The 56,531-nt window shown below is 40.1% G+C and overlaps 1 protein-coding gene and 1 long non-coding RNA gene across 2 annotated transcripts; both read right to left on the bottom strand.

The window, feature by feature from the left end:
* Positions 1-18,792: 18,792 nt before the first annotated feature.
* Positions 18,793-30,239, bottom strand: LOC145643279 (MSL complex subunit 3-like). The gene is made up of 13 exons (XM_081700847.1): positions 30,017-30,239; positions 28,795-28,877; positions 28,273-28,368; positions 27,877-27,977; positions 27,604-27,698; positions 27,065-27,193; positions 26,816-26,980; positions 26,400-26,554; positions 25,495-25,811; positions 24,491-24,600; positions 23,603-23,702; positions 22,832-22,916; positions 18,793-19,919 (listed from the first exon to the last, which is right to left on the bottom strand). The coding sequence occupies exons 1-13, from the start codon at positions 30,113-30,115 to the stop codon at positions 19,820-19,822; spliced, it is 1,635 nt and encodes a 544-aa protein (XP_081556973.1). The 5' UTR covers positions 30,116-30,239; the 3' UTR covers positions 18,793-19,819.
* Positions 30,240-53,352: 23,113 nt separating this feature from the next.
* On the bottom strand, positions 53,353-55,868 carry LOC145651979 (uncharacterized). The gene is made up of 3 exons (XR_014118150.1): positions 55,639-55,868; positions 54,322-54,581; positions 53,353-53,953 (listed from the first exon to the last, which is right to left on the bottom strand). It is a non-coding gene; the product is annotated as an uncharacterized LOC145651979 (long non-coding RNA).
* Positions 55,869-56,531: the final 663 nt, after the last annotated feature.

Genomic DNA, 56,531 nt, shown 5'->3' with positions numbered 1-56,531 from the left:
TCACCCCCTGACTCCCTGAGGGATGGGTGGGGGGAAGGTGGGGTAGGCAGGAGTGCGGAGAAGAGGAGAGAGAGAAAAGCACAGAAAGCTGACGCGGCAGCAGAATGCTGGACTGCTGTTGGCAGGGGACCAAGACCCTGCTGCCCATATGACACACACATACACACACACTTGCATTATCAGGTAATGCATGCTGTACATGGAACTGCTTCGGGAAAGAGACCTGAGACATGTGTCAGCACTCAAGACATAGCAAATGAATGTGTGAAAATATATATATGCAGTTTTCATTTTTTCTGTGTAGACAATTTCTACAATTTATCATATGGGTTGTGGACTGAAAAAGCTTTTGATAATTATTTTAATAACTAATAACAAATGGCATAATAAAGATTGACATGTTAGTACAATATCAGTGTCAGTGATGCTTTTTTAAAAAACAACCCTAGTGCTCTTTCACCCATACAGTCATACAAATCCACAAACAATCTTGCATGAATGGCTTGATAGAAGATCTAAGGTAAACAATGTTCCAGCTTAAAGCCAAAGGAACTTTGAGAATGTTAACTCCTCTCTTTGTGCAGAGTGTCCACCTACCACTGGGCCATCTGGGCAGGCTTTTGTTTACACAGTAATGTGCAGATGGTTCGGGGCAAAAAAGACCCTCAGTGCAGTCTGTCCAGAGGACCATAGGGAAGCAAAGGTTCAGCCATACTTAAAAAAATGTCACTTCCAATGGTTCGAGCTTACGCCTGCCCAGAAAATTCTCTAGATGCATTTCGAGGTGGTAATGCCATTCAGCTTGCTGGTTGTAGCTCAGTGGTTGAAGACTTTAGACAATATTTAGATAGATGTGGGTTCGAAGCCTGTCACTGCTAGGAGACTGTCAGTAAAAGTCAACCTTCTAGCTGGGGAGGTCTGGGTATCATGCTCTTGCCACCTGCTGCTGAGCCCTTGAATAAGGCCCTTATCCCTCAGCTGGCCAACATAAGATGAGCAGGCGCTGGCTATTCCCACATACCCCAAATCCTCCATCCTCTAAGTAAAATGACATTCTGAAAAGTAGCAAAACGGTGTATGGGACAAGACACTTTGGTGCACGAGTGCATGAACACAATGTGCTTTGCATTTATGTGTATCAGACAGTCTGAGTATGAGAGCCACACCAGTTTGTACCATACCATGTGGGAATCATACCATTTCATACTATACCATATGGGTGTCATAGCAGTTCATAGTATACCATATGGAAGTCATACCAGTTCATAGTATACCATATGGGAATTAAACCAGTTCATACTATACCATATGGGAGTCATACCAGTTTGTACCATTCCATATGGGAGTCATACCTGTTCAGCTTTTTGGTTCTTTTCAACTTAATAATATAAATAGACATTATATATTTTTAAACAACCGCTTTGCAGAGTAGAAATAAAACAGAAGATATTAGATGAGATAAACATAAAATATGATATAAAGAATAAAATGCAAAGAATAAAATATGGCCTTATTCTACTCACTCTTGTTCCAGGAATAGTGTTTATGAAAAAGGCTGAATGAAGGTATAGCCCAAGCAGTCCATCACTGGTACATGCCTACACTCCATCAACACAATGAACAATAGAGCTGTGAGAAAAGGCACTTCAAATAGGTAATCTTTGCTAATTTGCCCTTTCTGTTGTAACTGATGACAGATGTCAGTGTTCTGATGAATCAAAGCAAAGTTAAGCAAAGCTGAGAGGAAAAAATTGCAAGCAATACTAGAGGAAAAAAAATGAACTCATTCAGGTGAGATGGGTACCAAGCTTTGATCTGGGCGGCCGCTTTTTTAAAATCACATTTATTTTTCATATCAGCATTTCAGGTGAGCTGGGTTTCCAACTATTCACCTCCTGTTACTGCCAGTTGTTTTTAAAGTGTCTCCAGTGGAAACACTGATGGCAAGGTGTTACACTTCAAAATAGCTCTATAAACCATAAAGAGAGATGCCTTTAGAAAGTCAACAAATGATGGATAGCTGATTTTTTTTTTTGTGAACCTAAAAAAGGAGATTATACAACTACACAATTACATAGAAAAAATGTTTTACTAACAAATGTAATTAATTTGACATACATTTCAAAATAAGATATCCAGTCCTGAAAAATAATGTCTATGTATGGCAAAAAATCCAATAACACAAAAATAATCAATGTCTATATAACATTTACCTTGCCATTTTAAAGTTAACACGTGATTATTAAACAACAAAGGTTAGGGTTATTTCCCTTGCTGGTGTCTGTTTAAGATTTAACTGTACACTGTGCAGAGGATGATTACTTTGTCCTAAAGGGACGAAGCAATATAGCCAAGGTCACCATATTGTGCGGAGGAAAGGAGTGCATTAGCATTTAGTTTGGTATTCCCCTTGGCACACTGGTGCAAGCGCAGACCAAGGGTAGACGGTTGGACTTGCACATGGGTGTGCCTGTGTATCTAACTTCCCTGCAATGCACATCCCAGCAAATATGAGACATGCTGAGCAGCAGTAAACTGATACAGATCTCAAAAATCCTGACATTTGCCGGAATTTGAGGATAAGTATAGCGCTGTTTAAAAAAAAAACAAAAAACAAACAAACAAAAAAAAAGGCTTCAAGTAATCTTCATTTATGGAGCACATTAAAAGTCAACTTTCAGCCAAGTCCCCCCTACAGTAAAATCAAATGACTGAAACCATAAGTTAAAAGAAAAAATGGGGTAAGATAAAACATAGACATAAAATAAAGTAAAAGGCAGCAAACTAAGACCCAGGTAACACAAGAAGACAATAGGACAAAACAAATACTAAAGACCTTAAGACTCAAATGCTACATTTTTAAATTGTATTTTAAAAATCTACTTTAAAAAGGGACTATTCAAAGCTCTCCTGTAATTATATGTTTCATATATTTTACAGTTATTAAGAGTTAATATACTAACCTCAGTAGCACATTTGGCTCTAGTGTTGACTGACATAAAACCAGTTCCGATGGCAATGATGGCACTAGTTCTTCTATGATGATGAATGGCACAAGCTGGTCCGAGGACAGTTTAAAAGGTCATATCTAACATGTCTGTCCACTATCTCAATTTATTTATTACAGTTATGCAAGACCCAGGTTCAGTAATATACATGGCAAAGACCTCTGGCAGGGATAATCAATCATCTCCTCAAAATGGTGTAATTAAAAGGGACAGCAATGTCTAGCTTTATGATTATGATGCTGTTAGTTGGCTGTCATCTCAGTGTGTCATCACCAGTAACAATGATCAGATGATCAAACACCCAATGAAAAATCTTCACCCTTATCTTATTTGCAGAAGAAGAAATATAATGCAAGCCTAACAGTAATACACTGTGTATGAGTGGCAGCTTCAATGGGTCCAAAGCACTGCACATTTTAAAGTTTTACGTCTCAGACATGCCTGATTGAGCCCATCAGGTAAATACTAAGCTTGTAAGGAGCTTAAAAGTAAATGTTCCTTTTGAAATGATTAAGAGGCAGCTGTACCTCAACATCCAGAGCATTACACCGTCATAGTCATAGAAACTACCCATTTTTATACTCAAGCTTCATCTAATAAACTTTTTTTTTAAATACTTTTTTCTTCAAACGTGCTGACTTGCTAGTTATGCCGACACAATTTGGTCACATTTTTTTCCTTCTGTTGTCTGATTTCAGACAGATGTAAAACATGCTTTCCATCTCGTGTGCTTGTCGCTGCTGTAATGCACACAATCGTGCTTTCACATTCCTCGGCAGCAACAAATCCGAGCTGTAATTTCCTCTCTCAGAAAGCCTAATCTCCACAGATGCACAGTCTGTGTATGGAGTACATCTGTGCACGCAGTGTACAGGGTACTGCAGACAGCGACTATGCTCTTTGGAATTTTGCATATACACACACACATACATACACATATATATATATATACATACATACATACATATATATATATATATATATATATATATATATATATATATACACACACACACACACACACACATATATATATATATATATATATAAATAAATAAATAAATAAATATATATATATATATATATATATATATATATATATATATATATATATATATATATATATATATATTTTAGGTGTGAGATGCACCGCACAGCCACACAGAGCCACACCTTCTCACTACAGGGTGCAAGATTTCAGGCATTTTCAAGATTTCCGGCATTTCCTCTCATATCTCACATTATGTCATGAGAATATGACAAAATATGCAGTTAGACTTTCATATTGTCATTATTTGGCTGCTTAGATGTTTGCTGACCTGGGCTGGAGCTTCCCTTAAACATTCCACCTCTCCCGGAAGTTCCGGGAGGCTCCCGCATTTTTATAGGGGCCCTCTGACGCTCGCAAATTATAGACTATGTCTCGGAAATTAATTTTGAGAGCGAGTGAAACACGACACACACACACAGGGTGTGTCTCAAGTAAAGGACCATTGTTAAGTAGGCAGCTTAACAACGTAGCAACTGCGATATGCAGAAGACCCTCCTTCTGCAGCAGACACCTGATGATACAGTTCATCAAGTCCTCCTACCTACCATGGCATCATACATAATGACAGAGTCCATCAAACACTCATACAAACTGTGGTATAATGTAGTTTGGCAGTCATAACATTCATGATTTTACATTTAATGACAATCAACGTTCATAACATCTCTTTACAGCAAATGCTGGAAACATACAAGCCCTTGCTGCATCGCTTGCCTGGCTCTGCTCCATTGTTGCGATAACAGCTTCACGGGGGGGGGGGGGGGGAATTGTTGGAGAAGAAGCTGCCATCTCCTTGAAATTAGTTTTTTTTTTCTTCAGGGTGGCATGTCTGTTCCCTGCTCTTCACCTCTGCTGGCTTCAGCTTGACATCGTTGTTACTCTGTTCTTATACTGGCGCAGAATGTTCTCACTAATATGCCTTCTTTAGGCAAAAAAACTTCAAATATCCATGTGACCCCATTTTTTTCATGCTTCTTGTCTCTGCCAAATTGACATATGTCAAACACAGGCAGGCAAATTACTAAACGCTTAGCTGGATAACGTTGAAATTAGTATTTGTCAGGGATAGCTGACTAATGCTAGCTAGCTGACTAATCTAACTAGGTTAGCTAGCTAGGTTAACTAGCCTATGTCATTTTTAAACCCCAAATACATATGGTACTATTTATGCTCAAAGTCATAAAAAAGTCATAAAAAATTCTGGGTCGGTCAGGATAACCTGCTGGCTTTCAGAGCCTCCCATTGGATAATTACTGCATGGGTGATTATGTTTCAGCTGGCAACAAGGTATTTAACCCTAACTGATGCAGTGAGTGGCTTCTCATTTGTTAAACAACCATGTCAAAAGACAAATCCTGTGGTCATGGAAAACATGTTAATCTGTTTCAGAAGGGTCAAATTATTGGCATGAATCAAGCAGAGAAAACATCTAAGGAGAGTACAAAAAGTACTAAAATTGGTTAAGAACTGTCCAAAACATTATTAAAAAGTGGAAGGACAGTGGGGAAACATCATCTTCGAGCTAAGAATGTGGTTGGAAAAAAATCTTGAATGATCGTGATGGGCGATCACTTAAACGTGTGGTGAAATCAAATAGTAGAAAAGCAACACTAGAACTCAGGGATATGTTTAATAGTGAAAATAAGAGCATTTCCACACGCACAATGCGAAGGGAACTCAAGGGATTGGGACAAAACAGCTGTGTAGCCTTAAGAAAACCAGTGAGGCTAACCATCAGTGAGGCTAACCAGCAAAAACGGCTTCAATTTGCTAGGGAGCATAAAGATTGGACTCTGGAGCAATGGAAGAGGGTCATGTGGTCTGATGAGTCCAAATTTACCCTGTTCCAGAGTGATGGGCGCATCAGGGTAAGAAGAAAGGCAGCTGAAGTGATGCCTAGTGCCTACCGTACAAGCCTGTGAGGGCAGTGCTATGACCTGGGGTTCCTGCAGTTGGTCAGGTCTAGGTTCAGCAACATTATGTGCCGAAAAAATGAGGTACCTGAAAATACTGAACGACCAGGTTATTCCATCAATGAATTCTTTCTTCCCTGATGGCACGGGCATGTTCCAAGATGACAATGCCAGGATTCATCAGGCTCAAAGTGTGAAAGAGTGGTTCAGGGAGCATGAGATCATTTTCACACATGGATTGGCCACCACACAGTCCAGACCTGAACCCCATTGAGAATCTTTGGGATGTGCTGGAGAACACTTTGTGCAGTGGTCCAAATCTCTCATCATCAATACAAGATCTTGGTGAAAAATTAATGCAACTCTGGACAAAAATAAATGTGACATTGCAGAAGCTTGTGGATATGATGCCACAGCGATTGCTTGCCAAAATCAAAGCTAAAGGCAGTCCAACGAAATATTAGAGTGTGTGAGCTTTTTTTTTTGGCCAGGCTGCGTGTGTGTGTGTGTATAGATTATTGTAATGCATAGTGTTTTTCATAGTGATGTATTCCATCAGTTATATAAAATTCATTAAAACGCAGTGTCTTTAATTTCATAGTGGTGTATGAGTCCATGAGTGTTTACACATGCATCACTACTACATGTCTGCAGGCTATGGCAGATAGGCATAAGAGGCATAAGAGGATCATAACATGCAAAGTCCATAATTCCAAAGTCCAGAGTCCTGTAGCCGCTTACACTAAGGTGGAGGTCCGTTAGAAAGCATGTCACTTTCTGACTTTGGGATAAGGAAATGAATACTTCCTACAGAGTCTTTGTATATTATACACACACTCAAAGATTCCAAAAAAAGTAGTTTTGATTTAATTTACATATGCATCAACAAATGTATCAAAATAATTTATCGACGTCAGTGCATTTCATCAAAATGTAATTTGCAATTAAATTACAAAAATCAAAGTACACAAAATGTTTTGAGGACATGCTGAAAGCTATAGACTAAACAGCATAGGAACACAGCTCTACAGCAGGCCTGAGACTGAGTTGAGAGCCTGACGGCCAGAGGAGGTTTAGTTCAGACACGTGTCATCACACCATGCTGCTCATTCGCATATAGCTGACAGGAAATTCAAATTCCCCTGTATCAGGAGGATACATGCTGATGGATGCTGGCTTTCTTATCGGACTGCTCAGGAATAACATGAGCTGACTGAATAACCAACTGTTTAAAGCACTGACAGCACAGGGCTGAGATGCATGACAGTGATCGTTGTAACAGAACACACATTCATCACACAGTATGAAGCAGTATATAAAATCAGACTGAATCTCTCAAAACCTCCCAGGAATAAAGTGCATAGGTAAAAAGACACAAACATGATAAATGAGAAAACAACTAGACTATATGATAAAAATTTATATTTTTGTACAAGGTAATTCACAAACAGCTTTCATTATTTCAAATACAAAAAAGTACTGATGCCAAAGTATTCTGATAATTTTTTTTTTCTCTTTCATATTATAATGGGCATTTCAAACACATGTAATTAAAATATTGCCTATCTGCAGATGTATTCTGTTGTCATGGGTTGAGAGTCGTCCGTATAAAAATCTTACTGGGGATAATGTGTTCTTCATGTCGGCCAGCTACGAAAAGGGGAAAATGATAATCAATCATCGAGCCTTCTCAATAAATCTAGTATATGCTAATAAGGGGTGAATACAGTTGGTCAGCATTTACGAGCAATCATAACTGAGGCAGCTGACAGCATAAACACAGACTACATAAAAATGGGTGCGTGTGCGTATGTACACGTGCACACGTGAGCCGTGTACTACTTCCAGTAATCTTAAGATCCCTGCTTCCTGTGTTGGGCGTGGTCTGTTTCCCCGCACCTCCATATATTTATTAGGCAATGCTTTAGTAATTCTATTGTGAAGGAGTTCCATTCAGATGCATAGCTCATGATTTGTGAACAGGTAGTGGCAATGTAGTAATTCATGCAGGTAATGTCTTTGCATGCAGCAGTGAATGTGTGCACCCACATATCTTTCCTTTGGGTCCTCTACACTGACCACAAAATGTTCAATCATAAATCTTCACGGACTGACTACAAATCACAGACACAGCACTCACCAGGTCATTCCACAGGTAAACCTCACTTATTACAGACTCATGTCTGTAAAATGATCTATGTCCTTTCAAAAATGATCTATGTCCAAGTACCACTGTCCAAGTATCACTGCTTGATGTATAAGAGAATCAGCACAGTTGGTCTCTGAACAATTTTTAGCATGCAGCTTCTGCCCAGAGCACACCTATTCCCAGGACCATTTCTACCATATACTAACATGAAGAAACATTTGTGATGATGATGATGATGAAATTCCTATCTTCCCATGTCCTCTCCTACCATACAATTCCAATTCAGTCCAGTTCAGCATCAGAAGAAAATGCTGTGTTCATTGTTGCTCTAATCTTCTTAGGCTGATATGTTCCAAATCCAAGCTGTCCTCTCCGTTTCATCTTCTTTTGTTTGTATAACAGTATGCCAGTGAAGTTACGTAATGTGCTGTGGTGATATGGACTTTCTGGGGACTTAGTGGACAGATGAGGTTCAGTAGAGGTAAGGGTGGTGGGGCTTTAAGTACAAAGCTCCACAAACTAATGAAATCACTTGATCATGTCATTAAAACAATGACAGCACATCAAGAAGATATTAAAGATCAAATCTCTTTGCATAGATAAAGCTGACTGAAAGGGTTCAGTGGGGACTCTGTCAAAAATAAAGACGCCATGGGTGCTTAGGCTGCAGTTACTGTGTGGAAGACTGTCACATAACTCGGATCCAGGATTAACAAACCTGAAGTACATTATGTTGAATGAGTTTCCTTATAGGGAAGACACTGAGGTTCTTTGTAAAATACTATACAGAGCTAATCTATTACAACACAGTATCTATCAAAGACCAAATTAAATGGGCTGTTCGGTATGGAGAAGTTAAGCGAGCAGTATAGTTTTAAAAAGCATCTAAGAACTCATATTTCTAGATACAAGGCATATTAATAATCCTAGGAATTCCCTGTGATATTAAACCCATGTGAACTTTGCACCTTGATCCCATTGGCAACACATAGAGCATGCATATAATTCTTAGTGCTATCACTTTGAAGTCCTAAGTTCTTCAGTGCATCCATAACTTATGCAGTGGGTTGAACTGTTGTCAATCTGTGATGAACTGCAAGATGAAAAGATAATAAAACACCAACAGGTAATCTGCTAAGCACATATTTCACTGCCAATATGAACAAGTGTTTAGAATGTACTGTATTCTAACCTTACTGGAAAAAAAAAAGCTTTTTATTTGTTCCCACAAGGGAGTTTTTATCATTTTGGTTTGGTCACAGATCTTACTTAATCGATATTTTCATTACGAGGGATTTACCACATTCTTGCTAGTGGCATTGCCTACACAAAATTATTTTGGCTCATAAATAATCTTATAACAACTGTATGTGGTGCTTTTTAAACTAGTAACTATTTTAATAATGTTCCTACCAGCAAACAGACTCCATAAATACTGCCAACTTAATGTGCTGAACAGTGAACGTAGGCCATTAGCATTCATTCAAATTATTAATGTGAATACTGAGTCATTAGTCTAGAATCAACTAGAAGCACCATGAAAACCCAGAGGTTTAACAAATGGCTGAAAAATACAATTCATTTAACACAGAATGTCCAGGTCTATTTAGCAATATTCCTAGGAACAGGCATAAGAATATTACAAAATGTCGAAAGAGAACATGAAACATGTAAACTAGTGTAGTTTACTAAATCTAATTCAGAAAGTGACTCGAGAATACATTCCTAAAATGCATTTTGTAGAATTGTAGAACCTTCTAGAATCTAAAATGTGTACACTCCATGTAGATCCCATTACCCCAAATGTAACTAACATGGCAGACTTACCTTTAATAAGGAGTCAGACTGGGCTTCGTGATGAGATTAAGTTGCACTTTACAAATCAACTCAACACCTAATGGTTTAGAAATGAATTAACTTGATTGAGCACTACTAGACCAAGCATCTAAATCATGATTTGGGAAAGTGAAATTGGTTGTTCTTTTGTTAAAGGTCTGGTTGTAAAATTCACCAAACTGAGGGTGAAGACAGGGATCGAAAGAGAACAGTTATAGTGACATGGAAAAGGTCTTTTCATGGTGAAGAATTTGGCATATGAGAAAATGAAACAACATGCAGAAGTCCACGTATGACCTGCGGATTGGCTCCAGTATTGACATGGTATTGATGTATTGTACAGGTTGGTTTATAATTTGGCGTTTACATGTAGAGGAAAGAGAGTGTCAAGTCAGATGTTCGATACTCCCTTCACCATCTCATCATGCAGTCCTGAAATACTACCGACAATGCTGAATACCAATACATGACATAATGGCTTATCTACTCTACAAGAAGACCACTGATAAATAAAATAGTCAAGAAAACTGCAGTCTTCCCAAGAGTGTGGCCCCACAATTTGACCTACTTCCTTATAGCTAATTTTGGAGCCAGCAGGTTGGGACACATGACAAAAGTAGCATAAAGGATACCACTGACATAATCATTGCTCAGCACTGATCGTAGTCTGCAGTGATATCAATGCCCTGGGTATCAGAGGATGGAGTTATCCCCAAAAGAGGAAAAGCGAGACCGGGAAGGCTAAACTGCACGCACACCCACACACGCATGCACACACACAGGGAAGAGAGAACAACATGCATCCCGCCTATGACCTACAGTACCATTAGAGTGAGAGAGGATCAATGCTTCAACAGCTGTGGCTACAAATAAAGCAGACAAAGCAGCCGTAGAGCCATGTTGAGAGAGATTAGAGACTTCAGCCTGCTGGCCACACCTAGAGAATTACAGCAAAGTCTGGTATCATCATATTTATCCAACTACATTTTCCCATGGACATGAGATGACTGACTATAATGAGAGGATTTTGCAAGCCTTTTAAAGCTGTTCTAAGTGATAGATATATGACATTTGTATTTGTTTTAGTCCAAGACTGCATGATACACCTGATTTAGAATGATCTCTTAATAATAATGATAATAATAATAATAATAATAATAATAATCATTATCTCTTATTACTTGGTATCATCCAGGTATTATGAAAAGGACAAAGTTAAATCTTAAAAGTTAAATCTTTCTCCAAAATGCTTTGACCTTGAATTTTTCAAATGCATTAGTAACACACCATTTAATTCAATGTTGAATTTCTAGGATTATGGAGATTTGCAATATACTAGAACAAAGTTCCACTCTGGGCTTTGCATGTGTAGTTAGCGAACTTTAATACTATTCACCAGACATGAGCTCAGGGCAGCTCATCTGGTGAATATCCCTCTCCAAATAAGGATGTTTGAGTCACTGTTCTCTGAAGTGCGGGACACTTGTAAGGTGACACCCAGGGACTTTTGCTTTGTTCTTGCTCTTGGATGGCTCATCAGCACCCTGTCTAATATGCTCTTATTTCCTGAGATGTTCCTGGCTGTAATCCACAGTGAAGCTCAATTTGTCTAGTGGACCCACATGACAAACTTCTTGCTATTGACATCTTTCCACCTATACTATGCCACCGGGATGGATCTGGATTTGTTTGAACCATATTCTGCATAGGTACAACTATATAGCTTGGTGTCAGGAGAATAACCTTGACAATTCCTGATGTTTTAGATCAGTAAACATTACCTTTACAGGTTATTCAGTTCATTTAATATTTGCGTGGTAGGGTGCTATTTATTCAAGTGTTAGTCTAAGCAGGAAACCGCTGCTCAAGTTACCTGTTCTTTGATGTTTAGGTGAATATTATTCCATCCAGCAGAGAGGTGGCAAAACAGATATACCACAGTACAAGATAAGATAAGATTCCCTTTATTGATCCCCATAGGGGAAATTCGAATGACACAGCATCTCCAGCACAGAATAAAGAGAGTTAAAGATAGAATTACAATAAAATAACTACAAATAAAAACTATGGGGACAGTTACTATACTATACACAATTACACAATTGCCCAAGTGCCACCCCATCCCATAGTGATATACCGTCCTGGCCAAAGGTTTTGAGACTAGCACAAATTTTGGTTTTCACAAAGTTTGCTGATTCAGTTTGCAAAAACTCTAGATTGTGAAGAGTGATCAGCAATTAATTGCAATTAATTGTAAAGTCATTCCTTTCCATGAAAATTAACTTAATCACAAAAATTAATGCATTCCAGCCACTGCATTTCAGCCCAATCACAAAATAGCCTGCTAACAATTTCAGTGATCTTCTCACTATCTTAGGAGAAAGTGTTAACGAGGATAAGGCAGCTGATATCACTCTGTCATGGTGATTAGAAGGGTAGACTGGTTGCTTTAAAACGGTAGTGGTTTTCTTCTGTTAACCATGGTTACCTCCAAGGAAACACATACAGTCATCATTGCATTGCATCAAAATGGCTTCACAGGCAAGGACATAGCTGCTTGTAAGATAGCACCTAAATCAACCATTTATGGAATCATCAAGAACCTCAAGGAGAGAGGTTCAATTGCAGTGAAGAAGGCTTCAGAGTGTGCAAGAAATTCAAGCAAGCACCAGGACCGTCTCCGAGAGAGGATGCAGCTATGGGATCGGGTTGCCACCAGTGCAGAGCTTGCACAGGAATGGCAGAAGGCAGGTGTGAGTGCATCTGCACGCACAATGAGGCGAAGGCTTTTGGAGGATGGCTTGGTGTCAAGAAGGGCAGCAAAGAAGCCACTTCTCTCCATGGAAAAACATCAAGGTCAGATTGACATTCTGCAGGAAGTATAGGGATTAAACTGCAGAGGACTTGGGTAGTTATTTTCTCTGATGAAGCCCCCTTCAGACTGTTTGAGACATCTGGATAAATGATTGTCTGGAGAAGAAAAGGTGATGGCTAACATGAGTCCTATGTCATGTCACCAATGAGGCATCCAGTGACGCATCCTGAGACAAGGCAGTGGGTTTGCTCAAAGTTCTGCCTAAGAACACTGCCCTGAATAAGGAATGGTATCAAAACATCCTCCAAGAGCAACTTCTCTCAACGATCCAGGAGCAATTTGGTGACGAACAATACTTTTTCCTACATAACGGAGCATCAAGTCAAAAGGCAAAAGTGATAACCAAGTGGCTCGGTGAACAAAACATTGAAATTTTGGGTCTGTGGCCAGGAATCCCCCCAAGATCTCAATCCCATAGAGAACCTGTGGTCAAGCTTCAAAAAGAGGGTGGACAAACTAACACAGAAACTATGATCAACTCCAAGCAATGATTAGGCAAGAATGGGTTGCCATCAATCAAGATTTTGCCCAGAAGCTGGTATCCATCATGCCAAGGCAAATTGCAGAAGTCTTAAAAAGAAAGGCCAACACTGTAAATATTAAGTCTTTGCTTAAACTGGATCTATTTGTCAGTAAAAAGTTAAACTTATTAAATGCTTATAATTGTACTTCACTAAACCATCTAAAAAAACTGAGGCAGTAAATTTGTGAAAAGTCTTTTTTCCAGAGTGCCTGTACTTTTGCTAGAACACAATGACACTGCTCTTATTTTATTATTATTGCTCTCATTTGGCTTCTATCCTAAGTGGAAATGCAAGTGTTTCACAGTGTATTCTGTTTAATCATCACCCAAAGTGACATAATAGCAATTTAGAACCACACTCTAATGACATGTGTAAATAATGAGACGCATCCAGAATGGCCACTGAACAGGGACACACATCAATGAGACCAAACAGACACATTTATTTACTTTACATGTGCAGTACAACTACAAAGAAAAAGTATTTAATGTCCTACATGTATCAGGTTGTACAGTGTGATACAGTTGCTGATCACCTCTCAGCCATAGTATAAATGAAAACAGAGACAACAGTCATTCTGCATGCAGTCGTCATTCTAGTGTATGCAAAAATTCAGGACTGAATCATTTGATCTCATGAGATGATTAAAAAGTCTTTAAGAGCTTTCTGAAAGATCAAGGATTTCCATGATCATGATGCATGTGAGATATAGTAGTGTATGCACACATAGAACCCATTCAAAGGCCAACAAAGACAAGCACTGTCAATAAAAGGAAAAGTTAGAAAGGTCGAATTGGAAATGACTTCTCTGAAACAAGATCTTGGTTTATAAATGTTAGAACTGTTTAAGATCCACATTAAAACAAGGATCAAGTGTAGAATCTGTGTAAATGAGTCAAAAGTCAATACATTAATTACATAGGATGGTGCATATTTCAGGCTTATTCTGTTTATAACATAATTCGCCACTGGTATATATAAAAATAAATATCCCCAAATTGCAATAGCTATGAGACAAATTCTAGCTATCAAGATTCCATGGCTGACTTTTGCAGATATAAAAATTCTTCTAACATCTACATCTCCCATTCATTAAAAGTACTTTAAAACATTGTTTTAAACCTCCCACAATTCCTACCTCATGAGTCAATTAATTTTATTCTTCATTTATCTGCTTTCATGTCCCACCAAAGCTGGCCATCTCAAATCATTAACATAAGTCCATGAGGGAAAAATCAATCTGTTCTACCAGTAACCTGCAAGACTATAAAACCAAAAGAGGGAGGCACAAAAAAGACTGATACCCCAAATAAAACAAAACACTGCCATTATGGCAGTAGACAAAGCTGATAGCATAGCTATTCACATCATGACAGGGTGCTGTTCATGCACATCTGGGAGCAGGTGCATTACTTCACGTGCCCCTGAGCCAGCCCGTCCCAATCCAGATGGCGCATTCAGATTTCCCTCTGCTTCACGCCCGCCTAAGCTCCTCAGACATTAACTACGCCATAAGAATATTAACCATTACCGCGGGAGATGCGCTGTTGTTCCAGCGCCTCTTCCTCCTGCCTTTTGTTTGTCTGCATTTGTTTCCCTTCTTCTTCTCGTGATCTTAGTAATCACTGGGTTTGTTATACAGGTGCCATGCAGCAGAAAAATGATCTAACCAGAGAGTTTGGTGGAGAGACTCAGCAGTAATGCAACATAGGTCGCTGCATAGGTGTGAGAAAGCAGCTCTGAAGAAGGGACAAATGTGCAAGGAAGGTAAGTGTTCTGCTTTTTGTGAGGTGAAGGGACAAGCAATTAGAAACTCATTAGAGACTCCTTTTAGAAGATAAAGAGGATCAATGAAATAAAACATGTGCACGGTTTATCAAGCGCTCTGGCCACAAAGCTCAAGCCTTCTATACGTTATGTACTCAACCACCACTGGGTTCCTTTGCATGGATAGTGAATCCATGTTAATGGATAGAAAGGCACCATGAAAATAACACGGTTCTTTTTAGATTGCTGAATGAAAGAAATATGCTGAACACCTTGGTCCCCATCATCACACCTCTTAAAATTTTGTGTGTGAAAGAGAGGGAGAGGGTAAGCACGAGAGAGAGACAGAAAGAGAGAGAGAGAGACAAATACAGAAAATTCAAATGAATGAGCACTTGAGCACTTGCACAGTGTGGTAATGAACTCTTTGGAGATTTCCACCTTCCAGGTACAGGGACTCCCTTACATTATGCTCTAATGGCTGCATCATGCTAAATGAGAGCCCCTAGTTTTGTTTAATGGTCAAGGTCTTTGGGATATGTGTACACCTTACCTGTACCTAAGGAAGCAGTCGGGTTGATCATGCTATCAGCACCTATGCTAAACATGACTACACTAAGAAACCTGGAACACTGATCCTGCATGCACTTCTTCCCTGCTTCCCACTGTCACGAATGCACACATGGGGGGTATCAGCATGACTGTCCTATCCTATATGCGCATGCCAAAGGCTTGTACACTTTCCAAATCAACACACATACAGCACACTCTGCTGTTCAGCTCCACAGAAGAGTGCAGGCATGCAGGGGGCAGGGGCAGGGGTGGGGATAGTAGTGTCCTACTGGAAGTGCACTAGCTCTCAGTAAAAACATTTTGTCGATTCCCTAGTCAATTCAGCTTCTGGAGCGTGCTAAGGCATCGAGGACAGCTTGGCCTAGGATATCGACCACAGTTCTGATTAGTGCAGCTCAGTGCTTTATCACCTTGGACACAACTTACTCGACTGATTGGTAAAGGATCAGTAAAGCCCAGCTGCGTGGTGGAGAAAGTGCTGCAGTGTTCTCTCCAGCAATGGGGTACTGTTGGAACAAAGGGAGGCAAGCACACTTATTGCCACAGTGGAAACTGCTGTAGGCAAGAGGGCAAACCGCCTCCATGGACAGTGGATAGGGGTTGCCCCGTAGTTCTGTGTTAGCCTTTGCAGAAACAGTAGTGTTTCAAGATGGCTAGGACTAGGACTACACAGCTGCATGCACTGACCACAGCACCCATGCACCCCTATTAGAGTTCTCTTAAGAAAGTCAGGAGTCCCCGAGCAGGGGTCTGACTACATGTTCTGTTGTGCCATTGTTTCTAAAAGGTAGGGCAAGTTCCCTCAGCGAAAACTCAACCATAAAGCCAAGGCTAAACATGCCCCCCACCCAACCCCATGTTTCAACTAGAATGCACAGCCCCAGGAGAATTAAATAATCTGGCGAAAACAGCTATGTTGGAAATAAAATACATTATTCACACATACAAAAAAAGGTCATAACAACCAGAGCGTGAGTGGTTAAAAAAAGAAACGACAAACTGTAACACTCACTTTTGCATCTCTAAAGGTTCCTCAAGCCATCCGACATCTGCTGCAGTCAGGGATGTCTCTGTGTTGGCCCTGGAGTCCATGTTCACTGCTCAGAAATCCAAGGCAGCTTATGTGTAGGAGACGTGATGAAAAAGAGAGAGTGATAGAGGCGGAATGGTACTGTCTGATGGAAAACCCACCTGCAGATGCATTTCCAGATGCTGGTACTCTAATTTTAAATTAAATAAAGAGAAACAGATATCAAGAGGATGGGTGGAAGAAATCAGTTTATCAGAGGCCCAGACGTACGGCTGGCCTGATATTCCTCTGCAATTGGATACCACGAGGCTGAGCTGCCCGGTTCCGATTTCTCGCCTAAGTGCTCCGTTGCGCTCTGCTAGGGCATTCCGATTGAATTAGCACTTAGCGTGCTGTCCATTTGAATCATTATGGCAGAGAGAAAGAGAGAGAGAGGAAAGCACACACACGTTTTGTAATCGCCTAGGAGTGCGTTTCGAAATGAAGCTCAATGCGCGTCTATGCGTTATCCTGGCGCAGAGCGACAGAGAATGGAGGATTCTCTTAGGATGTTATAGTGGTTTGTAGCCGACATCAGTACATCAGATATGATACACGCGGGGTGCAGTTATTTCACTACTGACAAAGCAAATAGAAACATTCAAATTACGCTATATTTTATGGTATATACTACGAAACTAAATGAGTAGATTAGGAGTTAACTTAAATCTGACTGTATATCTCTGCTTTAGATCATCTGAACAATCTTCAGCTGTCACTCACAAACCAATGAATCTTCAGAGTACAACTCTCCAGCTCACTCACACATTGATACACCCGAGATCACACCGACGGATTTCCACATTTTGCTCAGTTGCAAGTGAACCAGACCATCTTGAAATATGATGCATGACAGATAACTAGCCAGGTAGCGTTAAGCGATACAAAAACAATATAGGATCATATAGGAACAACAAAAACTTCACACGAGTGGGTAGCCACTCTTTAATACAAGCAAATACCACATCTGTATCTATATTCAACACTATAATTAATCCTATGAAATAGTTTTTTACCACCTTGTACTTTCCACATAATTATTGAACCATCTTTTCTTGATTATGCTTATTTCAAGGGATCTTCAAATTACTGCACTTTAGATGCTCCTAATTTTGCTTTCATTATTTATTACAATATTAGACAATTTGACTTTAATTAAAATAGGTAAAATAATCATGTAATCAAGAAATACACTGGACTAGCTCCCATGCAAAGTGCTAGTTAAGAAAGGCATTTATGCAGGACAACTGCTTTCAGTGTAGCCTACATCCAAGAGGTTTTTATATTGCCAAGATATTTATTTTGCTCCGAGTTTATACAGCAGCCTATAAAAGTGGCATGGCATTGTTAGTCTGGACACTGTGGCTTTTAAAAAAGATGAAAGAACATACCTGTGGGTACAATGAGTAGGGTGAGGACTTCTCTGGTTCTGCCACGCATGCTTATGACCGGAACATCTCCTCAGTGATATAACATGCTTCCGTTTTGAAACCTCACACAATGTGCAGCTAGTAAACAACAAAAGAGGGAAGGTTTGCGTACACCAGAGATGTGATAACGTAAGAACGTGCAAGGTTCAAAGAAAAGCAGTGTTTCAACTGATGTGCTAGAGGGTCATGGCAAGGAACAGCTTGGTCCATGAGTGACCAGCCAGCCTATTCAATGTACTTCAGTACTATTAAGCATCATCACACCCCTAATAAACTGTTTTTTACTGTCATTAACTTGTTTACTTGTTTGCAGTTCACCAAAGATTTTGTCTAATAGCATCTATAACTTAATACCAACATGATGTGTTTAAGCAGCTGTGTCACGAAGATTTCATTAAGACTGTGTCTTCCCAGTGCAAGGGTTCTGCACTGCATTGTAAATCTCAGGTATATATAGCCAATAGTGTCTTTGGAGTAGCCCATGTGTTTATACTCACAACGTTACACATACTACAGTTCATCTCTATTTTATAGTAGCATAAAATTACATCAAGTGACCTGAAAGTACATTTTTATAGCACTTAATCCTGAAAAATGTTTTAGTGGTCAAAAGAAGGTTTATTCTGAATGGTCTGCACACACACAGGCAGAAACACAGGACCAGGAATCAAGCAGTGGAAATGTCAGAACATGTCAAATTATTGTGGAAAAGCTGGAAAATCTAGAACCTGAAATGATTTTATTTTTTTACTTAGGATCTTAAATATAAAAACAAGAGATTTCATTTAACAGAGACTTAACCAGCAAGTGTACATGTTTTCTAAGACATTATTACAGACGAGACATAGAGTCGCACACATTTATGCTCTTAGTATAGTAGGTGTTCAGGGATAAGCTTATGAATGTGATCTGATCCTACATTCGCGCTCCTACCCCAAGAAGCTTAATAAATAAAAGCTGACAGCTTCAGAGGAAGAATGCTGCCCTAAGAGCAGATTTTGCCCTTTACATTGTAATAAATGACACACACGCAGTGCCTGTTCCCAAATCAGGCCCTCTTACTCTAGTTCATTAAGTATCCGAATGTGGTATGATTACTAAAAGACATCATATTCCATCAAAATGTAGGAACATGGCCAAAAGGGAATCAAATAAATGAACACTTGCCTTGCTGACAGGTGTTGATTAACAACATGAGGAGAAAAACAAAAATCACAATTAAAAACAATCCTCACTGGGAAGGAGTAAGTCAAAGGTAAAAATGGTTCACAGATCTCCACAGTTCCCACATGTGGGCCTCCAAACTGAGTCTTTTCTTGCTGCGTTCAGCGCTTGCGGAAGCAAAGAGGGCGGGAAGAGCCAGAAGGGGCGAGGCAGAGGATGAAGGAGGAGAAAAACACAACCACTAGGTGCCAGGAGACGGAACCTTCAGAAGCGAGTCAAACACAGGGCGGTTCTTAAGCCATCATATGTCCAAAAAGCTTTGAGCCAAAGAAAACCATGAAAAACAAAAAGCAATAGATGTCGTTGCCCCAACAGTGGGGGAAACAGGACAACAAGTGCTTGGCACAACAAGGCTGGCGGCATGGGGGTGGGACTGGTGCTTCTTGAGAGGCGGAGTCTCTCAGTAGACTGGACGTGGTTGCTTCATGCAATAGTGGGCCTCAGTGGCTGATACATACGCTGACTCAGGAAAGAAGTCCTCATGAAACTCAGCCAAGAACCTGCCCAAGAGACAGATCAAAGATGATGTCAGGGACCAGCACCAGGAGATGGCGGTTCCGATGTTTTTGGCTTCCTCATTCAACAAGTGTCTCTCCCCACTTCTTTTGTTAGATAAAGGACGCCATGGCAGATATGAAAATGTCGGCACACGAACACCCATATTTAATCTTTTTTACATTTGTGACAGGAATAAGGAACAAGGGTAATCAAATTTCAGGTTTAATCTGAAAAACATTAGGTAAAATGTACAGAGTGTTAGTCAAAAAACAAACAAACCTTTACAGAACATGTCTGCTCCTCCCAAACACAAGCTAATTAATCACTGTATCAGTGCTAAACAGAGCTCAGAAGTGCACTCATCCAGCTTTTTGGGTTTAGAAAGTGACCGTTCAGTTTCATCAGAATTCCCAATATATTGGGCTCTAGGGTATCCACACAACAGAAATAATTCAAGAAAGCAAAAACTGGTTCTGAAAAACTCATAGGTTTATGGATTTAAATTATGTGAAGATCACTGTGTGTAAACACAGTGAGCATACGGTGAATTATAAATTCATACAGTGTAATAATTCAACATCACTCATATGATGATTAATCAGCATGGTATAAAACCCTGAGACCCATTTGTTTGTGTCTGAAATACATTTCCTTTTTTAGAGATTAACTGGATGCCCCAGTCAATACTGAACAAAAATGTCAAGCCCTGCTACATATCTAAGGGACCGTTAACCTGGAAAAGCGTCTCTTAACGGTCGATGTAGGTCCCCTGAGGCGCCAGGGCAACCGGTCTTACGAACCCAAAGTTCGTAAGTAAAAAACTCCCTATCTAATCATGACAACAAGCTGAAATGCACTTAGCATTTTGTCCTGTGTTAAATCCCCCAAATCTTGCCTTGCAATCTTGACCCCTGCTGGATGGGACAGTCACTACTGTGTACATTGCAGCAAGAGAGCCTGTAGTTGTGGGCTTGGTGAAAGTCAAAGTATACAATTTTACTTGAAAAGAATAACGATATAGGTAGACAAACAGACTTGCACATCGTCTCTGTGTGGTTTCTGTTTTAAAAAAGATACAATTCACCATCAGTCTGACGACCCTCCACACCCAGCCACATCCAAGATCGGCTTAACCTCAATCATTCTTGCAGAGACATACTAGCCCAATATCCAATCATGTACGGTTTCCACACATCAAAAGTTGCTCTTTTGCGTTGTTTTCTGAAAAGCCATTTGTAAAAAAATCTTTATAGAAAAGGAAATTCAGTTAAGTGGAAATTTGACATTAACAATTAGAAAAACATCTCGTCTGACCGCAGGCACTAGCATTCAGAGTAAAACACCTGAACGCAAAAGCTTCTACACTGTGCTCTATAGCACCAAGTAGTGGTGGCAGACAGATCTGCAGCCTTTTGATCAGAGAGGAGAACCTTGGGGCAAGATTTAAAGATTATTCTGTAGGCTTGGTTGACGCCCACTTATCTTCAGCACTTTTATGGTGAAATGACACCGCACTCCTACCCTCCCGCTTCTGTACAGGGGTGTCGGCATCAGATAATGCCTCAATCCCTGCTCTGATCTCTTCAACCCAACAATACAGACAACAGCTGGGGTAGGCGCCATCCTCTGCTCCTCTGGGCTTCATAGGTATGGCAGAAAGTGGAACAGCCATATCCTACCATAATGGGACAGCCAGGTCCGCTCAAAGTGCTGGAAAACCTGCTCCACACGTGGAGAACATGCTCAACGTGCTGTCCTTGCTGCAACGCCACCACTGGTTCTTTGCCGTTCGGCCAAGTCCGTGTTCCCAGCACTGAGGGAAGGAGCAGGCAGGGGCCTGGTGGGTGGGTGGGCCCTGCCCATCGCTTCAAAGCTCTCAGCCCGTTGTGAAATTGATGATGCTAAACATTCTGTGCAGCAAACCTGAGCCTCTCTTTCCACCACGCCCAATAATACGGTGTGCCTTTTATTTAGCACCAGAGCAGAGCAGGGAGGTGTACAAGAATGCTACTGCATGGGGCTTGCCGCCATGACACTGAAAGAATCAGTTTCGTCAAACAACACGCATGACTGTAGAGAACGGGGATGCAAGGAGCAGTCTCAGAGGGCTACTGCAGCCTAGTCCACAACACCCATCTCTGTAGAAACTATGGCTCGTCACTGCCCACAGGAGGCCCTGCTTCTGTAAATTATTGATCTAAACACAGAGTTTAATTGCACACTGTTCTGATTAACTGCCAACAAGGCAAGGTCATTGGGGGAAGAGAGAAGCACCATCAAGCCACCAGGAAGAAAACAGTGTTCAAAATAATGAAAGCAAAACAAGAATTTGGCAAACATAAAACACAAAAATGACACCTAAATGCAATATAACCATGGACAAATTAGCATATAAAAGTACATATACAAACATGCATACTGTATCATATATCTGACAGTCAGCTTGTTGGATATTTATGTGTAATTAGAACTCCTATGAGTCCGTAAAGGATGACGTTTTTGCATTAGGCTACTGCACTGAAAGTCACAAAGGATTTATAATACTGCATTTCAGGTAGTCTGCTGTGGACATTAATTACAGCCCACCAATTTGTGAAAGACAGCTTGGCATGGTTTTGATTAAGTGAGATTGAATATTTATTCCTGTTTTGGAGCAAATCCGACATGTTTAGCTAGAAGTCATAACATCACAGTGTCGCTTAGAGCTTAAGGTACTGGCACAAATATGACCTCTGTAGTTAATGTTCGTTGAGTTTGACACGCATTACACGTTTAGCTTTTAAAAAAGGACGTGTGGCTGACAGCTCCACAATGCCAGGTGTCCCTCCTACTTTCTATTCAGTGTTACTCAATGTCACTTTGTAAATATCTGCATGGACTAAATGAGTAAACATGGGTGTGGAGTGGGAGGTACCTCAGAAACAACTCCAGGTGCTTGACTAAAGCCCTCAGGTTTTTCTCAGGTAAGTGCATCTTCCCAAGGATCTCTGGAAGCTTCACTGAAGAGAGAGAAATGTTCAAAAGCCTTGTTATTTAACTTAGTAACTCCACACCATCAATCTGCACAACCTGCACATTTTTAAACATAAGAAAAATAAAGCTTATTCAAAAGACTCAGCGTGAGGGTGTCTCGGTTACACACACAAGCGCCTGTAAAGGACAGGCTCTTGGCATGTGTAAGGGAGAGGGCAACCCCCCCCTGCCCCCTCAGCCCACTTTTGTACTGTTAATCCAAAGCAGACAGAAAAAGGAACAACTCCCTACTAGGGGTTGTTTTGCCCTGCTGCACCTATCTTCCCAGCACCAGCATCAAGAACCTGGGTGGGTGAGATAGTGGGCAAGGTCGGGGTCAGAGAGCCAGGAGGAATCGCCTGTAACATCTAAAAGGTTGATTAACTATAAATTTTCTATTACATTAACCCTGCAACCTTCATTTTATACTCTTAATGGGCATTTTTGGGATAATAGTTTCACCTAGTTTTTGAATTCTGAAAGCAGAACCACATTTTTATCTAGAAACATTGTTCATTCCAGCTGTCAATTTGGCTCTTATAGAAACAAAGACATCTTTTAATGCAACCTAAATATATCCCCACGCTCTTGTTAAACTTATGGATGGATTCTCATTTTACAATTACGTCCTCAAAAAGGGTACGCACAGAGAGCATAGCCTCTGGCCACTCACCGAACAGGCGGAGCAGGTGCTGCGAACCGTAGAGGTAGGACGGTGGCGGGGGCTGGTCGCTCAGGGGGTAGTTGTCAGGAGTTAGTCTCCAGCTCAGGACCTGCAGTAGGCATTGATACTGGCATTCAAGCATGACCATCACCAGTCGGTGTGTAGCATTACGCTGCCAAACAAGAAAAGAGGCCCTACAGAAGCATATAATGATGGCAAGTAACTTGACTCTCCTTGGGCCAATGTCAAATGAAATCACCTAGAAAACAAGAGCAAGTTTATCAAGCAGTTCAAATCAGCATAGTGCTGCTGAAGAAACTGAAACGCCCATATTCATGCAATTCAAACATCCAGCCACTGAAGTGGATGCCAAATTCTTCTCACGTCTCTGCAATCAAGAGATGCTCCTGCTTACCCTTTAACACACTGATTGGAGAAAGATCACCTGGCTTATGATCGACTTTTTATGATACACCTTTCTTGGCTTAGTGCTACGCAATTTCCAACACAATCCATCAACTGTACACGTCAAAATGTCATAATAGATTAAATCAATGATCTGCTATGGTGGGAGGAGTTCAGGGACTGGCTGCGCTTCTCAGCCATGTGGGACTACTGGGGAAGGGACATGTTTATATATTATACACGTTCTTGTGGGATGGTCTACATCAACCACTTTAATAAATTTAGTTATAGAATGTTCAGATGGTAAAGACATCTGATATTAGAGGTCTCATTTTTAAAATGAATTTTCACAAATGAAATATTAGTGGCTATACTGGCATAGCACTGAACAGATTCCAGACCCCGTTGCCAATTATTGGGTTAAAGAGAAAAATTCCAATGAAAGACAGCAATCAGAAAAGCTGATCTCAGGTTAGTAGGATGGAAACTTGCCTCGTTCAGCTCATTGTTCCGCCGGCCCTCCAGCCCAGAAAACACGCCGCTACCGTCTTTACTCGGCGTCAGGGGCAATGGGGACGAGGAGCCGCTGTGAACGGGAGTTCCTGTGCAAAGTAAATGAAGAAATAGATTTTAAAACTCTGTATGAACTCTGTTAAACATACAGCAGGTTGCATTTACATGTAAACAGTACATAAGAGGTGAACAAGTGCCATCTAGTGGACTCATGACGCCACTGCTATTAAAATTACTGAAAAGGAAGCTTAAGCCTGTTTTCCCACTGTAGGGCTGAACAGTTATGAGTAGTCAGTAACCACTGCAATCGCATTTCCACATGAACACTTGCCAACTGTACTCAGCACAGTGTTCTTAACACGATTAGCTAGCCATGCTCAGTGCCACAGAACCATTCGCAAGAAATGGCTTAATGGTGTATTACTTATATATTTTCCACCTCCATCTTGCATATTTGTGACATGAACCCACTACTGTCACAAATGCTATCTGACACTGACGTCCAGCACAATCCTGAACAAGGAAACCGTAACTGGGTTCAGGAGTCCAGAATGGTATGGAATAGCCTGATGCAGTCTGAGTAAGTGTTCAGCCTTATAGTGGAAAAGAGGCTTTATTCAGTCCTGCATATCCATGGAACAATACAAACAGCACATCATTCAGCCATTACATTCACTTAATTTTTCAGCCACTGCATTACATCATAAATACCTACCTCTTATGATATATTGTTTATTGTTGAACACACATGTGATATGGTTATTCTGAGTGAAATTATTCACACTCCAATATTGTACAAATTTCCAGATTAAATCACAACTACTCCCAAAAATTCAAAGGAACACAGGAGATCCGAGTGGTCATCTGCCTAATACAGTTTACTGTGATATCACCACAGTAGACCATAACTGTGCTAACACAGTGATAACGACCACAACGAAGGGACCTTTCGGACCAGATACAAGAAGCAGCTGGCAACTCACTTTTCTCCAGGTTCAGGAAGAATTTGGGCAGAGGGGGAGGTGCATCGGAGTGCCTGCGCTTGGGCTGGGGTGAAGCACTGCTCCCACCCCCACCACCTCCTCCTCCTCCTCCTCCATCAACGCTGCGGTCGCCTCCAGACGTGTTGCGGGTGGAGCGCCTCAGGGACTGTGCGGTGTCTGAATCACCATGGGCACAGCGGCGGCGCTTGGGTGTGACGGCAGCAGCCACATGCCCGCCAGGATGCTCGGGTTGGCTGTCCGTGGATTGCGGTGTGGAGGGGTTCAGGCCAGGACTAGGAGAGCGCTCCCGCAGTGCCCTGGGCACAGGGCAAGAGCATAAGTGATACTATGTCCTGCTTTTTAATTTGAGGTATTCTACTAAAATCGGTACATCTTCACGGGTCTCATACTGAGATTATGTTTCAGGGCTTTTTGTTTTTGCAATCTTGAATTGTGATGAAGATAATCAGGAGTATGGGCACAATTCTAGCGATTACCCTGCGAGTTTCTTAAGAAAAATCTAAGCAGCTTCTTGGCATCTGTGGTAAACTGTAAACCTGAATGCACCAAGAAAGTGATAGGTGGTGTACATGGTAATCTTTAAACATAGGTACATTGAAATGTATTCAGTCTCCTCAATGTTTACAGCATAACAACAAATCTGTGTGAAAGTACAAGTACAAGCCATGCTCACTCTACCGCATAATGATGTTTGATCTGCTAGGACAATTTTAGGAATCGCACTCCTTGCAAAAATTCATTTGTGACATATTAAAATAGTCGATTAAAATAAAGGCAACAGCTCACCATGCTGCCTAACTACCTGACACAGTGAGGATTAAACTTTCAGCATTAATTCTAACCTGACCTTAGTTCTGTTATACACAATAACTGGCAGTCCTTACCTGCTAGAACATCCAGCACCATCACTGATTGGCTGGACGAATTTAGAAGAGCTGACCTTCTTGAACTGAGCCTGCTCATTAGGATACAGGAGGATCATGGGTAAGGTGAAGTCAAAGGTGATCCTTAAGCCATCCACCATCTCCTTGCAGAGCTCCTCACTGTCGGTGAAGAGCGCACCAAAAATGCTTAGAAACACCTGAGACTCCTCTTTGCGTTCAAAGTCCTAGGACCAAGTGCTGGTCACATTTACAAAAGCAAAACCCAAAACTGATGCTTACTGCATCACTAGCCCTCAGCGTATTCTCCACACCTCAGTTCCCTTCAGACTACATATTCACATTTCTACTGCTGTAATTTCCTGAACCGTATGAGAAGTAAACAAACAAAACACAGTAAGAACAAACAACAGAGGAACTTGCTTCTTTTCAGGAGGAACGTAGTGCGGGCTCATGCTGCACTGTGTGGAGCTCTGTGGGTGCCGATAGCGCTCGTTGGCAGAGAAGGCGGCGTTTATGGTGAAGTGCTTCACGTATGACTCTAGAATGTTCACTATGTTCATCTGGCACGGAAGCTTCACCAGCTGCGGACAAATGAAGTGGTGCAGTTCATTTAGGTCTTTTAACATTATAGAAACTAAAAGTGTTTCAGATGCAGTTCACACTACCTTCTTTCGCTTGTTGATGTAATAGCAATCATCCTCCAGCTTCTTCCTAAGGACATCAGGGATGTCTATGCTTATACTGATGATCTTGTCTTCACTGTCCCTCTTTGTGTGGGTCTCCTGTTCTTCTCTCTATGGTGGGGGGGAAAAATTAATAAAAATTACATATCTGATATGCTGCAGATATTGTGAGGACAAACAATATATTATGGAAATGTGTGGTTTTATTTATATCAACCATTTTTCTTCAACAATTCATTTACTGGTTATCTGGATAAAGAAAGTATTATATTAAACACACACACAAACATTCATACACACATATAAAAATAAAAAACGTGTGTGTGTACACACACACACACGTTATATTGTGCTATGCATGTATAATATATATCAATAATACACAGTAAACTAAACAGTAATAATACACATTAATACATATTAATACAGCACACAAGGTTTCTTTGCTAATTACATGACTACATTGCGCAAAAGTAGACCATGGCGCATGTCCATGATTGAGTGAGGATCTAAGTGCTCACCATTTCGCCCAACTCTGCAGATGAGTCACTTTCACTTTTTATAGACTCTGGATCTGAGTCGTCCTCGCCACTGGCTTCAGATGACGAGATCAAAGCTGAACGGAAATAAAATAAAAGAAACAAATGATTAGTAAACGCACACAATCACAAGGTTAATTTGCATGGAAGCGCATTCAGTAAATGTCAGACTACATTTTAGAAAAGTTACTAAACGTGCATTGTTTTACAATGACTAACAGCATTATGTCCACTTCAGAAAGCAAAACTGCTTACAAGCATCATCACTCTCCTCCTTTTCCTCTTCAGGCAGGCTTTTTAACACCGAGTTAACACCTGGCAGACGACAGCGTCGCTTCCTCCATCCCTTTCTCCTCCTGTCAGGAACAAAGGATTCATGTTACTGTCACTAGAATCCGAGTGTATGATACAGCTGTTCTCTGTATACATTGGTCTGACTTGCCCAAAGGTCATACAAGACCATAGAAACATGGCAGATAATTTCAAATCTCTCTAATGGTTAAGACGGACTAAACTACGATTCCTTTGGGAAATGGGTAGTTGTTTTTGGAAATCTCATTTTGGAGCTTTAGACCACAACTTCAACGACTATTTCAGGGATTTTACCGAGACGTTTGTCGTTTAAATAAATAAGATGGGGGGAAAACATACATGCGAGCCAAAGCTTTGCGTGCCAGTTTACGTTGCGATTTACGATTTTCTTCTGAATCTCTGAGTACATGATCCTCCGCAGCCCAGCGATCCCAACTGGGAAATGAGCACAACATGGGACAGTATGTTAGATAGCAAGTTAGCAAGTCGAAGGACCTCGCAGCTACAAGTTCCCAGAAAAATAGCAAAAAAAATTCACTCGCGTTAGCTGGATATCCGCCGGAAAATTTATCTAGGTTCGCTAGCCAGCCAGTCTGCAGTCATGTTAACATTAGATGCCTTCATTGACCTACATAAGAGACTTCGAGTACGTAGATAGATAGCGTCGCTAAAAACTGACAATTCAAAAACGCGGTTCAGCGATTGAGCTAGATGTAGCAGTGTAAATACTTGTTCCTAGATACCTAACGCTAGAAAAGTGGCTTTCTAAACATCAGACATGATAGCTAACATGACTATACAGTTCGCTAGCTAGCTAACGGTATGTAAGCTGGTGTGGACCATTGTGGGAATCAAGCTTACCTTCGGTTCCAACCATTGAAGTGAATCAGATACTTTGGGACCCTCTTTCCCTTGTCATCCTTTCCTATTACAATATCAACGACCTAAACGAGAGAATTTACACCGTAAAACAAAAAACTGTGAACAAATGTCTTAGGATAACCGCTACTATGTCCAGCTAGCTAGCTAGAATTAAATGGTTCCTTCAGCTCATTTTCCCAGCTCCCCAAAACATACAATGGGGTCGCAGCTGCAGGCACCGTCGCGTGAACACGCAACGTAACAATGACGTGCCACGTAACATGACGATAACGTAAACACGTAACGTAACGATGACGTGGCCAGAACGCGGCAACAAATCAGCCACTCCGTATCCTAGTGGTCGTGTGGATACGCGTTTGCCAGAGATGGACCTTGCAACCAGGCTACACTTGTTTGCAGATAAAATGTTAGTAAAGGTTTAAGAGTCAGTCACGATTGCACCAAGTAGTACTTATCACTATCTACTGAGTGAGTGAACAGCTTTAGCTATAATAAAGATATGTCTAGTTAGATTAACACGTGAAGTAAAACTCCACAACCAAGCCTACTACAAAGTTATGAAGCTAGCTAGTTAGTTAGCTAGGAGTACCTGCTAGCTGGCTGATTTGAGAGTGGCACACCAACTTAAGTGAATTGAGTTTGCCTATAGTATTGCAGCAGCCCCGTTCGCCTTTTGAAGCGCACTAAGTGGTCATAAATACTATCTAGCTTTATATCTATGGTACGTTTTGTTTTCGAGTTTAATGTTATTTATAAGGTTACCTAGCTAGCTATATAGGTGTTGCTATACGTGCTAAGATGAGTGTTTCCACACATACAGGCCTTACACGAAATGGTGAAACGCTAGCTAGCTAGCTAGGTTAGCCAGCAATAGCAATGATAACTAAAGGTTGCGAGTCAAAAACCCTGCAGTCGTTTAACGGTACAAGTTCTCGAGGAGTATCACAACTTTCACAAAGTGGCTAACTCAAAAATCGTGCGTGTCATTTAGGACAAGTTGCAGTAAACGCACTATGGAGACGTGACCGTGTCATCGCGCGCTAAACTAGCTACGTCTACAACGATAAAATGAGATTTAACTTTTGAAATGATAAACTTAGATGCTCACTGTCATAATACATGCAAATTAGGATGCAACTGGATACAATGTCCCTACTCCCTAAAAAACACTCCGCCGTTGTATATTTTCGTTGTAAGTTACCTTTGCATCATACAGCACTTTGGCCTTTGATGGATCAGGTTCAAAACAGAGAACTTTTTCTCCTTTATGGAATTTAAATTTCATTCCCCGAGAGTTCATTTGTTCATCATGGCGATCAGGAGAGGAGGAATCTGGACCCCCGCTCCTTAACCCGTTCCGCGCCGGGCTCTTATCCTACTGAAAAGTATGGAGATGGAGTGTTGGGTGCGCAATCCTCAAACAGAAACGCGAGTTTGTACTAAGTTTGTCCGTCAAAGTCTCCGTTGAAAAACATGACGTCAAAATTATGAACGGAAGGTGTTACTGCAGCGTGTATAAGAATTGCATAACAAAAAATTAAAAACTCAAAAGTAAACTGATAAAACTTGTATTTATGCCAAATTATAGATAAACTAATCTAAGCAAAGCTATCGCGTTGGAGGAAACGTATACGAAAATAATAAGGTTTAGACTTTATTCGCTTTTCTTGCTTTTACTAAACCTGGTTTTAAAAAAGGATCTGGATTGTGTTCTCTTCAAGATCTTTAATTTTTCCGTACTTTGATATCGTGTAGCTCCTGGATGGAAAAAACAAAACAAAACAGCTTATTAGAAAGCAACCATATATATATATATATGGGCCCATCTTTTCGTCCACATGATGCCGCTGCATTTCCATAATTTATTCTCAATCGCCTTCGTGAAATAGCGAAGAAGCATTCAGATGCAGCTCTAAAAAATATTGCCCCATTTTACTCTCGTCTTTTTCTACAATCCAGTTTTCAGTTAAGGTAACAAATACAAAATATACAATAAATCATGATAAAATACGAAATTTTAACAAAGTAATACAATAATAATACAAAACAAAAATTGTTACATAGAACTGCATTCGGCACCTACATTACAATAGGGTCTCCTTTACCCCAGAGAATTTGAGAAATGGGTGGCACATTTTACACAGTGGATTTTTCCAAATGAACATACCTGAGAACAAGTCATCCATAGCACATGATGTGGAAAAACTGGGCATTTCCTGTGGAATAAGATCAAATATCTGGAAAACAATGTAAAAAGATCAGGTTCCAGACTTGGTAGGATCACCACATATAGGGCTATGATGGGCTCAGTATACTTTATATTAGAGAGGGTTTTAAATAATATCTGACCAGAATGAGTGTAAAGATGGGCATGATGGAAAACATGGTAGGGGGCTTAGAATGAGACTGGTGTCACCTGTCACATGTTGCATTATTATTTTTCTAAATATTAATAAGACTCAGTTTGGTAAGATGTGTACAATGGACAATTTTGCACTGAATCATTCTGTGTTTGGTGACTTCTGAACACTTTCAATAACACTGTCCCACACCATCTTTAAAAAATAAAGCATATATTAGACTGGATGGCCACCTGCAAATGTGTCTTAGTCCGAATATCCTGATACATTATAAATTTGTCATTTTTTGTTTTTTCTTCTATTACTTGGTCTTCACCTTGTTTGCATCCTAATATAGTGCCAAAACGTGTCCTGTCAGCGGTCAGAGTTTAGTTTTCTTCTTTTGCCAAACCTACAGTTTCAAGATGGAGTCGCAATGTCAGCTGGCAAACTCAAAGTGCATCAGTTTGCTACTGATAGTATCTTATTTATTCCAAAACACTTTCAAGTCCATTTGCACTTCTGGAGCATTTATTTGTACTTTTTGAGTCTTGGTAACACCAATACGCAAACAAATACTCATGAACATCAAATACTCTGAACATCAATCTGGGAATAAGTGCGTTAGTGTAATGGTGAGCGGTCAGGAGGCGGATGCGTCTGCGGAGAAGAACGAGATTTATTCAGGGCAAATCCATAATCGGAGTCGGTATAATGGTCCAGAGTCAAACTTACGTAAAGTACGTAGTTGCATGATAACAAACAAGCACACGAAGGCAAATGGGAAGCAGGCTATAACAAAAGACGCTAGGAAACACAAAGGCACAGAGTACACACTTAACAAACACAATGATTCAATTATACATACACGGAGTCAATAAACAACCACAATGAACAACAAAAACTAAGGGCACAAGGCAGGGTTTAAATACCATCAACTAAACGAGGGACAGGTGTTGAAAATCAAACGAGGGTGGAGAAAGACGGAAAACATGGAACACAGAAACTGGGAGGGACTTATCATGACAGTTAGGTTAAAACCATAAAGTAACTCATTGTCTGTGGTTTATGTCATGCCTCTTTTGTTTATGTTCATAAACAGGGGGAGTGTCTCTGAATATGTATATAAATGTGACACAATAATATATCACATAGAGCAAACCATTTCAAATGTAATTTTACATTTTAAACAATCCCGCATTATTCCAAATTGTCTTAACAGATGAGGAAAGTTTTAAAAAATCAGTTCAGACCATTACTCCAATGGATATCTTTGGGATTTTGAATTAAAGTATATTCACCATTCCTTTTAAATTGTTAGCTTTCCAGAGCTTGCATGCAGACATGAAATGTGTGTCACTCATGCAGTATTCACGTTATAATTGTCTTGATTCCTTATCAGTGTGCACCCTATTGGAGGTGAGATTTTAAATGCCTCATCCAATGCAATCTTCTCACGTTTACATTTTACATTTACATTTACGGCATTTACCAGACGCTCTTATCCAGATCGACTTACAAAAGTGCTTTGTCATTTACTCATAGAATATATCCTAGTACAGTACAGTAGGTTAGAGTCCAACATACCAATGAACTAGAATACTGTAGAATACAGGGATTAATGCTGATACCTAGAAGTACAAAATATATAAGGTCTATCTTAAACAATGATAAGTGCAATAAGTGTTAGAGTTTGTTAAACAACATAAACAGTACCCTAGAATAAGTCCTAATTTAGTCAGTCAATATGGGAGCAGGGTCAGTTGTATTCTGCAAATAAATGGTTGTTCAGTCTGCGTTTGAAGACTGCAAGGGACTCTGCTGTACGGACAGCAAGTCGGAGTTCATTCCAACATCTTGGAGCCAGGACAGAAAAATGGTCTCGATGCTTGTCATACATGAGATCTGAAGCAAGGTATTTCAAGCTGAGCATTACTTGGGATTCGAAGTACTCGAGGTACAGATCGGGCTTTGACCATTGACCTCATCTATGAAGGGGCTGGTCCATTTTTGGCTTTGTAGGCAAACATCAAGGTTTTAAATCTGATGTGTGCAGCTACTGGGAGCCAATGAAGGGAGTGCAGCAGTGGAGTAACGTGTGAACTTCGGAAGATTGAAGACCAGGCATGCTGCTGCATTCTGGACAAGTTGTAGATGTTTGATGGCTCTTAGAGGAAGACCAGCAAGTAGCGAGTTGCAGTAGTCTAGCTTTGAGATCACAAGAGACTACACAAGCACCTGGGTAGCTTCCTGCAAGAGAAAGGGCTGAATCTTTTGTATGTTACAAAGGAGGAATCTGTAAGACCGGGTTAGATTAGAAACATGAGTTGAGAATGACAACTGGTTGTCCAAAGTTATGCCCAGGCTACGAGCAACTTCGGATGGTAATACCAGGGAATTCTTGAAGGAAACTGTGAGGTCATGGTAAGGGTTGGGAGTACCTGGGATGAACAAAAGCTTGGTTTTACTCGGGTTGAGCTTTAAGTGGTGGGCTGTCATCCATGACACAATGTCTTATATCTTTTTACGTTCCCTTCTAAATTACGGAGCCTTTGGCATGACTTCAGACTGTTCCAATAGTAGATAGAGAGGAGTGGAGAACTCAATTGTAAAAACAGGGAGTACCCTCTGCCCTGTTTTTTGATTAGAATAATTTAAGAGGTTTTCCAAGTGTCTTTTTGAGTTTCTCAGTTAACAACACTGTAGGAACAGTTTTTTGAGGTAATTCTTCAGTCTTGTTCAAACAGTATATCTGATAATATTCATATTTGTTTGGCAGTATACAATCTACAAAATTAATATGCTGAATTAATATGTTATAGTTAGATAATTAAGCCTAATAATAAGGACTTACACAATTCTAATCAAAAAGACAATATTATGTAATAATATTATGCAATATTTACTCTTTTATTAGAAAAACATTTATTGGGGATATAGCAAAAAGTCCCCTATCAAACAAACAACCTCTGAGTCAAGCTTGTTGATTTATCTCCTCTGTTGTAAAACAGGTACTCATAGTGCCTTCACTGAGGGTGATACAAAAAGAACTTTGGGCAGCATGAAAGCTGTTACTTTCATTCATTCTACATTCCATCCAAACACTCGTGTGCTGGCCCATCTTATTGAAACAATGTGCGCCTCTTGGCAATTGTGGGAGAGCACGTGTGTTTTGTGGGCCCAAATGTGCAGTGATGTCATCCTCTGAGCTGACCCCTGGGTCAGCAGCATGCTCTGTTCCGCTGATTTCACCACTGACATCCTTCTCCATGTCCAACCCTGTGAGTGGGTGAGTATGTAGTAATACAGAGAGGAAGAGGCCTCTTTCCCTTAACATATCTTTCATGCTTATTTTCAACATTATTTTCCTGTCCTGGAATTAGGGAGCTGTGTTAGACGAGCAGAGAAAGAGAACAGCCGTGAGGATGGGACACATACCAATAGTTGACAGTAAGGGGAACCTAGATTGAGGAAGTAAAGGATGGATTTAAGGACAAATAGGATAAAATTCAGGACAGAGACTGGGGAGCACAGAAAATGACTTTTTTTAAAAAAATGGCCATGGGTGCTACTGAGAAAATATATGTATCTATGTATTGCTATATAGCTCTGGCAGCTATGGTTAGGTAGTCTGTACCTCTTTTTCTGTGTACAACTGTCAGCATTATATTTTCTCAGTAGCACCCATAGCCATTAAAAAAAAAGAGAGTCATTTTCTGTGCTCCCCGGTCTCTGTCCTGAATTTTACCCCATTTGTCCTTAATGTCTCCATCCTTTACTTCCTCAATCTGCATTTCCCTCTCTGTCAACCATTGGTATGTGTCCCGTCCTCACAGCTGTTCTGTTTCTCCGCCCCTTTATCTCTCCCTGTCTCTTTCGTCTATCTGTTTTTAGACTGCTGGAATCAGAGCCCTTATCAGTACCAGGCAGGGTGTCTCTATAAGCTGTTTTATCAGAACAACCCTCCCCCAAGTCTTTCATGGTGCGTCCGCTGTTTTTCCCCTGTGTCACTTTATGTGTGCGCATGGACACACACTCACACACAGGGAGATATACAACTGGTGGAGTTTTTATTCTCAAGGATCACCTAGGAAAATATTCACTCAGAGAATAAGCACTGTAAGAAGTGTTTTTTTTTTTTTTTTTTGCATTATAGCTCTTTACACCAGTGAGTTTTATATGATTTAATTTATATAATTTTAATTTAATTTAATTACACTTTTGGGTTTATTTGTTCTTTGAAAGAAACAAGTGATGACTTGTACATTATTACTTTAAATTGTATTCTAATGCTTCTTTGACTTATAGTTGTCATAGCTCTATATAGCTTGTATTATGATTATCGAATTAATATTCGAACGATATACTGTCGCCCATGTTTGAGTGGATATCTTTAATATGAATATGATGAATATATATATATATATATATATATATATATATATATATATATATATATATATATATATATATATATATATATATATATATATATATATAGACACACACACACACACACACACACACACACACACACACACACACACACACACACACACGTATCAGAGATTGTGGAGGGAGGGCTCGGGACGTGGTACTGGGGCGAGTGAATTTCGAAACTACTTTGTCATCCTGTGGAACGTCGCTCACTCCCATTTGGGAAATGCATTCAAAGGGAAGAAGTCGGCACGGACAATAATAGGACAATAATAACTTTTTCTCTTGATATACTCGAGTCCGTTAGGACAGAATTTTAAAAGCGATGTAGCAAGACTAATTGCCGTTATTTGACACAAAAACTTTAGAAATTGCGCTCACTCGAAGGCAAGTCATGTCGTCTGCCCAAGAGATTCTCAATAGCGTCTTTTCCTGCTCATCTCCTGCATCCAAGGGCATCTCCAAACGACGGTTACGACAGACTCGGAGTTTAGATCCAGCCATAATAAGAAACTATGGTACAGATGCCGATTTAATACCTGGAGAATTTGAGAGTTCAAGGGTCCACGACCCAGAGTCAGTTTCGTCAAGCAGCGTGTCAGCTGAACACCTGGACGCATCTAAAACGAATCTTCGTGCCAAGACAGGGAGGTTGATACATCCATCACCTCCATCTTCAAGTCCATCCACGCCTCTGGACACCTCCCCATCGTCAAACTTTCACTTTGAATATGACTTTAAAAGCGTGAAGCGGAATACGGCGTGGGATTTGCCGTTTCTCGCGCGAAGTTCGAGTGTCACCCCCTTAGGCAGCACGAGCACTATATTTTCACCTAGAAAGTGGCTTCAGAAGAAACTGCAGCAGACCAGTTCCCATGCTTACATTGTTTGGAAATCTGAGGTAAATTAATTAAAACATTAACCAAGCATTGTCCTATAAAGGAGAGAGTGTTATGAAATTAATTTTATATTCCTAAATCGGTTTCTTGCTTTCTTTCATCCATCAAGGGTTTTGAAAGGTTCACTGATGAAAAACTAAGTAAGTCCTAATTAGCCCAAATTCACGAAAAACAAACAAAACATTAAGTACCCAGTGATAAAATTATACCTTTTTTTCTTTTGTTTGCTGTTTTTTTTTTATTTTCCATTTTCTTTGGACAATTTATTTGATTAAGGGGGCATTTACTTTATCTATTTATTTTGGAATCCAAAAATAGAGCCATTTCTTTGTTTTGATTGCGGTTCTGTAATGAAGTTTACATTTTAGAATCACTGAATAATTCTGTCTTGCAAGTCATGGACATCATTAGACAATTGTCATATTTAAGGCCAATATTCCAGACATGGATTATATCTGATCCATGACTTAAAAGGGTTTTTTGGATTGAACATCTCTTGAGAATCCTTTTAGACAATGTAAATTAGTCCAGGACTAGATATAATCTGTGTATTGATAACTGATTACTGAGGATTCTCTATTCGAAGTTTCTTTTAGTCCAGGATTGATGCTCAGCGTGTGTGGAAACTTGGCTTCCATTGTTAAAATACAATACCCATTATGCTAGAAACTCAGATCTCTACATATATTTAAGCAGTATTGTGCACTGAAATGTTGTTTTAACGTTTTCACTGCTAGGCCAGACATATGGAGAGTAAATGAATTTAGCTTGCCACAGTAGTGGTGCAGATAATGAAATCCTTACAAAAACATACTTCTGGCTTATTTTTAGCAAGAGCCTAATGACTAAATATTTGGCCGCTCTCCACACAGGCCGTGGTTGAGACACAGCCTGTTCCCTCCTTGTTTAAAAATCATGAAGACTATGCGTATAGCATGTGCCTGCAGGAATTGGATTGGTCTTATGCTGATTGCCCTTACTACCAGAACTGGAAAGAGTGCATTCCAGTTTAACAATTTAACACTTTAAGAATTGAATTCAAGTGGCCTAAGGCCTCAGTCAGGTAGATTTCAGCATTCTTCCTTACTGTTTTTTTTCCCCCTTTTTGGGGGTGGGATGCTTGTGAAGTTGGCTGTAGTCATGAGGCACAGTTCCTTTCATGTTTTTCATAGTGAACTGGAAACCACAATATAATCCTCTCATTAAAGTGTATAAGATAGCCAATTCAATTTTACAACTCAGTTTCACGTAATGTCCTGAAACAACTGGGACAAAAAAAACCCCACGAGCATTAATTATCACCATAGTGGTCACCACCTAGATAGCTAAAGGCCTAGAAACTTTCTCAGGGTTTTTTGAGCAATTGCCACACCCATGTTATGTTTATGGGTCTCCATTCAAAAAATGATTGGAAATGATTTATGCATCAATAGGGATACTGCGGCTGTTTGGACTGGACTGTAAGGTGACCTGCACAGCTCTGCAGGTTCATGACCAGTGTCCAAGCCCTCCCTTTATGTCTCTACTGAGATTTCCTTTAGCTTGCTCAGTCCAAACAAATCTTAGATGAATATCAGCCTGTTCATACAATAACAATATCTGTATTGGCTTTATGATAAAAGAGTGAAACCTGACCCAGTCAGGTGAAGAGGTTCAGCCATGTGAGTTCCATGTTTTTGTTACACTGTTACATTAAAGGACTGTTACATTAAAAGTACTGTTATGTTAAAGTACAGCACATTGGACTTTAATTTCTGCTGTGTTTGGGTACAGGACATAAGGCAAACACATAAGGGACATGGAGAATCGCTGCAATGTTTCCTCCACTTTACTATACATACATTCTCCTCTGGTCTTTCTGTAATCTCTTCCTAATGCCTCAAACTAAATCCCTGCACTTGTACTGTAGTATATTTACTATTGTCTATCTGGCCAATCTTGTCTTTTATCAAAAGAGTTTAAAAATAATAGTTCTGATTTTATCACCTAGGTATGTATATGTATTTATGTCTCTATTGGGGTAAGAAGCAAAGGCATTGTTATTTGTTGTAATTAAAACAGAATATATTAAAACAAATATATTTAGTAGTGTTATATATTTAGTTCTCCCATGCAACATTTTAAATGCATAGCACACTTGAACTAGTCGAAAAGATTAGCATATTATGACAGTGATTAGACAAATTATTACAGGAATTTGCATAATTTATAATGTAGTGATAATTTAAAAGCCATTCCACCTCATGCAAATGTATTATTGTTTCTAGTGCTTGTGATGTGTATTATATTTTTGATTGTGCTTGATGGTGTTCACCATTTTCTATGTAAATACATCATTACATAGAAAATGGTTAGCACAGCTAATTAAATAGTTACTAAGGGATGGATGTGCCCTTTGTATACAGACATCAATCCTTATTCAGTTCCTTTGCCTGCCTGCTGTCGTTATCTCCAACTGGCTCTTTAATGGAATAAGGAGACTGAGCATGTACAGGCGATCTGTAATCCGCCCGCGTTTAACACGCACCAAGGCCATACCTGTAGCCTGATTCCTCATCTAGTGCATGTGCCATGTACAAGTTCACTATTTTGCAGACACTCCAGATATCACATTTGTCTCACAACTGTGTCTCACAAAATTTGTCTCACAAATCTCCATGTTCTGAGCAAATTAAGTTTTCTGCTTAAGTTGAAGAAAGATTGTAGAAAGGAAATGGACTTTATTTCTCAAAGAAAGATGAATGAAGGGTTTGATTTTTCTTGGGGCTAAGTTTGTAATAGAGAGAGAGAGAGAGAGAGAGAGAGAGAGAGAGAGAGAGAAGGAGAGAAAAAAAAAGAAAAACATGAGTGTGGTAGTTTACATTACATGAGAACTCCCACATACAGACTGGAGGTCAGTTTATACTAAGAAACATTATGAGTTGGGGTGGTACTCATTGTTAGCCTTGCAACTCTCTCCAGTAAATGTGCTTTTGCACATTTAATAATATCAAGAAAAGGTCATTAGCAGGTTGATTGAGTTTGCCAATCACTAAAAAGAGAGGGAATCAAGAGAAGGTGGAGACAAAGTGGTAATCAGGAGTGGTTGGAGAGAAGGTGGCAATTACTTTTTAATTGATATTAGTTTAAATTGCCATCAGTGCAGTAATTGTTCATACTGTGCACTTCTATAATAGCATTACTAAAGAAATGAAAGTGACCAGAAAATTGTCCTTCTTGAACTATTTATGTTTATTCATCTGTTTATCATTTTGGAGTCATTTTGCTAGGCTCACCTGGAAAACTGTTTCAAAATATATTCTCACAAATGTTTGACAAGAAGAGATGCAGCCATAGATATCAAATTGTATTGCACTCACCTAAAACAATATTCGGAATTGCATGAACCTCTTGCGCAAATGAAAAATTCAGCAGGAGCAAGACTTCCATGGCGCAGCTGCTTAAGTAGTGAAACGTTATATATTGAAACCCAGTAGCTGTTGTACTGGGCGCACCTCACAGGAGACCATACCTTTCAGTCAGCTGTAAATCCTGATCCAAACATTGCTGGCACCACTTTTGTTCTCTCGGAAGACAAGTGACACACTCTACTGGATTCTTCCACCTCAAGGAACTGATGTCAGCTTTTATTGGTCATTTTCAATAGAGACTTAGTTTTTGTGTCTAAGAGATAGACGTAAGCTGGATGTTATACATTTACAAAAAGTATTTAGAAATACAGTTTAAGTAAACATTTTTACAATAAGCTAAACATTAATTGGGCATTTCCATTATGAGGCAACCTAAATCTGTTTCCATTTGCTACTATTTTAGGCTTGCTCATTTAAGAGGTGGGTCAATTCCCTGCTATAGTAGTTGGCTTTCATTCTGTGTGACATGAGCAAAATCCGGATGTGTTGCATCACATGCTTTAGCATCATATTAATATTTGTAAGTGATTGGACATACAAAACATGCAAACAGCTCATGCCTCACTGTCACATCAGCTCATTCACTGGAAACGTTGTGTAAGTGTACACATTACACCACAAGACCAAAATGTGTCATCTGTTAATTAGATTCAAAATAATGTGGGGATTAAATACAACATCGACTTTAAAAAGGCATGGGAGTCTTTCTGGTACATCCACAGAGCCTTTGTGGTTTTATATACTGTATCACCATTTAGTGTAACTTGGTGTGATATAATATCCACAACTCTCAACATTGTGTCTTGTGAGTGTGATTTTTAGCACATTTTCTATGTCCTGCAACAAAACAGTCATACTAATTAGGGCTGCACAATGCAGTGTATATTAACTGATATCACTAAAAGCTACATTTACATTTACATTTACGGCATTTAACAGACGCTCTTATCCAGAGTGACTTACAAAAGTGCTTTGTCATTTACTCATAGAATACATCCTAGCCAGTAGAGTAGGTTAGAGTCCAATCTACTAATGATCTAGAATGGATGGATCTAACAAGGTCGGTGAGAGGACCATGGGAGTCACAGTTCAAAGACGCTTTATTAAATGCACCCGATGGCCATGGCTGGTATGTGGCTGCAGGTTCCGAGGTTCCAATTGTACAAACATGGATATGTGCAATATAAACATTAAATGGGATTGTATTGCCATTCATAATTAAGTAACTAACATACATTTTTTGTTATTATTATTTATAATAAATCACTTTAAACTATAGTGTTATAAAGTATAGTGTTATACTTGTAAACTCTTGTCTTTTCAACACTAAGAGAGTGGTACATTATTTATATGAGACAAGATGGCTCAAAAGGAATGGTGTTTAAACCTCAACCATTCAAGGCATTTGAAGTGAATTTTTTCAAAGATGATTTCATAGGCAAGTACACCTGTTCAAAGAAATGGATGTTAAAAGGTGAAATGTGACTAGAGAGCACCGCAAATGTTTATTACGATGGTCAAAATTTCATATGCATCATGTATACATGTTTGTTAAAATGGTCAGACTTTCATATATGTCCTGCTGTTTGACCAGAAGCTCTTTTATGAACTTGTTCTTGCAAATAATAAGGATTTTCACACTAAGACATTTGTTTGGGTACATTTCAAACTCTCTTGGCTAATCGAGAGAATCAAAAGGAATCCTGTGGGTAGCGATCTTCTTGCTCGGTTGATGTGCGTGTTGTCTTTATAAAACTGTCTTTATAAAACTGAAGACTGAAGGCAAGGGAAGTGTTAGCATATGCTCCAACATCTAATAAAAATAGCAACCTGCTGCCATAGGAAGCCATCAAACACTTTTTTGTTAAAGATTCCAAACACAATATGGCAGTAATACAAGCCAGCTGGTTCAGTTGGACCTCCTATGTGAAAGTCCAAATATTCACCCAACAGAACAGAGGCCCAGTGCCAAGGCCAGGAGAGGAGGAGGGGGGGGGGGTTGTAACTGTGAACTTTGAGGCTTGGCCTACAATTAGTGTGGCATGAGACAGCATGTTGTTAACAAGAATAAATTAGCAGTGAATACTGCCACTTCTTTAGTCTAATCTAAATGTTAATGTTAACACTTAACCTTCTGAGAGAAATGGTCTGAAGGAATAGTCCACTCTATGAGAAGTCAAGTTTTTTTTGTGATCTTACCAGTTCTAGTGAGCACAGTCCTTCTGCTTTCCTTTGAAGAGGTTACAGGGATGTTTATCCTCAAACACAAATGTCATAAAGAGTAGATTACAGTGTCTAAAGAGATTACCCTCCTTAACCCCTCTGTCCTGCATTATGAGGACCTCCAGCATAGTTGGTCATTCTAGGCAAAACACCCTGAGCCAGCTCCTCCATGTATATGTCCCTAGAGAACTTTTCATGTTCGCTATTACTGTCACTGAATCAGTCTCTGAAACACAATTTAAATGAACTAAACTATTCTAATCAATACAGAGGGAACTATTTGAGCTTAATTATAATATGTAGGTCCTACCCACTTACAGGACAGTGGATTATTCATAAATTACAATGAAAGATAGAAATTACATGTAATTATAACATTTTCCGAACACCTTACTTCATCTTGTTTCTGGTGAGTGGAACAGTAGGATGTTTTCAAGCCGTGCCCAAAGGTAGTTTGTCGGACGCTGGCATAACTTGTATTCAGAAGAGTCTTATGTACATTTCTCATTTATTGAGGGAACCCTAAGAGGAGAGTGAAATTACATGGCTGGTCTGCTTGCCCCCAGAAGCAGCTCATGGTTAGATTTCTCGTTCAAGGACACAAAGGCAGTGCTTGGAAGCAGGTCAGAGTATGCTGCCATACCAGAAATTGTATACTGAGATGTGCCTTAGCAAGACAACTCCCGTAGAGCAATACAAACTACACAGTGAGCAAACACTCCCGTAGAGCAATACAAAGTCTGTATGATATGTACAAATATACAAATTCAAAACTTTCCTACACATATGATAATCCTATGTGCTTCTCAAGATAGAAAATAATCACAAATGAAGTAATTGAGAAAAATAAATCTATGGCCATGCTATATCTCTATTTTATTATTTTGAACCTATATATTTTTTGCAAAGGCCAGAAGTTAATGTTTTCTTTTTTCATCTGTTTGCTTGGTGTATCCTTGGTATAGAAACTGAAGCCTTGGCCAGTCATATGCAGTAATGAACATATATATGATTCACTTTTTATTATTTGCAATCTTCTAGGTGATGCACACATGTTGATGTAATCTGAACACATCATTCTGCTGAGCATTCCTATGCATTTGGATGTACACTCTTCAAATGGCACAGTGAGATGCAATAAAGAACTTTCATCACAACCAAATTGCAAGCGCTATGTCTCTCCAAGATCCATTTTTAGATTGGTATTAGTAAAAGTGTAAAATGAGCAGTGCCAAATGAAAGTGACACTACCTCCTGACAGTGTGCTACAGTATTAGCGGTTCTTAATTAGCAAGTCCCTTTGGGATGTCGGAATGGGCGGTATGTTTATCCCGGTTGACTCCACCCACTGAGGGCTCTGGGCCTGCAGACCTCAGCCTGACATGTGAGGGAAACCAGGGGGAATCAGAACTTCCTTTGGTCGTTGTTTTCATTTCCTGACCCAGGTCTTAAAGCCCTCTGGGTCAGAGTTCATACAGGGACAGCCACATTTCAGACTAAAGCTCCCCTACTTATATGAGTATTTTACAACACAATTGCAATATGCTTTAGTCATGCACTATTCTGGGATTTTTAGAAGACAAATTACATATTTTGGCTTGCCCTAAATACCTGTATACATCCCCCACTATTGTCTAGTGATGGAGGCTTATGACGTTTGTGGCTCAGAATGGTCATGAATGTTTGTATACATCCTAATACTGGATTTCTATGACCTTTCATTGCCCATGTGCCCTCAGATGACCTCTAAAATGTATTTGTAAATGGAGTCAGTTAAATGTATAATGCATTTATGCTTTATGTCTCTTACTAGAAGGATTTTACCTGCTGAAAATATTATCATGTATACTAAATATCTTCTTCATCCAATAGCCTCAATTCTTTAAAAAAAATTGTATTTATTTTTTTGGGGGATATTAGCATGAAAGTGATTTGTAGTTGTTTTGCCAGAACAGAGTTTCGAGAGTGGGTTTCCATTTACATGCTGTTCCCCCACAACCTGATATTGAGTGTGAGAAAAAGCATCATCTCACTCCCTACATATTTGTGATACTGTCATGATTCCAGTAAACGTCCCTGTCCATGCCAAAGCAGAACTTCTCCGTTAGGACTCTAACTGGAGATGTACAGTAGTGGACTGGATGGAGTGGGGATCTCTCTCACTCTCTCTCTCTCTCTCTCTCTTTGTCTCTCTGTCTGTCTTTTCTCTCTCCATCTTTCTCTATCTCTCTCTGTCTCTTTTACTCTCTACATCCCTCCATTTCTTTTTCTCTCTGTCTATCTCTTCATCTCTCTGTGTGTCTCTCTTTTACTCTCTATATACCTCCATTTCTTTTTCTCTCTGTCCATCTCTTCATCTCTCTGTGTGTCTCTCTTTTACTCTCTCCAGCCCTTACTTTTACTTACTTTTCTCTTCATTTCTATCTGTCTCTTTCTTTCTTTTTCCAGTCCCTATGATAAGGGGCCCCTGGTAGAATTGGAATTCCAGGCCTTCAGTGCCTGGGGCCCTGAAATAAAAAGAACCATGACTCTCTCTATCTTCTCTCTCTCTCTCTCTCTCTCTCTCTCTCTCTCTCTCTCTCTCTCTCTCTCTCTCTCTCTCTCATTTTCTCTTTCTCTGTTACATTATCTAAGTTTCCTTTCTGTCCTTGAGAGAGAAATAAGAAAAGCTATTTATAAATATGTATAAGTTTATAAGTATATTGAATTATTTCAAGTTTTAGATACTGTTACTAGAAGAACTTGTTTTAAGTTCATAAAAGTCTTTTGAAGCTTTCAGTAATATAGTTTCTTCATTGGTAAAACTCACTGTTTTCCAGATGTTTAAGAAAAGTGAGGTGTTATTTCCAATGGACATGACATACCATATGTTTTGTCTGTATTCATCCCGCTGTGATAACCTGAGAGTCTGGTATAAACTATCCTTTTTGCACCCTGGTTGTGTGAGTGACTGTTGAATGAAAATAACCCTTACTGTGACCGGTCACTCCTCAGCCATGATTCTTACTATTACTGAGGTAAAATGGAGAAGCTTTTAAAGATGCCAGTGACCTCCACTCGTAAAACAACAGCCCCAATTGGAGAGTTTCACCTTTGGCTTGGCACTCTTTCTCCACTAAGCAGTCTGACCGGACCCTGTGTGGCCTTGGCAACATGAAGCAGAAAGGTGCCCCTCCCCCACTGCGGTGCTTCATTCCCACTCACTGTCCATCACACCCGCTCTGTTAGTTAATGCTACCGACAATCTGTGCCTTTCAAACACACACACACACAAACCCCCCCTTCACACACACACACACACACACACACACACACACACACACACACACAGTCACACACACTCACACACACACACACTAACACACACACACACACACACACACACACACACACACACACACACACACACACACAAACCCCCCACACAATCACACACACACACTCACACACACACACACACACACACACACACATACACACACACTCACCCCCCCCACACACACGTTATCAGCTCTCTCTCTCTTTCTCTCTCTCTCTCTCTCTCTCTCTCTCTCTCTCTCACTAATTTTCTCTCACAGTCTTTCTCAGTCTCTCTTGACACAGCTGGCTTGTGTTATAGAAAGCATAGATTTTTTTCAAGAAAATGGTAGGGCTGGATAGCTACATTCATAGACATGTTTGCCGTTGGCTGCCAATTAGAGTCATTTAAATCATGGACTGATGATCTCCTTTCAACTGAAATGGCAGCAATGTTTTGAGCCAAATGAAGCAAGAGAAGTGAACTCATGAGATGTATTAATGTATGTCCTGTTGGGTGTATTCAGGTCCAATGTACTTTACTGATTATCAGTGAAGAACTGTATGTCCTGATGTCTCTGAAGTTCTGTTGGACAGTATATAGTGTCTTAAATTTACAGTACTTACAGTGCACAGAGATGCTGTATTTAAAGAATGCACCTTACTCTGAGCACACTGGCCAACTTCTGCCAGTCCAGATGAGAGTTCTGTTGGTGTTTTGATTAATCATGGTTTTCACATGATCCAACAAAAGTGAACAATCTTGTTCAAAACAGAGGCGGCCAGTCTTTAACCAAAATAATCAATTAATTAATAATTAACTGCTATGCCACTATGTTCCTAATATAGTGCAAGTGACATTAGAATCTCCATATCTAACTATTTAATCACAATCTTATTATACTGCCAGCCCTACTTGGTTCATGAACACCAAAAAAGCCTGGAATAATTTAAGCCTTTAACAGTGGTTGGATGATAATATGACCAGGAACTCCACAAATGCTTACTGTAACATGTACTATTTCAACGTTTCCAGTTACTTTTCAGCCCTGTGGGGTCAGTCTGAACCCCAGTTGCATCGTTTTACTTTTCAGAATACTATATGGGTTAAAATCAACAAATTGGGGGGCTTCAGTGGGGCTCTCGCTTCAATCACAATGAAAGCAATGGTGGGTTCTAAAAATACTTATGACATATTTTTTTCAAGCTTTTTATAATTTTCAGTTTTTAAGCAAAAAAAAAAAACAACTGCCCTGGCAATGGATGAATAAATATGAGAGTGAGACGGAGTTCCAGATGGGTGGACCTCTCACCACAAAAAATGAAGGATGGAGGGAGGGAGAGAGAAAGAGAGACACAGAGAGAGAGAGAGAGAGAGAGAGAGAGAGAGAGAGAGAGAGAGAGAGAGAGAAATAAGGCGAGAGAGAGAGAGAGAGAAGAGACTGCTTTACACAAAACATACCCAGTGCTATTAATAGAAAATTCAGAGGCATGTGCGTTCGACCATTATTAAACAGTGTAGCTGTTGAGTTAACAATTTTGTCAGGTTCTTTTCAGGTCACAGGTTTGAGTGTCAGTTTATCTGACTTCACCTTCAGTATGAATGGATGTATGTATTGTGTGTATTTGTTAATGGTGCAACGTCTTGGAAGGTGCTCAAGAGCATACTGACATAAATATGAGTGTAATGAAAAAACCTCAACTTCAAACATCCAATATGAACTAATATATGTGAATTTTTTTTAGATTGAAATTTGGTTTTGGCATCAGGCTATGAGGTCTTATCTCATTATTGGTGCTGCTTTTGGTATCAGGTTATGAAGTCCTCTCTCAAGTATAAGCACCATGGATGTTAATACCATGGGGTCATAGACAGGTGGAGAGGAAACCTGAAAAGCATTTGATGATACTAGCATTTCTGCACATATTGCCTACCAAAATTATTGGTGTGTTGAATTGGTATGTTATATAGGTTTCATATTTGGTACTTGGAATCACAATTTGCTATGAAAAAATTGGAATTGGAGTATCTAAAATGCGTAAATGTTTTTATGCGGTCCAAAGAAAAATGCATAAAAAAGAAGAGCATTGAACAGAAAGTGTTTGAAATGTTTTAGTCATTTTACCCCTGACAGTTAATTGCTAAATGCTGTTTTTTTCATTTGGGGTTATGAGGTTTTTGAGAGTGCAGAATTCTTTCAGATTTTAAAGTCAGGTGTCTACCTCAGCACTGTCATATGCTGACATCTACTGGTGTGTAGATGTTTGTAAACCAAGACAATAAACAGTGATACATTTTTAAAAAGTCTAAAATCTTGTACGGTGTTTGTTCTGCTTGTTATGTTAATTTGGTAAATTTGTGAAAAACGTGTGAAGTCAGCTCAGCCTAACTCACCTCACGAACCTAACCCTGATAATAATCATGAACCTAACTCACAAACCTAACCCTAATGTTAATCACAACCTCCTAATTCACAAACCTAACCCTGATGTTAATCCCAACCTAATTCATGAGCCTAACCCTGATGTTAATCACAACCTAACTCACAAACCTAACCCTGATGTTAATCACAACCTAACTCATGAACCTAACTCTAATGTTAATCACAACCTAACTCATGAACCTAACCCTGATGTTAATCACAACCTAACTCATGAACCTAACTCTGATAGTAATCACAAATATACAAATATAATTCCTAAACCTAACCCTGATGATAATCACAAAAATAATTAAGTAAAACATGGATAAAAGTTTTATGAATGCAGCCTTGTGAGGTTTTAAAATCCTTGACTTGCCCTGATACTAAACATAGATCTTAACTTGCACCTAACCCTGATACCAGTCACAAACATAAACCTGATACTCATAATAAACCTAACTCACAAAACTAACCCTGATTATAACTTACAAATGACACTGGCTGCATATAAAACAGAAAAGAACAGACAAAATAAACAAACCTTTTTTGTTCTTTTTCATACAAACATCTTGTCTTATACTGCCAGAAATTGAACTCAAACTATATTATCACTCTTTCTTAGAGTGTTCTTGGCCAACAGGGGGCACCATTCTACTTTCTAATATAACATACTGCATTATGTACCAAGATAAATCACTTTCTTTCATGCATTTGTGTCAGATTGTTCTGGCGTTCTGGAGTGTATCTCACAAAATACTAATGATCGTTCTACTTTTTTCAATGTTCCAATTGTTTGCCTTTACACAAATAGTTGGTAACGCTAATGATGCAGCTGGTGGGGGTGAGGCGTCATTTCCCAGAACGCATTGCTTTCATTACAGCTGGTGCTCTTCCCAAAATACCAATGCAATAAGAGAGTGAGCGCTCTCTACTCTTTCCCACTTTTACGCTGTTTCTCTCTCTCTCTCTCTCTCTCTCTCTCTCTCTCTCTCCCCATTCTTCCACTATTTTTCTTTTAGTATTCTTTAATCAACTGCAAATAAAAAAAATAAAAATAAATAAAAGATTAAAGCCTTAATTCAGTAAACCTAATGATCACAGCAGTCTTTTAAGTGATATGCATAACTAGCTACTACATTTTGGACTTTTTTATTTTTTTTAAATTTTTTATTTTATTTTATTTTTTTAAAGTAACTCCAAATACTTAATATTTAAGGATCCAGTCATAAAAAATCCATCTTCACAGCCAGACTCTTCTCTGGCTGTTAGCTCCCAGCAGCCTTGTGTCATGCTGTCAATATTCCCCAGAGATCACCTTGCTTTGCAGGCAAGAGCAGGTTTGACTGCAACATAGCCAATCTGTGCACTGGCTGGGAGGCCCTGAGTTGCTTGTTTCAGAACTGAGCCTGTGAATTTTATTGAACACCTTTGCTTGCGGATGACCATGCCAGCCAGCCTTGGTCATGAATGGCAGGTGAGCCATTGCAGCTGCATGTTGGTCAGCTACTGGTCAGATACCTTCTGGTTTACTGGTCAGACACCTTCTGGTCTACTGACTACACTGGCCTCTCCTGGTGCTTCTGGTCTATATGGTGGCCTGCTCACCAAGAAAAAATAAACAAAAAAACAAACATTTTCCTGTCTGAATGTTTACTTCTCTTCTTTCCCTCCACTGCCCCTGAGCGGTTTTGGGATTATCCCTTTCTCCAGCCCTCCTCTCTTTAAATCAGCCTGTGAGTTACAGGACAATTAAATAGGCACAGAAAGAAGCTGTCGTCTTTTACTTCTGGTTACCGAGGCAAACACTCACATCCCTCTCTTTCTCTCTCTTCTTTTCTTGCTCTCTCTCTCTCTTTCTCTCTCTCTCCCTCTCCCTCTTTCTCCGTCTCTCCACATGGCATACTCAAATGTGAACTCAAAGTGTCTTACAGGAAGGAGTATACACTGTGTTTCGACACCTATTGTGAACAGGATGAAACCTTTCCTGTTGCTCCACACTCTGTGTTTCTGCGTTTTTCTTCTTGTCTTATCCATGAACAGCATCTGCCCTCATGATAGCGACATCTAATCAGGTGAAAGTAGTCAAGAGTATCAAAGAGAACAGACCTATGATGTCAGCAAGATTAAGAACCAAGAGATCAGACCAAAACATTTCTCTGGAGCAGGGCCAGTTGCTCCAAGCTTTGGTATCTGCATTACGTTTTAAATTCTCTTATTGGACTGTTTTGTTACAATCAGCCTTCATGCAAAATATTCTAAATGAAATGAATGTGGAAAGAGTTATGTGTTTTTGGATAAGATGATGGAGGTTTTGGTTATTTTGCAATATAAAGGTCAAGCGAGGTTATTCCCAACGGGGGAGTCTTCCATGGGTAATATTCAGCCGCTTCTAGGTTTTTATCATCTCCGAGAGTTTTAGAGGACTAAATCGGTAACAATAAACTCTCCAGCACAACAGGGCGCAGCTTCTTTCTCCACTGAGTCCACTCTTGTTTTGTTGTGTTGTCGCTTTGGTAGCGCTGCCTGTTGGCTTTTCTTTGGTCTGAGTGAATATAATGTCAGCCATTGCTGCCAGGATATGGCACATTTTCTGGACTTTCCGCACTTTTTCTGCACTATTCTTCAATTAAAAAAATTCCAAACAGGTTTATTTAAGCCATGAAGAGTGAGCTCAGTGGACACACACACACACACACACACACACACACACACACACACACACACACACACACTTACTTTCTCAACACAGTAGTTTAGCCCTTTTTTTGCAGTAATTTGCCTCAAGTAAAGCATAATTGCTGGGTGCAATTCAAAACTAAGAGGTTTTAGCCCAGGAGGTTATGAAAAAAAGAGCCAGGTCTGTACATAATTAGCCCAGAGCTAAGGTGTAAGGAAGCATTCTGATTGGATCATCCAGAAGAGGAGGGTACCACTACAGTATACGGGACCGTGGGAAAGTGATCCTGTGATTGTGTGTGTGTGAGTGTGTCTATGTGCATGCGTGTTTGCATCTGGGGGGCAGGGGGCAGGGGGGGGGTTACTTGGTATCACACCTGGGCAGGATTAGTAGAACAGCAGGGTGAAGTAGGCTTTTAATTGAGCTTTGATGGAGGCAGAACTGTGGGATGCTCTATAAAACCATAGTACAAAAAGCAGCTTGGTTTGGTTTTATTAATTGACAATCAGCATAAGCCACTAACATGACCAACATTGTGAAAGCATGACACCATTTTAGTTTCTGTGCCCAAATGAAAGGACTATTATATATTAATAATTGCAGTGTACTTATTGGTAACACTTACTAAAGGAACTTTGGTGCTCTCAAGCCTATGGTATGGAGCTCTAAAACATATACTATTAAGTGCTCTATATATCTGAATTTACTTTAATGTACTTTGAGAGAAAAAAAATATTTATTATATGTCCAGTTTACTATACATCCATTGAAGTCTACCGATAAATTGCCTGGATCCAGGCATTACTGTGGGATTCCAGAGTGGCATTTAAGTCCACTGTGCTTCCCCGGTGCACCAGCCCATATAGTGTAAATGTCAGAATGCTGACTCTGTCAGCCAACACGCCCCCTCCTTCCATGCGCGCGCTCACGCACACACACACACACACACACACACACACACACACACACGCACACACACACACACACACACACACACACACACACCACTCTCATGGTTGTTGCCACAGTGACCAGCGGGCCCTGTAAACATGCCCGTCGAACGTGTCTGAGTGGGCCTAGTAGCATAAACAGAGTGACAGGCGTGCACTCCTTCCTTGAGCTGGACGGGGACAGAGGTCAGTTAACAAAGGTTCCGCAGCAGCGTGCTAACAGGGGCCGCGGGCCATCTGGACACTGTAACATTGCACGGTTTGCGCTTCTCGAATAAATGCAACAATGATGATGTTCTTTTTGGTTATTATAGATCTCTGAGCAGTTGCTCACAAGGCCTATAACACAAGGAAATCTGGGAAAGTAAGACTATTTTGAACAGTGTCGTGTCCGTTCTTTCCCTGGAAATAACACTCGCTGGAATGATAGCTGGACTCGTCGTCCCTCTCGCTTGGCACATTATTTGGCTCTGATTATCTTCTGACTGCATGTGGTTGAGTTGGTTTTGGTGGTTTGTTTCTGAGCAATATTGGTAATTACTGAAGAATACTGATGACAGGTCGGTACTGAACAGGATGACAGAATTTCTTTTGAACATGCACATGGCGCTTATGCTATTAAAAGTCAAAGTTGATTTGAAACATGCGCAACGAATGTTGTGGTAGCAGGATATGGATGGCTCGGCCTGGGCGAGTTGGACGAGACTGGTTAATAGTAAAGACTTGCAGGAGGGAGGAAGACCTGGGGGAGTGGAACTCAGATTCCAACCGCATTCCTTAATCAACTCCGAGGCACAAGCTCTCACTTTTTTGCTCTCCTCCTTTGTCTCTGTCCATCTCAATAGCCTCTTAACCCCAAAGAGTTTCCATGTACCTGTTAAAAAGCAAGCAAGCAAACAAACAACCTACCAAAAATATTGGGACATTGTCTCATTGACATCATTGCTGGGAAAAGCAAAGGAAATTGAATTTAAGCTCATTCATCTTATTCACCAAACACACGGTAACCACAAGTACGTCTTCTAATGCATCACAAGATGGCAGTGACGAGAGCAGCTCCCTTGCTGTGATGTCATCACCATGTTCTCTGTCTCCATCTCTTCCACTGTAAAGACTGTCCTTATGATGTGATGAATCGAAAAAGACAGTGTTAGAACATTTTCTCACAGCATTCCCGTTTTATGTTTTGGTTGCTTTTTTTTTCATCTAGAAATAGAAAAGATCTCAGAGTTGGCTGAGGGTGTTCTCAGAGCCTCTGTTTATTATCGTGTAAATATTTGGGCGCACAGCTCAAAGATAGCTCGGCTGTGGTGTTTTGTGGGGTTGAGGTGTTCAGCAGTGCACTGCCACAGAGTGAATGATTGAGACCTTTACATTGAAACGCTGGAAAGTTTAAAGGCCAGGACAGTGGCATTAACGCACAAAGTTCTTAATTTAGCTGAAGAAAAGTCTGTCAGCTTGGTTGCTGTGTCTGCAGGTGGACCTTATGGATAGAAGATTACAAGCATGTTATAGTGAAGGAAGGTTCACTATCATTTAGGGTAAAATGACCTGGACAGGACAAAGAGAGCTAGAAAGCAGAAAAGGCAGTGCCTAAGAATGTGTGTGTGTGTGTGTGTGAGTGTGTGTGTGTGTGTGTGTGTGAGTGTGTGTGTGTGTGTGTGTGTGTAAGTAGTAGTAGTAGTAATTCCTCCCTCCCTCCTCTCTTCTGATGTCTGAGCCTTTATTTGTTCAGCATGCAGGACATTTCCACTACATTCCCACAGCATCGCTTTGCTAGGCTCTTATCTGTTAGCCTGGCCTGACCCAAAAGCAATGTGTGAAATTGAGAATGCGAGGCTACTTACATTTCAAAGCCTGTATTCAGTTACAGATTGCCTACTTAAAATCCTTAACAAATAATGGAATCTGAAGGCGTAAGGAACTTTGAGTGCATTACCTTTCATTGAGAAACTGAATTATTTTCCAGACAGTATACTTAGTTATAAAAGGTAGTGTATCACTTCAGCTCTGGTCTTTGGATGCTGTACCATTGTCAAAAGTGAAAATGATTTGTTGTTTTTTCTTGAAAGTTTGAGGCAGCTGGGTCCCTTAAATACCAAGAATAATAATTGTCACTATGCATACTACATGAAGTTCATTGGAATCAAAATGTTAAGGCAACTGGTAATTCATATTTTTTCAAATTAAAACAGCAAAATATTTTTCACTGTGTTGTTCATCACAACTTATTCGTTATTTCAGTTCAAAAGAGCAACAGGAGCACACACAGTAAAGACAAGTGGCAGAGAAATGATCCCAGATGTGGGGCGACAGGCCTGCTGAGACTGCAAACCGCTGCATGTCCTCCTACTGAGTACTGACCTTCTGATCTCCCCCTCCAAGCCACAGCCAGGCGTCCTGTCTGCCCTGCGTGCTGCTCTAATAGCTCTGCTATATTAGCATGCCTTCCAGAGTTGACATTCATGACTTAGTCAGGAACCCTGTGTAGCGGTATGAATGCTTATGTCAGTTTCTGCAGATTACATACATAATACCTGCGTATTCATTTACTAATGTCTACGTGTAAACAAATTATGTACGGACTATGTTATAGGCTCATTAAACCCCAAAGCAGGCCCCCTTTAACTAAAGCATTATTGGAAAATCACATCCACTGGTTCTAACACTCATATTCGAATTTAACTGACATAGGAAAGTTGATTGAAATAGGAATGAGATGTCATATGTCATACTATATACTCAAAAGTATGAGGACACCTGATCACATTTATATGACCTTGTTGGACATCCCATTCCAAAATGATTGGCATTAATGTAGAGCCCCTCCCACTGTGGCAATATCACCTACTTCTTCTCTAACTCCTTGTGGGATGGATTTTCACAGCATTTTGAAGTGGACTAGGAATTTGTGCTTAAAAGCACATTTGTGAGTTCAGGCGCTGATGCTGGATAAGAAGACCTGGCTTGCAGTCGATTTTCCAGTTCATCCCAAAGTTGTTCAGTGGGGTTGAGCTCAGGCCACTGTAAAGGTCACTGGAGTTCCTCCACATCATACTGGTCAAAGCTTGTCTTTAAGGGCCTCGCTTTGTATGCAGGGGCACAGTCATGCTGCAACAGAAAAGAGCTATCCCTCAAATGATGGTCCAATGTTGAAAGCATATATTTGCATAAAATGTCTTTGTATAATGTAGCAGTAATAGTCCCTTCACTAGACTAAGAGGCCTAGCCCATCCCCTGTTACAAACTCCAGGAACCACGCCCACGCCCACCATTCAACAACCTTTACTGTTGGCTTTATTGATTGCTACTCTAGGTAGCGTTCTCCTGACATCTACCAAACCTAGATTTGTCAGATAGTGAAGTGTGATTCATCACTCCACAGAACACATTTCCACTGCTCCATAGTTCAGCGCAGGCTTCTTCACACCTCTCCACCTGACACTTGGCATTGTGCTTATTGATCTTAGGCTTGTGTGAAAGTGCTCAGCCATGGAAACCCGTCTCATGAAGCTCCCAGTACTTGTGCTGCTGTTGTTTGCGGAGGCAGTTTGGTGCTCTGGAGTAAGTGATGCAGCAGAGGTTGGATGATCTTCATGTGCTTTGTGCTTCAGTAGTCCATGGCCCTGCTCCATGGGTTTCTGTGGTCTACGCATTTGTTCCTGAGCTATTGTATCTAGATACTTCCTTTTCACAATAACAGCCCTTATGACTGATCTAGCAGTGCAGAAATTTCATCCTATGACAGTGCCATGTTCAAAGTAACTTTACTCCTCACTTCACTCATTCTATTTTCAGTGGCTAAGTACTTGATTTTGAAGCACCCGAACAATAATAATAGGACGGTTGTTCACATACTTTTGGCCTTATAGTATGTATATAGTATATATATAAATACACACAAACCTTCATCTTTTCCCTTCAGGCTTGGGCCCTCTACCAGAGCTTAACAGTCTGGGAGCTTAACAGTCCTGCATAGATCTTAGCTGAATCTTAGCTGCACTGTTCTGGGCTGTGTTTATATAAGAAGAAGATTCCAGGTGAGTAACTGCAGTGTAATCTAGCAAACGATGTAGAGATATTCAAAATTGCAGTGAAGTACACAGGATGTATATACAAATAATTTAATCAAAAGCTTTTTAATAAAACTCTGTCAATCAGTGCTCACCAAAAGTTTGACAATCTTCAGTAGTGAGGATGATGGAACATCAGTGCCATGGCAACAGGCTGTATTTCGAGGAACATTAGCGTGGGTGGCGGGGTGCCTGAGCGGCAGACACTATCAGGTTCACGACATGCTTGATCAAGTCCACCACACATCACATCACTTTGAGACCGCTGTGTCATTTTGCCTTGGGCTGATGTCACATGTCCAGCCTTGGGATCGGCTATCTTGGCTTCCATGACCTGTCAATCAAAGTTTAGTTCTATTGTTATTGTAGTGTAAGGAGTGTTTGAATTCTTAAGCTTTAATTCTGCTGTGCAGGGAACACAGTCACACATGACAGAGGCTGGCGAGAGGCAGTTAATCTGAAGAATCACAGTGGCAGTTGTTTATGTCTTAATCACAGTGACTCGCTGTCTCAAGGGATTGTGACTAACAAAAAAGGGTTTGTTTATTTATGTATTATTTATTTTTTTGTTGTCATTCAATGCAACATGAGTCAGCCTTTAATGCAACATTATATAAAACATTCCCTTCTTGTACAAAATGTTTGTGAAATTGTGAATTGTGAATTATGAAACCCGGCCACCTGCTATGGAAATCACTTCTGATCAGAGTGTGTGAAGTCCCACAACAGTACATCTCTCTCCCTGAAGATAATTCCCATGGGTACCATGACCTCACATGACTGGCTTATCTGATGTTTCTTATCTGACATCCTTAGGAAAAGCAGTCATGCATTTTGATTCTGCATTACAATAAAAGAACTTGGACATGTAAATGCATATGTGATAGCTTTGAGGGGCAATCAGAAGGTTATCAGTTCAAGCCCCACCACTGCCAGTTGCTGCTGTTGGGCCCCTAAGAAAGGCCTTTAACCCTCAATGCTGGGATTG

Source organism: Electrophorus electricus, chromosome 18 (assembly GCF_041902795.1).
Source record: "Electrophorus electricus isolate QZ-2024a chromosome 18, ASM4190279v1, whole genome shotgun sequence".
Taxonomy (NCBI): Eukaryota; Metazoa; Chordata; class Actinopteri; order Gymnotiformes; family Gymnotidae; genus Electrophorus; species Electrophorus electricus.
The sequence above is the reverse complement of the archived record's forward strand: the minus strand, read 5'-3'. Positions and strand labels throughout refer to the sequence as shown.

Excerpts from the sequence above, each read along its gene's own strand:
- LOC145643279 (XM_081700847.1), bottom strand. The coding sequence starts at position 30,115 with ATGAACTCTCGGGGAATGAAATTTAAATTCCATAAAGGAGAAAAAGTT. Across the intron at positions 28,878-30,016 it reads AAGTGCTGTATGATGCAAAG|GTCGTTGATATTGTAATAGG; the intron begins GTAACTTACAAC and ends TCTCTCGTTTAG. Across the intron at positions 19,920-22,831 it reads CACCTGGAGTTGTTTCTGAG|GTTCTTGGCTGAGTTTCATG; the intron begins GTACCTCCCACT and ends TCTCTTGGGCAG.